At 26.3% G+C, this 68068-nt stretch overlaps 4 protein-coding genes across 6 annotated transcripts in view; 3 read left to right on the top strand and 1 right to left on the bottom strand.

The window, feature by feature from the left end:
* The first annotated feature begins 8319 nt into the window (after nt 1-8319).
* LOC145831313 (uncharacterized) lies at nt 8320-33330 on the top strand. 3 transcript variants are annotated; one of them, XM_082938516.1, is made up of 14 exons: nt 8320-8927; nt 9258-9437; nt 9693-9932; nt 10342-10433; nt 14675-14787; nt 18401-18451; nt 20716-20774; nt 23428-23499; nt 26946-27101; nt 27323-27382; nt 27702-27878; nt 28206-28259; nt 29528-29693; nt 32359-33330. In XM_082938516.1, exons 1-14 carry the CDS (start codon nt 8355-8357, stop codon nt 32580-32582), a joined length of 2217 nt encoding a protein of 738 aa, XP_082794642.1. In that variant the 5' UTR covers nt 8320-8354; the 3' UTR covers nt 32583-33330. The 3 variants fall into 3 exon arrangements, with proteins under 3 accessions (XP_082794642.1, XP_082794641.1, XP_082794643.1); XM_082938515.1 differs by having other exon boundaries at nt 26946-27116; XM_082938517.1 differs by lacking the exon at nt 27323-27382.
* A 10577-nt stretch (nt 33331-43907) lies between these two features.
* On the top strand, nt 43908-45275 carry LOC145832414 (guanine deaminase-like). The gene has a single exon (XM_082939732.1). The coding sequence runs from the start codon at nt 43908-43910 to the stop codon at nt 45273-45275; it is 1368 nt and encodes a 455-aa protein (XP_082795858.1).
* Nucleotides 45276-46295: 1020 nt separating this feature from the next.
* On the top strand, nt 46296-47135 carry LOC145832413 (progestin and adipoQ receptor family member 3-like). Its single transcript, XM_082939731.1, has one exon. The coding sequence runs from the start codon at nt 46296-46298 to the stop codon at nt 47133-47135; it is 840 nt and encodes a 279-aa protein (XP_082795857.1).
* A 9985-nt stretch (nt 47136-57120) lies between these two features.
* Nucleotides 57121-68068, bottom strand: part of LOC145832412 (protocadherin-17-like) — an 11326-nt gene continuing 378 nt past the window's right edge. Inside the window, exons 2-14 of the mRNA XM_082939729.1 lie at nt 67473-67576; nt 67130-67264; nt 66504-66652; nt 65692-65826; nt 65246-65366; nt 63614-63800; nt 62879-63070; nt 62374-62568; nt 60372-60635; nt 59376-59476; nt 58935-59047; nt 58456-58560; nt 57121-57497 (exon numbers count right to left, since the gene is read on the bottom strand). Of these exons, the coding sequence (XP_082795855.1) occupies nt 57121-57497; nt 58456-58560; nt 58935-59047; nt 59376-59476; nt 60372-60635; nt 62374-62568; nt 62879-63070; nt 63614-63800; nt 65246-65366; nt 65692-65826; nt 66504-66652; nt 67130-67264; nt 67473-67576 (2178 nt within the window). The remainder of the gene's footprint in view (nt 57498-58455; nt 58561-58934; nt 59048-59375; nt 59477-60371; nt 60636-62373; nt 62569-62878; nt 63071-63613; nt 63801-65245; nt 65367-65691; nt 65827-66503; nt 66653-67129; nt 67265-67472; nt 67577-68068) is intronic.

The raw sequence follows: 68068 nt of genomic DNA, 5'->3' as shown, positions 1-68068 counted from the left end.
TGGCCTAATAAGTCAATTAATTTATTTTGTCGTTTATTCAATTGTTCGATTAAAAAAATTAAATCTACATTTTTGTTTTTGTAGATAACATCATTCTTTTTAATAAGTTTGCGCATTATTGAATTTATTTTAATATTTTTTACGCTATAGTTTTAATTTTAAATAACTATATTTTATTGCTTTATGGTTTTCACACTTGAAAAAACCTTAAACTTACCTAAACGATTAAACCGACGTTATTTTAATAACTCTTTTGAATAGACACTAAAACATAGAAATTACAAATGTCCATGTTTTGTTAAAAATACTTTGCTTCAAATAGAGATTATTAGTACTTAATGCTTTTTATGTGTTTATTGTCTTATTACGACAAAAATTTTAACAATATAATTAATTTTAATTTACATTTACATTTAAATATTACTACAAATAAAATCTAAAAAGTATGTTTGTCAAAACTTATCTTTAAATGGTTTTAAAAGTTGTAAATTATCAAAATAGTAATATTTTTGTCTATCCTCTTTTTGAAAAAAGTAGGTTTTGCGTACTTTTGATGACTTGAAAAAAAATTATAACATATTACTACAAAAACTTATTTTTTCATCAGTACTAATTTTATTTTGATTATTTTAAACAACGTGTCATACAATTAGTTGCTTAAAGTTTAATTATAAAATAAAGACAAGAGTAACACAATAAAATTAGATTTACAAAATAAATCACTTTTTCATTATACCCTTAAAGTTTGAAATTAAATCTCTCACAAAAAATTACAACACAAAAAAAATTGCAAAACTTATAATTAAAATCTTGCAGCGTAAATATATTTGTAGCTTTGTGTTGCTAAATAAAAAAAAAATAATAAAATGTTTTTCAACTATTAAACAACTAACTGTATTTATGATATCTTATCTGCTTATTTAAACAAGTGCTACATCAATAACCTTAAGGTTATAAGTCTATTAGTTTAACTGTTTAAAAGAAAAAAAAAAACTGTATTACATATTTCAAAAGGTTGAATTAATTGATTAAAAACTTAATCATAACACTGTTTCTGAATGATTTTTTTTTCTAATGGTTATTATTTTTTTATAAGTTTTAAATAAATATATTTCAGTAAAATTAATTTTATAACAGGTGTTTCAAAATTTTTTCTTCTAAATAATTATTTAAATATTTAGTTTGTACATAGTTTGTTAAACTACGATCATGTGATGCCTCATAAAATTTGTTGTATCTGACAGTGTTTAAGTAACCTAATTATTTAATTAAACTAACTAACAGTTCACAAGAGTTTGTTTTTGTAAAAAAGTAAGCATAAAGTTCATGAGTAACTGTTGTTTTTTTCTATATTTAGAAAAGTAGTTTTTCTGACTTATTTAAGGTAACTTAAAACATTGTATTTCTAAGTTTGAACAAAGTTATTTATTTCCAACTAATATTGCTTATTTACTTGTTTACCATTTCTAGTAAAAGTTTTATTTTTAAAACTGCTGCCAGATAATTTTGTGTTATATAAATTCCATCACGAGTTTTCAAACACTTCAAGCTGTTTAGTTATTATGCAAGGTTTTGAACAAACACTAATACTTGTTTGAATAGCTTTTTTTCAAGGACAAAGTTTCAATTAAACGCTTAAGTAAGTTTTTATGAACTTTTTTGTTAGTGTAAAAAAGTTTAAGTGAGAATAAAAAAGTTGAAAATTTAAATTTAAAGCAATTGCTAGTTTCTCTTAGCACGTTTGAGAATTTATAGTTAAACGGCTGTAATATGGTACTTTTTACGAAGAAAAATTGAAACACGACTCGGTTGGAGCGTAGAAAACGTATACATAAAACGCTGGCTTATGACTCATAAAGATTTAAACATCTTGCAAAAGTTTCTTTTGCTGCTTGAAGCTTTGTAAAATTAAACTTGGCGCTTCATTTGAATCCAAGTGCTTTTGAGCGTAGCCTAAAGCAGTATAACACTTTCTTTTTCTTTCACTTGGATTTAAACTAAACACGCTCTTTAGTGTATTTCTATGTTTTATGAGAACCATTACTTTTTATTATTTAAGTTTGTACGCAACAGGTAAACTAAAAATAATATTTTTTTAGTGGTAACATTTAAAAGTGTAAAATGTATTTAAATGTGTTTCTTTTTACTTAAGAAAACTTGACACGTTTACATATGCATTAAATTACAGTTCTTGAATCACAAAAAAACAAAATAAATAAATAAAAAGTTTTTAGTTTAAAGTATTAAATTGTATTAAAAACTTAATTTCCAAGAGTACCAATTTTAAAGCAAATGATAGTTTAAAACCTCTAAAAATTACTAAAAAGTATTAATAATTAGTTCTATATTAAAAAATACTTTTTATTAGCATTTTTTACTTCATTGCATAGAAAATTGTAATATTTAAAGAAGTAGAAAGTGAAAGAATTAAGCTTTCTTTATAACTACTACTTAGTTTTTTTTTAATGCAGATTTATTTTAAACATCAATGGTTTTTTAGCTACATCTAAACTTACTCTAAGTTTTAGTTGTTTCAAAAAATAGAGACAAAGATCTCGCCAAATAGAATTTGTGGTTTTAAATAAATTTTAATTTGGTTAGAGATGAATAAATTGCAGTCAAAGAAAGTTGTTGTCAGTTTTTGCTAGAACTATTATTATAGAAGTACAAAAATTTACAAACCACAGTAGTTGATAAATTAGATTTAGATGTATTTTGTTTATATAAGTATGATTAAAATAAATTAAAATTTAAGAAGTTGGTTACACATTCACCTTTTAAAACTTTTTTGTAATCTGTTACAAAATAATCAGAAAGTAGTTTATAGCAAGCTTAAGTTTACCTTAGAAAGAAGTTTTCAAGTTTAATTTTTTCTGGCTTTTACTTTTGTTTAAATTGTTTTTTAGTTTGTCCTTTTTACATAAAAATATTATCTATAGCTTAATAACTGCTAAAATGTTTTCATACTTAAAGTAATCTTACTTCATCTGTTTTTTTCGAAACTTAGCGAAACTACAAAAATTAGTCCTGATAAACTACTGATTTATTTCAATAATAAAATTTTTTTTTTGTTGTAACTATTTTTATAGGCTTTTGTATGTGTATAGATTAATTTTTAAGTTTGTAAGTTTGAAAACGTAAATTAGTTTTTTGGCATTGAAAATTAATTCACGAAGTTTACTCTAACAAAAATTTATTTGAACAAAGCCTCTTCTTTAATTTTTTTTAAAGGACTTAATTAAGCTTAAATAGACATATTTATCATGAAGCTGCGGTACACATATATATATATATATATATATATATATATATATATATTGAATCAAATAAAAACTACTTTTCTCGTTTAAATGTCTTATAAAGTAATTTAAAGAGTGTTATTAATAAAAAGTATTTTATTTAAAATTAATTAAATTCTATCATTTTTAGAAATAGAGAAGTCAAGGAAGATTTTTAACTTTTAAAAAACTACTTACAAAATAGAAAATCTTTATAAAAAGAATTTTGTAAAGTGAACAAACTTCAAAAATAGTGGTAGAGTATTTCTGCTCATTTTACTTTACTCTCAGATTTTATTTACTCAGAACAGTTAAAACAGCCTAATATCACCTTTTAAACAAAGTATTGCTAAAATCATCTATACAGCGAATCTAAAAACCCCCAAAAAGGACAAAGCTGCAGAAGTACGTGACAAATTTAAAAACATCAGACACAAAAGTCTACACCTTCTTTTCAACTGGTCAAAACAAACATTTTTCTGAGTCATAAACTCGCTTTGGTCAACCATTGTGATGTCACAGTCATGCGGGCAGTGACTCAATTTTTCAAAGCAAGCTTGAGTTCAAAACAGGGAAAAAACCCGTAGTTATGAAACCGGGAGTTTTCAGTTCATGTTTGCAAACATGAACATAAAAACTTGATTTTTGTTTATACTAAAACATTATTACTAAAAAGATATTTTTCCTTTTATTTCTAAAAACAAAATAAATACTTTTATTCATGCGATTTGTTAAATGTATGTAATGTGAGCTTTGTTTTAAATTATAGTTTACTTTAAGAAATTTATATTTAATTAATTGAGTAAAAAGAGGTTTTCTGTTGTGCAAAATTTTAAAAGAAATCGTTTTGAAACAAGACTTGACAATAAATTGCTTAAAGTTGGGTTTACAGTTCAATAGTTTTCAAGGTTGACTTGTTTTGCAAGTGTACTTTTTAGTAATGCATATTTGTTGTAAATACATTACTTTTACATCGAAGTCAAGTTTAAAATATGTACAACTTTTATTCAAATAATTCTTTACTACTACGATTTAGCTTTAAATATTTTAGTACAAAAACAAAAAAAATATTTTAGAAAAAACTAGAACTTTTTTTAAAGTTTTTATTGATACTTTTTAAAACATAATTTAAATATTTTAGATTTAAGTATTAAAATATTATTTTAGAATTTTTTGATTTGTTTTAAAACAATTGATAGTCTATTTAACAGCTTTTAACACTGAAAATACATAAACTAAGTTAGTAGAAATAAAGTAAGCTATAATTGGTTTGTAGTTTTAAAAAATATTTATGAATTTTAAGTCTATAATTTCGAATTTATGCAAAACATCACTTGTATAAGGCATTTGGAGTTTTTGAATCTGGAATGTAGATAACAAAAACAAAGTAAAACATAAATTATATACACAGGATATCGTTTTAGTTAGTAAAATTTTTTATAGTTAATTTTTTTATTTTTTTATCAAACATAATAGAGATAACCTTTAATATATATTTAAAAATAGTGCAACTATAGTTTTCATAGAAATACTTATAAGTAGTTTATAAAGCAAAAAGGAAGCTTCAAAATTTTTTAGTTTTTTAGTTTACACTTAGTTTTTTTCAAATTTTAATATAAAAGTTAACGACTCTAAACACACATTTATATATTTTGCATAGTTAAACTCAAATAGTTTTTAAAATAAATTAAAAAATAATTTTCCAACGCTTAAGTTTTGGCAATTTTTGCTTAAATGTATTTAGCAACATTTAAACTTTACAATTTTTATAAACAATCTAGAAAGCATTTTAATGTCGAATAATTTGTTATATTCGTCCTTTTAGATTAAAAAATAGTAGTTTATTTAAGTTAAGAAGTAAAAAATGACTGATAAAAAAAATATTTTTGTTTAGAAACTTATATATAAAGCGCAATTTAAAAGGAAAAGTTAATAGAAAATTGGCTACGAAAAACCGGGAAAACTTTCTCTTCAAAGCCAAGTTAATCATACGTTTTATCTCGTTTGTTGCTTTTTTCTCTCTCTCCTTTTTTCAAGCTTAGTTGCATTGTCGATGAGTGTTTCAAATGCACTTAAATTTTGTTCATGAACTTTATTTTTTTGGAATTTTTTTCCTAGCGTTTTACATACAAGAGAAAGTTGAACAATTCGCTCACAATGCCCAATGTCTTTAACATTTTCGTGTTTTGTTAAGTGCAGATAGCAACCATTAGTACAGCAGATAATGTTTTGTAAGTTTTGTACACTGTATTAATTCGCTCTACGTTTTTTATAACTTGAATTAAAGTTTTTTTTTAATCAGATAATTTTTGTTTTAAAAAGTGAGGTATTCTGAAAAAATAAAGTGCCTAAGACATTGAAAAAATGTGTGATAGTATAAACTTTTAATATAATTTTCTTTATATTTGTTTATAAAAGTTTTAGTTATGTTGAATTTACTTTATCTTGGTGGCTCTGCTTAAATGCTTTTTAACTCATTTTTTTAAAGAGTATATGATTTTTTTAAACAATTGTGCTTTTTTAACGTTTTAATAATACTTGAGCTGTTTAATAACAACTATTAACTTTAAATATTTATACTTTAACTAAGCATTAAGTACTCATGTTGTTTTAAGTATTTTCATTAAGCAACTTGAATATGAAAATATACACTTGAAGAACTTATTGCAGTTTTAACAATGAATTTATATTTGATACAAGATTAGCAATCATTAGTTTAATTTTTTTATAGTCTTAGTGTTTTGTTGAAAGTTTGTAAAATAAAACTTAATTTATACGTTGTTTTTAAACTCAGGAAACGAATATTTAGGTGACTTACTAACTTTAATAGTTTAAAATTAATCTTGTACTATAAATGAAAGCATTAATAAAAGTTTTTTTTTATTTTTTACAAATAGGTCTAGCTTTTTTTTCCAAGCATCCAACGTTTAGTAAACATTCGAAAGTCACTGAATTAAATATTTAATCTTATTTTACTTACTTTTAAACTTTGTTTTGTAGACTAACACTTCATTAACTATAAAAACAAACATTTTATCACTTTTTTAAAACCAATTTGTAGCTTCAATTTAAATCAAAGTACTAAAAAATGGTTATAGTAACATATCTTTCAAAAATTCAAACATTTCTAAATAATAAACTTATTAATTACGGGTAGTTCGATGTAAGAATTATTTTATAAAAATATTTAATTTTTGCTTATGAGACAATATCAGACACCGAACTAACAACACTCAGTTAATAAATTGTGCAAGCAGATTTGTTTCAGCTTAAAAAATAAAGAAATACTTCCGCCGTGGATAAAGTCAAGTGCTTATTTACTTTATCATTGGCTTCAAAACGAAACTTTAGTGTAGTTTTATTTTTTGAATAACTTATATTACTATATGTTTAAACTATTTTTTAAGTTACTTAAAGCATTGAAGATTTAAACTGCTTTGTACTGTTAGAAAAAAAAACAGAATTTTAGAAAACAAACATGTTCTATTTTAATAGTTAAAACAGTTAAAAAAAATGTTTTAAAAGCTCTTTATTTTATTTTATGAGTTTAAGTTAAGTAAAGTTTGTAAGCGACTGAAAACAAATTTCAAATAACTATTTATTTTGAGATATTTCTTATTCTTCAAAATAGGCCCTCAAGGCTTTTTTGTTAAACTGTATAATGAATCTAATCGATATCTTTCAGATTTTCTCGTAGTATGTTTTTAAGTGCTGTAAGTTCAATGAGAATGCTTATTCAAAACCTTAACACTTAAACAGTTTAAGCATTCTTTTTCTATATATTATATAAGTATAATATGATACAAAAATAGGCTATAATATTAATAATATTAGAAAAATAGGCTTATTCACAGTTATTTTTCAGCTAAAACGATTTATTTAAAAGAATATACTGCAAAGTCCTTTTGAATGTCTTTAAAACAAACAACAAAATGTGAATAAAATTTGAAATAGCTAATTGTTTTACTAAACTAAAATAAAACAAAGTTTGTAGTACACACTTAGAACAGAGAGTTTTAAAAAAGTATAGACATTGGTAATTAAAATCATTAGTCATTATATAAAGTAAGTAGTTTGTTCAGTATTATGATTCAACTTTGCATAGCTATTATGTTTTAAACTTAAAAAACTAAACTTTAGTAAGTTACTATTAGATCAAGTGCTTTTAATTTGTAATACTGTACTTAAGAGTAATATAACTTTCGTTATGTTACTATCAACAGTTTTTTGTTTATGATCTATCATAACTTGTGTAAGTCTATTCAGACTTTAGTCGAATTCGTTCGTTTTAATTTTCTATGCTTCTTGTATTTACATTTAAACTAATCCATAGATTAGTTTTTTTATATAAAACTATCAATTAATCTGCATGTTTTTGTGTTTGTAATTACTTTGATGTTACAAATATAAAATAAAAATGAACTGTACAGAAAAAATTCAAATACATTGAAAAGTTAGAAAGACTTATGTTAACCTTTCACCCAGCAGTTAGACTTTTAGAATTTCAAGAACTAATTATCCGATTGAGTTAAATCCCTTTATGCATATACATATCATAAGATATGAATAAAGGTATATGTAATTGTACTTAAGTTACAAAAAAAAACTTTAATGTGGATTATTTGGCTTACAAATTTTTAATCATAAGTACTTTTGTATATATATATGTATATACAAAAGTACTTATGATTTAAAATGTGTTAGTTTTTTATCCACATTAAAGTTCTGTCTGTAATTTAAGTACAATTACATATATCTTTATGTGATTGCATTATACTGCTTTAAATAAATTATAAAATATAAATTCATAAATGTTTTTTAAAAAAATTGATTGATTTTTTTTTCTTTATAAAGAGTACTGTTTTTATTAAATAAAGTAAATAGAAGCCTATAACTTTTACAACAAAAAACAAAAAAAAATTTTACAATTATAAAGAGTTATATACTAATTTATATTAACTCTAAGAAATTGATAAGACCACCTTAATTACAGCGTTATACAATTTTTACAATATTTAACTTAGCCAACTTTTTCAGTTAATATTTTGTATTAATGTTTCAAAAATTCTGCTACAAATGGATAAAATTGTACCAAAAGACAATCCGGGCGGAGGGGATTTTTCCAACAACGAAACTCGCAGCTTGTGGGAATCCACCTCTTCGGTAGGAAACTCCAACAACTCCAACGGCAACGGCTTCCATAGCGACATGAAGGAGAGCCCGCTCTTTCCCCTTGCCCTACCCAAAGACAATTTCAGTTTCGGTAATTCCCCGCTCCAGCAATCATACTCGTCGCCGGCCACATCGTCGGGCCACTTCGGGTCTTCCCCGATGCACCACGGCAGCTACAAGAGTCCCGGTTCGAACAATTTCGCGGAATCCCCTTTCTCAATGCAGACGGAGAGTTTCGGTTCGCCGTTGGACAACAAAAACTCGCCGCAGAGCTTCAGTATGACGTCACAGCCACACGAAAGGTTGGCGTCCGACTTCGCTTCGATCGGCCTTCACACCCCTATGACGTCACAGCACACGAACGGGTGCTCGTCGTCCAGCAACCACCTTTTCACCGCCCCAATGTCTACAACGAGCCCAGAGTCGCTCCAGAGACCCAATGAGAAGCTGATTAGAAGCATGTCGACAGGAAGCAAGGTTTTCTTTGTTCTGTTACACATAATTAAAAAAATTACTTTAAAGCCGACAGAAGAGTTTATGAAAAAATATTGAATTAAATCATATTTACAAAATTTATAAGTTTTGTAGAAATTTAAAAACTTAACTTTATTCAGTTTTAGTATATATGTTGTGATGACTACTAAAGAGACTTGTAGTTGTATAAAGTAATTTGTTAAAAAAAAATTAAGAAACATTTTAATTAGTTTATCTATAAGAAATTAAAACTTGAAATTTAACATTTTAAAGTATACTGTATCCAAGTTTTCCTCAAGCTTGAAATTAGTTTAACAAAAAACATTTTTATAGCCTAAATCTTCTTCACGTAAAAATGCCTGGGGAAATTCCTCGTACGCTGAGCTTATTTGCAAAGCAATAGAAAGCTCTCCCGAAAAAAGACTCACCTTGGCTCAAATATACGACTACATGGTGAAGAACATAGACTTTTTCAGAGACAAGGGGGACAGTAACTCATCTGCTGGCTGGAAGGTTTTGATAGTGTTATCATTTATTTTATTTATATATGTGTATCTAAAGATAAATTGAATTTTGTCTGTCTTTAACACTTGCTAGTATATTTTTTTGTAAATCAACTTTTGAAATAAAAATTACATTGCTTATTAAAGAAAGTTTCACATAGATTTTTTATGATGTAGTACTTACGAAGTTCACCCAAAACTTTCATCCGCATGATTATTTTTTATTATTAGTACAAATGCAATTATTACGTCACAACTCACCCAGAACTCGATCCGCCACAACCTGTCGCTGCACTCGAAGTTCAAGAGGGTGCAGAACGAGGGCACGGGCAAGTCGTCGTGGTGGACGATCAACTACGAGGCGAAGAACAGCAGGCCGGCCAGACCGCGGCAGAAGCAGCTCAAGGGAGGAGGAGGAGGTGATGTTCAGAGGAGCAACACCATGGACTCATCGCTCCTGTGCGCCAAGAAGGGGAGCAAGAAGGAGGGAAGGATTCGAAAAAAAGTAATTTTTTCACATGTTAAGTTGAAACTAGTATGTTATTTTTTGGTATTTTTTTAAGGGGTTTTAAATAATTTAGCTTTGTATGTTGTTTGTTACTAAACAAAAAGTTAAATGTCATGGAAATATTCAGCAGCTGCATCTCATGCATTGTTCAAGGTTTATAAAGTTTTTTATTGTAAGTAAATAGTGTTAAAAGGTTGTATTTAACGATTCTAATGAAAATTATATCTCTAACTTTTGTTTACTTTCTAGTAATTTTATCACGAAGTGCAGTATAAGTGTGGATGTCGTCGACCTTTATATATACTTTTTAATAATGAACCCCTTTAATAATGCTTTCTCAAATTTTTTATTTTTTTTTTATCACATTTTTTTTCGTAGAAACATAACTGAACTTATCATTTTACAGTCGCAAGCTGAAAAGAACAAGAAAACGAAGCAGGAGCAAGCGAGATTGTTGCTCACAACAACGTCCTCTAACGACTTCAAATACAAATACAGGTGGGTCTTCATACCAAAAATTTGAGCTATTAATTATAAAAATTCTTTAACATACTTTAAAAATTTTCAATAGATTATTTTTGTTTTAATTTTGATAAATATTATATGCAAATTAATGTTGTTGAAATACTTTTAACCTTAGCTATTCTATAACTTACCTTAATGTTTTTATATCTAATTTACCGTTGTTTAAAAAAAATCTTGGGTTTAATGTTTCTAAACTAAATTATAGTACTTTTTATTATACTCTAACTATTTTTTATTTGAAAATAAAGCGCAGCTGTTTTACTTAAGAAATAACAATTGTTTTATAATAACTACGCTTAAGCAATTCTTCCAGTGTATTTTAATGAAGTTTTAAAATCATGTAAAAAAGTTTTTTGTTGATAGACTAAAATTTGATATTATCAAACATAGACAACAAACTTAAGTTGATAGTTCATTATCTAAACTCAAAACAAGAAAGTTAGAGATAAACACTATCTTTTCCTTGAATCTTTTGTCTTATATCTTTCTATATATGTGTTCCTAAAATAAACTTAATTCAAGTTTAGCTTGTTGATTATATCAAAATGAACATTGCAGAAGTATTTTTAATATTCTAAAATTATCTGTTGTTCTTTTTATCTATTGGAATTAATACAGGTTTAATCTTACACCAATGAAAGCTTATTTTTCCTCATTACGTTCAAAGAATTTATAGACTTTTTTCTTTTTAAATAACTCGGGAAATTTAAAAGATAGTATTATAACCGTAATTTTTAATTAGTTACTTAAAAAGTTTTGAGCTTTCTAAAAAATATTGTACTAAAATGGCTACTTAAAAAAAAAAACTTTCAACATGCCCTATTTTCCTAAGGTTAATTTTGTAAGTTAGGTTAAAATTGTGCATAAAAAAAATAGGTAAATCAAGGATCGGATAAGTGCGGCTCGCAGGTCAAATGAGGCCCTAAAATTCAAAATCTGCGGCCCGCAAGATATTTTTCAGCTCAGAATATGTTTAAAAAAAAGGTCTTTATAGTAAAAGCTTACAATTAAGCTCATAATTAAATAAATACTCTTTATTACTGCAGTATTATTGCTTAATTTATCTTTTTTTTAGTTTACAATAGTGTTTCTGTATTAACTAGCAATTTTTATTTTAAATAACTGCAGCCTGTGAGCAACTTTTTCTGATGAAATTGACCTGCAACTTATAAAAAAACTACCGACCTATGGTTTAAACGATAATGGTAATAAACAACAATGTTAAGAAAAATTTCTTACTTACGAACACTATTCAATGCATTTGAAATTTATCCAACCACAATGCATCAGCAGCAAAACGCTTGAGCACCAAAGTTTGCAGAAAGCTTTCAAACGCTAGTTTGCTCAAATGCAAGTTTAGCAGCGCATTTCAACCTTACGAAGACACACCCTCCAAAATACACATCTGATAAGCGAAACTGCTAATTTCCAAACATGAGTTTTAATCTCACGCAAAACCTTGTTTTTGCTGCACAGTGCACGCTGATTTTTCTTTGAAGTTTCTTTATTGAGGGTTTCAGCCAGGAAAACTTAAAAAGACCGTCTTTGTATTTTTGGTTAATTAGTTATTATAGGAACAGTAAAACTTAGTTTGCAGAGCCCAGAATCAGCGAACATGTAGATAAGGTGCGTGTTAGATGCAAAAAAAAAAAGAAGTGTTATTTTTTTTTGCAAAATAAGTACTCTGCTATGTAGAAATTTTACTAAACTTTCCTACAAGTACTCGAACAATATTTTAAAAGGGATTTAATCTTATTAATTTGACAAATCTGCCAGCTAATGCACCTTCACTAAGAACATTTCAAGTTCTGATCAATTTTATAAAGCTTAAAATTGCATTAAGGGTAAATTAAGAGTCTTTCTAAATTACTCATTAACAGTGAATCTGACCGCACATACTTTGTTATTTTTGAAAGTTTAAAAAGTATATATTAACAAAATGTTTGCAAAAATTAGTGAATAATTATCGATGACCGTTTCCTGAACGAACAACGATTAACAACGTAGTTCAAAGTTTTATCCGTTTATTTGTTTTTATTATAAAGTTTATTCTTTTATAATTTAATAGGTTATTTCTTCTTTCAATTTACCTATTAAAGCACTGATGTTTTAATGTATTTATATTTACTCTTCCATGTGTGATATATAATTTCTTTTTGGAAAGTTTTCTAATTTTCAAAGGAAAATATTTATACTTTTTGAGTTATCAAAGTATATAATAACATTTACTTTGGAATGAATTAAAAAATATGACATTTTCAGTTTGAACTTTAAGACAAACTTATTATACAGTTAGTTAAAAAATAACTTGGATTCATAGCAAACAAGTAAAAATTATATAAAATCTTTTTAAAAATAGCAAATATATTTTGAATTAGCTTTCTTTCTTCTTATGTATTTAAGCAGAAATTTAGAGCTTTTTTGAAGTTTATAGTACTTTAAACACTCTTATTTCAATATGTATAATTTATAGTTAACAAATAAGTATGCAAATGAGTAGCTTTTACATACTAAAAATAAAAACTAATATACATATGGCTAATTATACAATATGACTTCTTAAAAATTTAAACCTAAAGTTTTAACACACATGATTTTATTAATGATAGATAATTTGTTTGCTGAAAATAAGACATAGTTAAACTGTCATGTGTCATTAAAAAGCTTATTGTAAATTTTACCATTAGAAATATTTAATTCACAAAACATGTTTTAATATCTTTGTTCTGTACGGTAAGATGCATAGAAAAAGTTGCAGAGCTAAAGTTAAAACTAAGTTGAAAAATCGATAAATTTCATGCGAGAAAAATCCATATAATGAAGTTTTGAATTGCTGAGTTGCAATAAATAAAAGGCATAGAAACTTAGTTAATAAATTAAATTTTATTATATGTTTTAGATTTTTCCACAACTTTTATCTACTTAATAAGATAACTAAAACTAAAAATAAATGCATAAAAAGCTCATTAAACAAATAACTAAATTATTTTAGTTTTTAGGCTATAAATTTATTATTAATTTAAGATGCATAATCTACTGTATGTCTAAAACTGTTTTGTTTTCCGATGCGTTTTTATTAGTTCTTAACTACAGAACTATAAATTAAAGTGTATGATAAAGTGATTTAAAAAAAGTTTAAACATGCACTTTATAATTAATTTCTATCAAAATAAAGGAAACACGTTTTATTCTTACTCCAGCATTAAAGTCTTTATGAGAAGTTTAAAAAGTATTTAGTTACATATGTTAACTTTTACTTTATTAAGGAAGTAGGACAAAAGAGAAACTAAATAAAGACTTTACATTTCACATACCATATTTTATGTTTAAAACTTGAACATTAGTTATCTATCTTAACAAGAACAGCTAAAGTTTAAACTCTAAATTAAGTTCGTCAATTTGATTTAAAATATAAACTTAAGTGTAGTTTTACTAAATATGGATTATTAATTGCATATCTTATAACAAGCACATATTTTTTTAAATATATTCTACCGTTAACAAGCTTCCGTATAAAAATCTAAACTGGGTTAATGATTTTAGCAATGCAGGTAAAAAGTGCTTCTAATATCGAGTTCACATATTGACCTAAGCTAATGGCACAGCGTTGGAAAGTTTTCAATTAAGTTTTTCTGGCCAGCAACTCAACTGCCAAAAACTTTGGCCAAAAATTTTCAAAGCTGCTGCTTTCTGTGGCTTGAAAAAATCACAAAAAGGCCGAAGTATGAAATCTGCTTAGCACGAATTTCACGCTGGCGTGAGTTGTAAGAGGCTTCGGAGTGATTATTCGTAATCACCTCACGCTAATGCGCTTCTCTGTTTTGGCTAGCTACTGTGCAAGTTTTCGAACAATCCTGAGTTGTTGTATACATTGTTTAAGTTAAAACCCAATGGTAGTTTACAAGGTTCATACATGCTTCAAATAAAGTAAAAAAAAATTGAAACATTGTTTTAGAAGATAGTTAATATATATATTTTTTTGTAAATGTACGTTTAACTGGCTAAAAATAAACAATATTAGAAAGTAATAGTAAATTTTTTTAAGTTGCCGGAAAGTTATCTACGCAATTTTGATTACTTACTGCAACAGTCGATATCAAAATGTGCGTGATATAAACTACTTATAGTAAATATCATATGACGATTAACGTACTCGCTTGTTGAAAGCTACCGCAAAAACTCTTATAAAAGGCTAACTTTAATTTCTCCTATAGAGATCAGACGCCTTCGAATGTGTCGATAGTCACTGCAGTATCGCCGAACCATGCCTACTATTTGGGCCAAAAGGATAATATGGACACTTCAGATGACCAAAGCAACCTTTTAGGTTTGTTAAAAAGTTTTTTTTTTAATGCTGCATAGGTGTTTTAGTATTAGTTTTTAAATGTTAATAGCTCACTTAAAGATTTTTTTAAATTTTTTTAGTAGTTAGGTTTAATCTCATTCCTTTTTGAGATTTTTGCAAGTGCAGTAACATTCCTCTTAAGTACGCACTTTGGCTGAAGCTAAAAAGTTCTAACTCAACAGGCAATGCGTACCTAAGTACTAAAATACCAGCCTAAATACAAATGTGCATTTTAAGCATAAACTTTTTTGCCCAGAAGTGCGTACTCGCGTATAAGATTACCGTAATTACAAGTATGCTTTAGTTATTGAATGCAATTTATTTTTGTCCTATTCAAGAAGTCGAGAACAAGGTTCCTACTTAACTACATGTAAAAAGGATATTAGACTAAGGCAATTTAACTTTTAGTAAAAAAATGTTGGTTATATAATCCTTGTATTTTTAGAAACATTGTATTTATATTGTATTTTTTCGTTCAAAAACACCTATTTCGTTTTTAGAAGTTTTAAGCACCATAGTAATTTATCAAAAAAAAAAACTGTTACTATTTATATTTATATATTAAAAATATGTTGTTTTATACATAATTAGAGTTATGCATAGTAAACTAATAAAACATCGTAGTAGTTGTTAACTACCTTTAGTAAAAAAAATGATTTTATGCAAGTACACCTTGGATAAAGTACTAAAGATAAAACATCTGTATAGAATACTCTTGAAAAATAAAAAAGAAAATACTAAAGTACTTCTATTAAAGTTTTATTAAGTTGATGATAAGATATTATTATTTGTTTTACTACTCAAGCTTTTTAAGTTCGTCACGTAGCCCAGTCTGGGCCTATTATATAAAAAAAATATATTATTATTATTTCAAATACTAAGTTAATGAAACGTTATATAAGAATTATAATAATTTGGATAAATTCTGAAAAAAAATCTATCGTTTTAGTGCTTACGAGAATTCTTAAAATATCATTTGCGTTTTATGTTAAATTAAAATTGATAAATCGTTTTAATATGTCAAAATAACAGCAACAAATAAAAGTTTAATTCTTCTTTCTTCTTTTTTATTTTGTTTGTTTTTATAAAAATATTAAAAAGTAAAAAAAAAAATACTGCTGATGGAAAAAGCCAGACTTTTTAAGAATTAACATCCAAATTTACTCAAAAAGATCCGCACAGGAAATAAAAAAAAATAATCAAAACTCACTCAATATAGTTCTGAAGCATATTAAATTGAATTTATTTAACTTGTAACGAATGTCCTTACTTCCTTCTCGTTTTTACTTTACCTTGAGAGCTGCTGTTGGTGCCACCGCGAAATCACAGCTATCACGTATGAGCTGACTGGCTATATTGTTTGTCTTTTCAGTATATACCAAATATATTGTATTTTTAATTGAACGCCAAATAGTAGAGTGCTCACTTATTTTTATTTTACAACTCGGCTGTGCTGAGAATTTTATTCTGAGCGTGAATTGCGTATTTGTAAGATTAAAACTGTTTTGATTGTCAGCTAGTTCGAAGAAATTTTGTCGTTATAATCATTATAACTCCGTTATGTAGTCTTTTTGTTTGTTTGTTGCAAATAATTTGCTTTTGATAAAAATGAAAAAAAAAATTCTAACAAAACTATTTTTGCACTTTATTTCCGTGTTCAAATCTTTTAATCGTTTGTAATTTAAATTTTCAAATTTAAAGTTTCTTACGTAGAGTAACAAAATTTTATGGTAGGTATTATTGAAAATGGAAAATTATAAGTATTTAATATAAAACATTTGCAAAAGAATACATATCTAGCAAAGACAAAAGAACACAATAGGTTTTAATAATTGAAATATTGCTTAATATTGGCTCGCTTTCAGCAGTAAGAATTTTTGCAGTAACAACCTATTAAAAAAGCAATTTATTAAGATCAATTACCACTTAATACTTGTTTTCAATATAGGTTAGAATAAAGCAAATTAAAGTTTGGCAGCCCTATTCAAACTAATACGTGTTGAAAACCGCGTACCCAAAATTGTTTGAATGAAATTTTTAGGTTGTTTCGCACGCGTTGGCAACTTATGTAGTAAAAAGGACTAAGTAACTGTAAAAGTTAACTTGAAAGTTATAACTTTGAGCTTTCACAATTTTTTCAATAATTTTTTTTTTCATAAAGTTATTTCAATTTAACTATGTAACAAATTTTCAAGATAAAATAATAAATTAACTTATTCTACAATTAAATAGCTTGTTTATTAAAACTCTCTAACTAGAAAATTCGAGAATATAACTTAAGGCTATTTTTTGAAATATATCGAGCACAAGTTAATTAACTAAATAAAACAAAGTGTCAAAAAATATTTAACTACATTCTCTTGTTAACTTAGATTACTGGTATAATAGTAGTAAATTAACTATATTCATGCAGTATAAAGTGGTAAACGGTTATTGTCTCCAATTGCTATTTAAAATGTTACTATAAATTGTAAGTAACAATAAGCTTTTCAGTAGAAACAGAACTTTGACTGGCATTAAGTTGTTCCCCAATGAAAGTATTTAAGTGATAAAAAATTTCTTAGTTTTATTAAATTTAAAAGCAAAGTATTTTTGTGTTAATAATAGTTTAATACTTGGTATAAATTATCCGAAGTATTTTAACTTATTCAAAAACTACCTAACTGATATGACAGGAATCAAAGTATACATCACTAGTGTGAAACATTCAAAAACACCTAATTGCTAAAACCATTTTCTCTAACATTTATTTATTAATAAAAATTGTATGTGAATAAATCGATGTTTTTAGAAAACTAATATAAATTTATGGTAAATTTCCTAAAATTACTTTTCGATTGAGACTACCTTTAGGAAAAAATGTAATTTAAAGTTAATACTATAACAACATTTAACTTAGATTAGCTGTATATTTTATAAACTTAAATGTGTAAAAGGCACTGTTTTGATAAACCTGATTAAATTTTTAATTTGTTTTGTATATTTTTTAACGAAACAAACTATTTTTTTAGTCAAAATTGGAAATATGACAAAGTTATACTGAAGTTGTTGAGAAATAATATAGTAATATAATACAACGTTCAAGATAAGTATTTTTACTAATTAAAAAACTCTAAAATTAAGTTGTAAAAAGTTATCAAATAGAACAAAGCTTATGACAAAGTGCAGTTTTACACAAATAAGTTTTAAATCAAATTTTTAAAAAAAAGTTTAAGCTTGTAAAAAGGTTACTTACTGTAGTGAGAAGTAGTACTGTGCTATCAGATACAATCAATAAGTTTAAAAAGTTAGCAAATATGTTTTGCATATTAAATGTTTAAAAAAAAAGTTTAAAGTAAATAATAAAATAATCATACAAAATTCTTATTTAGGTTAGATAGATATGTTCTCTAATAGTAACAGTTTATATACTACAAAAAAAAAAGTTGTAAAAAAAAATCTTAAGATATAAGAAATATTGTCTACTTCTTTATTTAAAAATAATGTAAAGTTTTCTCACGCTTAGTTTTAGTGCGTAGGTAGTCTTTATGAAACTATAAATAGTATTCTTATTTTTTTTAATTTTAAATACTTTAAGTTTTTATATTTTTTTCAGTGATGAACAATCAAGTTTTGATCGGAAAGAAAATTTCATCTGACATCGAAGGTAACATGCTAATATTTTGTATTTCAATTTTGTTTCTTAGTTTTTTTAATACCTGATTTAGACTTGTGTTATGTGTATATGCATTAGTTATGTCTTTACCTACTGTATATGCGAATACATTGCCTTAAGTCAAACTATGAGAAGCCACATATGTAGAGGAAGCTTTGATATTTACCAAAGTTAGTTTTGTTTTTATAAAACCTTCGATGTACATCATACTATCTAACTTATATTTTATTACAGAAGTTTTAAATCATTTAACTATGGTACTTTTCAGTTTTTCTTAAGATACAAAAACGACCTGTTTGAAATCGAAATCGACTGTAAGTGGTGTTCTCACAGGACTTTTGTGCAAAGCAACACACAATAAAAAACACATATTTAATATGGCAAGATTAATAACTAAGATTAAAAATACAAATCGTAAAAACAAATTTGAAAGAATAGTAAAAGAAAACAACTAAAATTAGGATAAACAAGAATTTAAAATTTTAGAAAATTTAGAAATTAAATTAAATTTTAGAAAATATACAAGAATAAAAAATAGTGAAACAATTTAAACATCGACATAATTATGAATATGTTTTTATATTAAAATCCTTCTCAAAATTTTTATTAAAGGTTACTTTGCTTGTTCATGTTTTTAAACTTTTAATACTTTATTGTTTAGTTTTTTCGTGTAACAATAACGTCAATACAAAGTTTAATAAAAAATAGATTTTCAGAAATAGATAAGTTAATAAAATATAAAATTTTGTTAGTACAATTTCGTAATGTCTTCGAAAGAGTTCTAATGCTGAATTTACTAAAATATCAAAAATGTAGGAAATGTATATATAAAATAGAAACTAGATGAGACATTTTGTTGAAGTACTTTAAATATTTTTTGTTAAGTTTAATCGAACTATATAAAAAAACAATAGTTCAACTTTTTTTTGAACAAACAGGTTTAAATATTTTAAATTTTAGATAATTCTTTTTGCCAAAAACCTTCTGTTTTTACTTTCACTTTTAAGTTGCATCTTAAGTTAAAAAAAGATGTAGTTTGTTTTAAAATAAAAAACTTTTTTTATAAGTCCTGCTAGTCAAACTTAACCGAGAAAAATTCTTTAAAATTGTTTTAATAACATGTAGAAATTAAAGTTTTGGTATTACTTACTCCCTTAAAATTTTATAAACTAAAGAATATCAACTAAAGTTTTACTTAAATGCATAAAAAGTTAAAAATTTTAAAAACAAGTCTATTAAGACAAAAAGTTTAGTTTTGCTTGTCACCAACTTTATTTTCAATTATCTACTTTTATAAGTTTTTTAATAACATATTTAAAACTTTCGTATAAATAACTTTGCACATTTGTTTCCATTATTATTACAATACTTTAAAAAAAATTCTGTTGCAACAGTTAATAGGTTGTTAATCATTTTTAAACAGTTTTATTATTTTTAACATTTTAACACTAGTCATTTTAAGTTACCTAAGTCAGTGCTTCATAAAGTGTGTACCAATAGTTAGGTAGTGCCTAAAAATTTAAACTTATTGCGAATAAAAATATGAGTGAAATAAACACTTTTTGAATAGGTACAGTTTTTTATCTATCTTATTATTCTAAGTTATCTTCTGCTAATTCTTAAATGTTTGTTTTAATTTTATACCTTCAGTTTACACAAAGTTTTGATCACACCACTTTGATCATCAGACCACAAGCTTTCGATGGACTGAGACCCGGGTTTTGTTCTCGTCAATCAGTTGCAACCTAAAAACCTGCAGCCTTAAATCTACAAAAGGTTTATCATGTTTTACCATGTTTTAGTATTTTTGGTAAAACATGATAAACCGTTTGTAGATTGAAGGCTGCAGGTTTTTAGGTTGCAACTGATTGACGAGAACAAAACCCGGGTCTCAGTCCATCGAAAGCGTGTGGTCTGATGATCGAAGTGGTGTGATCAAAACTTTTATGTTAACTTGAGCTTATCTCTCGGCATAAAAAAGTCCAGGCTTAGGCTCTGTTAGACTTTCGCCGATGTTTTCTTTTATACTATATGAAAATTCAATAACTATTAGCTTTACAAAAAAAAAGTTTACTTAAGATACTAATGTTTTCAGAATCCACTATGCATAAATTTTAAAAAATGAGAAGAATCCAGGTCCTCAAACCGCTATAAACTAAATTTTGCTCCTTCAAAAGATAAACTTAAATTAGTTTGGTACATATATTAAAAAAATATTTGGTTCTTTTAAAAAATAAAATTAAAATCAATTGCAGATGGATTCACAGCAAGAAGGAATACCTTATCATATGAAAGTTCTATACCTCCAATATATGTAAGTCTAAACTATCAAGTTTATACCTCAAGTAACTGTAAGTCAAACTGTAGTGTTTTTTATCTTAATAAGTTTTTATAAAATTTACAACTGTTTTGACTAGTTTTTCAGTCTAGAATTGGAATAGCTCAATTTTTACAAAAGCTTAGTTTTTCATTAAAGTTTTAACATGTAATTGACTATCAATTAATTTTAAAGTGAGAAAAATTTTTGCATAAAATAAGTTTTCTGTATAATTTAGGAAGTAAAACTTGTAACATTTAGTTATTATTTTTAAATTTTCTAAAGAAACGATGCGTAAACTGACAGCCATAAGTACAGACTTCGAGTAAAACAAAAACTGAATAATTCAAAAACCAAGTATTTTGTGGTATAAACTGCAACCCTTTTGCTCGCTCTAACACTTTAAGTCAACACAAGCGTTCTTTGGCAAACAATTTTCCCCAAACTTTTCTATCGACGTGTAGTGTATTACATTCATTGTTTGCTTTGTTCGGCTCGGAGCTTTTACACAATAGCGTCGACGGCGCAATACATAAGCGTTTTTACTGTTTGGTGTTTCACAATGCTTACTAGAGTACTTAATAATTAACTAGTTTTACTAGTTAGAGTAATTGTATACTGGTTTCAGTTAAAAACAAATTTGCACACAGTTATAGCTAAATTAATTACAACAGTCTTATTTCATACGAGACTATTTTTAAAACTTATATTTAAAATTTAATTCTTATCCCTTATTGTCTTTTTGTATTATAAAAAATTATTGATCTATGCCTGCTTTAAGTAAAAACATTTACTCTAAACCTTTTAAATCAATAATAATACTTCTAACTCTTTTAAATCAGAGTGTAAAAAATTAATTACTAATGTTTGTTAAAGTGTATTGTGTTAGTTTTGCATGGCTTACTTCAATACAAAGTGTGAAACAAGAGCCAACCAATTCTTTTTGTAACGTTCATTTTCAATAGTGCTTGTAATTGAGCTTTACAGCCCTCCATCGATGCGTTGTAACAGTTCAATATTATTCGTGTTACATAATTCTCAGTCTGTATGCTAAATAAATATATGCAGTGAGTTTCGTTTGTAAATAAACTCGTTTGAACTTTTATTGTTTCTTGCTCTCTAAACACATTTAAAAACTTTTTTTGCCCGTCTAAAATTGAAGCTCAAACTAAAATATTTTATTTTTAAAACATTTAAAAGTGTAACTTTCAAGATAAACTGCTTAGTCGAAAATTCATTGGAGTTCTAAAATTTAATAATGTTAAAGTTATATATAGATAAAACTTCAGTAAACTAAATGTAATTTTAAGAATATTAAAATGTTAATGCTTACAAAACTTTTTTTTTGAATTTCGTGTTATTGTTTTAGTTAAAGCTGCTGTGTTATCAATAAGTTAATAAGTAATTTAATAAGTAAGTTACTGTACAACTTTACGTTGTAGCTATATTGGCAATAGAAACTTCTTATTAACAAAGTTGTTTTTTTTTATTCTCATAAGACTGCAATGTTTTTTTTTAAAGCAAAACTTTTTTTAAATAACACTTAGTACTTTTTACTATTTACCTCAAACAAATAACTTATTTCTTATTTATTTTGAAATTAATCGTCTGTAATTTATAACTTTAGATGTTATTTTCAAATTTTATTAAAAGTAAGAGCTCGAATCTACTTTTAATCTCATTTTACGCTAATGTAGTTTGTTTTTGATAAATTTTGTTGATTTTTGTTAAAAAATGAACTATATAAAATCGCCTAAGTTTTAGTAAACTATTTAATATGTTATAGCAATTACCTTAAATAAATCTAGCTAAAACTATCAAATTATTTGAAGATTAGTTTTTAGGTAAATTTAATTTTTTCATTGAAAATTCTATTAACGGTTTACTAAGCCGGACTACTACTATCAGCATTCCGCACGACTATTGTGACGTAATAATGACCGCTTTAAGCGAATACTAGCCGGACGATGAGAGGTCAGCCGGGTTTGTGACGTCACATTTGCAGAGAAAAGTGACCAGTCTCACGTTTTATAAATAATTTATCCAACTTTTCAAGTAGCAAAAAATGTTTTTTTTTGTGAATGTTTGAACTTGTTCTTTTATTTTCAGAATGTAAACTGTAATAAATGTTTTTCAAAGTTTTCAAACTGTAATGTCTATGTTTTTGGCGACATATTGTCGTATTTTAACGTTCAAAGGTTACTTTAAAACTAAAGTATTGCAACAACTAAAAAAGTAAAGCTTTTGTAAAAAATAGACAAGGTATGATAATTACATATTTATAAGTTATTATGGCTTTTCAATTGTTTTTAAAAATATTTAATATTATAATATTAACTAGATTATTACTAAAAAGTAATTCGATAGCAATAGATTAAGAAAGACATTAACATTTTTCTTTTAAGTTTAAACATTATGATATTTTTTTAAACAGTTAAGTTTACATATTCTTTAATTAGTTTTGATTCTGTAACTAGCTTTTTGGGTTTTTTAATACAAAATTAACTAAAACTTATATGACAACACGCCTATAATTACCACAGTCTGAGAGACGAAAATAATTTTAATTCAAACGTACAGCTGTTTGAGGCAAACTTGGCTTCCTTACAGCTTTGCTTCATGTCTTTTTAACGCAAAATCTGTTTGACAGGATTCTTTCACAGAAGAACGGAGCAGAAACAACCCGGTCTCATCTTCAACCAATCTTGTTACTCTTTTGCAGGTTCGCTGTTTGTTTTAATAAATATTTTTATAAAATACCACATAGCTTTTGAGAGTCAAAAAAATAAAAAAAATAGTATCACTGTGTTTCGAATTGTTTACTTGTATGATTTTAGTTGATTCTTTATCAGTTTTGAAGCTTATATTGATGTCTTTCTTATTAAAATACGTTTTGAAAACTTATTTTGATAAATTTGATATTTTTGTAATCAATTTAAAAGTCTAAAATTTCATTTAGTCAAATTTTTAAAAGTTTTTATAGACAGAAATGTAAAATAATCAAAAAGTAGTTTTTCTATCTGAGATTAACTAAATATAGCTTGATTTGTTAATTGAAAACCTTTCAGCACTTAAAATAAACTTTAAAAAATTACTACATATGCTACATACAAATTACTATTAAGTTGTTGCTAAATACAAAATAATATATTTATATACATTTTTAAAACTTATTTTATTCTAAAGAAGTATAAACTAAACTGTAAAAGGTATCGTAAAATGACTTAAAAAGCTCTGTCATTTACTTAAAACAGTTTTGCTTAAATTAACTTTTATATGTCATTTTAATCTAAGTATAGATGATTAAAACCGGGACCAGTAATGTCGAACATAGAGGTACAGTAATTAGGAAAGAATAAAACAGAAAGTTATTCTTTTATGCTTACTAGAGAATATATCAGTAATATTTTAATCGTCGTATGGTAGCTCCATAATGACTGATTTCCATTATACTACCATTGTCTAATATTTTTTACAATATAGAACTTTACAAAATAAACTAAGATACATTTTGCAATATTTTTATACATTGTTTTATACAAAAATAGTTATGTTACTATTCTTTAGTCAACAGAGTTAATAAAATAACTTAAACTTTAAAGAATAAAAAAACTAATATAATCCTTTACAAACCAAAATTTATAAGTTGCTTGTTCTATAACAAAAAAGTATTGGTGTGCAACCACTTCAATTCTTATCCTAAAACTGATTCAGTTTTTACACTTTAAGAAATATTTAATTGAAACGACAAAATGTTAAATTCAACATGACTTTAAGTTTTATTTGTATGTGCTTCAATGTATACTGATTTTGAATTCAAAAACTGATTTTATAAACTAGTATTTTGAGTAGGGTTTAAATAAATTATATTGTTAAATTTTATTAAATAAGTTTAGTTTCATTATAATAAGTACTTTACTATTTAGAGTATTTAAGCAAACAACTTAATAAATAAGAAATTAAAATAGGTATTGAATTTTAAGCTTACAAGCATTTATCATTAAATTAAAACATAAAATATAGAAAACAATATAACTAGTCTAAATTAATTATAGTTGCTTTTATTGGTCTTATTTATAAACTTAATAGCCTTATATGATAAAAAAGCTTTACAAAATATGTTGAAACTTCAAAAAGTTCATAAATTTTAGTCATACGTTTTTGGTTTAATTTTATTAGCAATTTCAGGCTATAGTTAAAATAGTTAGTTAAAAGCTAATAAGCTTGTAGTTTAACTACATTTTTTTGTTGGAATACAAGCGGTTATCTCAAACAACATTTTAACTGCTTTTATGACTGACTACAACTAAGACTTTTTTGCTACAATTTAATTATTTGTTGGCTACATATTTATCCTCAATTTAAATAATCTAATAATCTTAAATATATAAATACTCTAATTACACGTAACAGTTATAAAGTTTTTTAAATTTTTTTATTAAACAAATTTCAAAATCGTGTTATATACATATCGATTTTCATAGAATACCTTAAAACTTTTTTTCAGACTTTTACCGCTTAAATTTTAAGTTTTTAAATTATTAACTAACAAACCACTTAGTTAAACAGCACCATAAAGTTTAACACATTTAACTTCACAACTTTTACTTGAAATTTCCTTTGAACATTTAAACTGAGTTCACAGCAAAAGTACATTCTGTACACTAAAAGACCAAACACACCGCAAGTCAGGTGACCACCAGTCACCGACCCCTTCGAAAGCCGCAATACGTTTCACAGGTACCGATCATACTACACTTTGTGTTGCGTAACACGTAAAGCTCGAAAAGGGAATTTTGCTGAACGAATAAGAAATTGCTCAAAGAGAGAAAATTAACTTGGTTAATACACACCGCCCGGTAGTACGTCAAAAGTGCCAGCTAATAGGTGAAAGAAACAAGGCGCTCCGCCATACTACAAACGGCTCATCTTTCGCTCTTCTATGGAAGCTCTTTCCTCATTGCAATCTCCGCGTTCTTAAAAAAAAAAGTGTCGATCTTTCGTCGATTTTTATTGGTGCCACACTCAGCCTCCTACAGTTTAATTTCTCACTTCGGAAAAAGGCTCTTTAAGAAACGGCACCGATGAAAATTAGCCGCCTTCGATTTCAATTGTAAGCTGATAAATTAGTCATGAAGTTTTGAAAGTTTTATTCTAGCAATTGTACGCTTTGTTGCTATTAACACGGTAGTCTTTTAGTTCTTTGGAAGTGTTCAGTATTCTGCGAAAAAACCCATTTTGTTACGACTTATAGATGATAGAAAAAGTTTAAGATCATTATCGACAGAAAATAATTTCTACGTTAGTTTATGTGAAAAAATAAGCAACCGTATCAAAAGTGTCGACTAAATAGTTTGATTTTTTTAAGTTTTTTTGCTGTAAACATATTTTATGTTTATTTTAAATTGCTTAATAAACAATTATACTAATTGTCTTGATTTGTAATTTTCCAAACACTTTTAAGCAAAGTAATGACTGCCATACGCTTTAAAACAAAGGAGTTATTTCACAACTAACTTTTCTCGTCTCAATTAACTAAATGCGATAAAAAATAAGTCATCAAACACAAATTTTGCAATTTTTATAAAGAGAAAAAGAAATTTTGGAATTTTGAAATTTTCTTTTGAATTACGCAAGAGTGTTTTGTTTACATAGCTACACATTTTTCTCAGTTTGCTTATAAATCAAAATTGAATTTAATTTTTTCTAAACTAAACAGAGTTTAGATAAAATTTTAGATAAATTATGACCATATCAATTTTGTTATTCGCTTTAACGGTATTGTGAAAAATTAGTAAATTTTATACAGTAGAATATTAGACTACCTCTGTACAAGCTTGCCAACGTTTTAAAGTTTTTCAAAGTATATGTATTACTTGTAACAATAGTGAATGCTAAAGTTAGTTGAAACTATGTTGCTCAATATTTGGGCTACTTTTAAACTGTTACAGCCACTTTACAACTAATGTTAGCTAATGTCAACATTTGAGATACATTACCTAAAAACAATAAAAATTATTAAATATACGATTTTAACAACTCTTCTAAATAATGAAAAAAGTTTATATTAAGTTTTTTTTTTTTTTGTTTAACAAAAATAACTATTTTCTAAGGTTTTACATTACAAGTATTTCAAAAAACATTATAAAAAACATAACTACATTACAGACGCCTCTTTCTCCGACGAGACCGAATATAAATGAAAACTTTTTGAACCGACAAAGCTTCAGAGAAGACTTGATCAGCCAACCAAGCTATAGATCGAGAGCCAACACTCTTCCTCAAAGACTTGATCCTCCGACTAAACACTACTTTAATGTACAGGTTGGGGTAGCGCAGGTTTGAAAACTATTTTTTTTTTAACTGACCAATATGTCGCATATAGACAGTGTTCAATTAGCTTCGGTTTTATATCTTTCCTAAGATATGTAGGCTTTGTATAAGTTTAACATATTTTTTAGTAATTATGATACTGTATATTTTATTCTTCAAAAACTCTATGCTCTAAAGGCTAAACTGAATTGTTTCAAACATTAACTCAACAGAAACCCGCTCAAGACTTTTCTCAAGTAAACTCGCCTCACGTGGAGTATACGCAGCAGAATGTTTGATTTTATAATGATATGTGTAGAAATTAACAGTTTAAGATGTTGTATTAGAGAGCTTGTGTTTTTTATCACGAAATAACTTTGGCTAATGTTTTTATATTGATACTGACCGCTACTTCTACTTCGACAAAATTATATAAAAACTATGCTTTTCAATAGCGTTAAATGTAATCTTATCAACTAATTATCTAATGCAGTTGTAAGACTTTAACATTTAAAACTTAACTTGATTAACTTTTAAGTAAAACCAGCATTAAGATAACCATTTTACTGATCAATAATTTACAAAAATAAAAAAAGTTACTTGATATTTTAGACACAACCACAAAGTCCGAGTCTTATTCACAGTCTGCTAAAGAAGCAACACTCAACTCAAAATCAGTACAATGGTGACCCAACCTATTATAACAACAATTGCCCTAGCAACGCAAACGGTGGAATACACAGGTCATACTCCCTGAGTCTCCAAAAAAGCAACATTGAGTACAAACAAGTTTGTCTTTATATTTTCTACGATGATTGAAGCATAAGCTGATGAATCTTTTGAAATATATTAACTATCAATTTAGTCAGAGATCTAATGTTTAGTATTGTGTAAACATAGCACCATAAACACTAAAAACTAATAGAAATTGAATGATTTTCTTTTAAGTAGAATACTTGTTATAACATACAAAACTTAAAATATTTCAAAAGTAACTATATGTTACAACTAGTATGTGGTTTTAGGCTTGTTCCATTCTTACTAGCTTTATTCTTTACAATTTTTTTTAGTAAAATTTACAGTGGAAAAATTACTTATCTAATCTTTAATTTTCAGCAACTTAGTAATCAAAGAGTAGGATACTTAGGAAGTTTACCTTCTATACAACAGGTTTGTTTAATTTTTATATTTTAACTATTAGGATGTATAAGTGGTTTTAAAAAACAATATTTTTAATATTTAAGTTCAATATAGTTTTGTTAGCTAAAACATTTTATAAAAGGTTTTTTATAGTTGTTGAAATAGTCTCTTTTTACATCTTATTTTTTCCTTTTTGTAATAAAGTTCAATGAAATAAGTTTGTTTTAGTTGTAAACTTTTGTTAAACGCAAAGAAAGTAAGAAGTAAAATAACTGAACACAATGCTTTTTTACAACTGTTTTCTTTAATTAACTAATATATAAAACAAACGTTGAGGAAATTAATTACCCTTCCTTGTTGTTCAAATGAAAAAAATACTGTTACAAAAAACAGCAATACTAAGTGTAATAATGTTTAAGTTATATAACGAAGAGACATGACTTACACAAAAATTGTAAAATTCAAAAAAAGTTATATTGTGACGTTCCGATGTCACTGGTGAAGATTTGCCCTGAAGGTTTATGACGTCACTTAGGAGTTTGCGCGCGTTTCATGCTTTCCATAAGTTTAAGTTTTTATTGAAAGTATTTATAAAAACTGAACTTAAGTAAAAGGAATTGCAATAAAATGAAATAGATTATAACAAACACAAATAATGTGCTTACTAGTTTTAAAAAGACAACTAATCGTTAGCTCATATAGTATGCTGGAACCAAAGTTATTTTTTATATATTTATTCTTTCAAAAATTTATTTTGCAAACTAAGTTTCGGTCAAAGACCTCGTCAGTGCTTAAATAAATCTTATTCAAATAGAAATATTAATTTTGAAAGAATAAATATATTACTTCTCCTCCAGCAGTTGAGATCTCTCTATTTGTTTTCTTAAAACCAAAACATATAATGTTATTTTTTATATATCTAATATACAAAATTTAAATTTTTAACTTCAATATGAAATATTATTGTCATTTTACTGAATAAATGTAAAAAGTAAGTTTATCAAAAAGCATCAGAAATACTAGATTCCTTCAAATAATATTTATAAGCTGTTTAAGTATTTTTTAATGAATTTAGTTGCCAAGTGATAATTAAAGCTTTATAGCATACGAATACAAGTTTAAAGTGAAATAACAATTGTTTTTATAAATAAAAACACTTATATATTTTATAAAAATTAAAAAACAGTTTTAATATCAGCCAAGGAACTTCTAATCATAAAAAAGTTAAAAAAAAAAACTATTAGCCTATAACATAGTTCAAAAAAATAACTTAAACCACTCTTTTTTTTCTACCACAGAACAAAGAGCTAGACCTGTCTGCGCCGCACGAGAGGTTCGTGGAAGACTTCGACGACATTCAGATCGGGCCGACCGACGTCAGCAGCGGAGACATCGACAGCTTGGACGTCAACTCGCTGTTCGACTTCAGCAAGAATGAGGAACACAGCGACGTGTACCTGAACGGTTTGTTGCAGCTTGTACAACGTTCAGTGTTTAGTAAGCAGAAGGAAACTTTCGAGTATTTGAATTGATTAAATGTAAAGCTTTTTTGAAGCAGTTAAATAGAAAAGTGAAATATCACTAACAAAACGTAGAAATCTATAAAAAAATGTAAAAATATTTTTTTTATCAAATGAGAAATAGTTTTATCAAGATTTGAGTTGTTTTGTATTTTTTTGCTAATACTCCCGTACAAAAAAAGTAAATGATTATTTGACAAAATTTATATTTTTTAAATTTTTACAATGCTTAGAGAAATTTACTTTTACTTTACTTTTGCCAATTTCATTAGAATAATTTTCTAATAAAATAAACTCTTAAATACAAAATCTTTATGACAACATACTCAATGTTACAAGTAGAAAGTTTTAACAAGTAAAAAAACGTCAAACCTTGCAATCTAAAAATTCTGTGGGTACTGTCATTTACAGCAAATATAAATCTACTATAAAATAAGTGTTCTAGTTTTGATTTCTTTATGCAGGATAACTTAAATTTAGAGACAATCAAAAGAAAACAATTAACTTTACAAAACCAAAAAGTGTCCAAACATAAAAACTAATATTTTAAACAAACTTGAACAAAATTTAAGGTTTGTTTAAACTAATACTTATTAATTATTAGCACGTAATATGCTATTATTTTCTAATAAATAAATAAATTTAAAACTATTAATGAATAATGAAGTAACTTGTAAATAAAAAACAGTTTTGCGATTTGTATTGGTATCAGTATTAGTATAAAGTATTAGCAAGTATAGTGATAGTATTTTTTTCTCTAACAAAATTTTCATTTTAGAAAATATTAGAAACTATATTTTGCATGATAGTAACAATTTCGAAAAAACTGTCAGTTAAATTAAATTAAAATATAAATAAACAAAAATATTTTTTTAGAGTGGTTTTAGTCGTATATTTTTTTTTCTATTTATAAGTAAGATGGCTTTAAGTAGTATTAGAATGGATTTTTTTATAACTATAATTAGTTTCTTAAGTGTCATTTTTCAAGTTTGCTTTGATTTTGTAAATTTAGTTTGATTGGGTTTCAACACATGTTCGTATTTTTTTCAAAAGCTGTACGCTAAACTTTACTTTTTTCTATATAACTGTATATGCAAATTTGATTTCTAAAGAACTTTAAATTGCTTTTTCAATTGAAATAATTAATTTTTGTGGTTGTTTCTTAATTCAGCTGTTTCCTTTTGGCGTCGGCCATTGGTGTTTATAAAATAAAAATACAGGCTATCATAAAACTTAAAAAAAAAAAACGTTTGTTTCTGATTTTAAAATATTATTAACCCATTATTTTATTCAAACTGCTATTTTTCTTTCAATTACTGAACATTTTTAGAAGTTTGTTTGCATTGACATATTTACGGTAGTTTATGGTACTAGCTGACTTGTATTGTTTTTATATTTTGTTAGTAGTTTATTGGTTTACACGAAATACCTTATAAGCTTTTTTGTTTGTTTTTATTTCTGTCTCGGGTGCATTTTAGCATTTCTACAAACAACGGTTTTGTTTTGACTTAATTTACTCCTTTCTAAATTGATTTTGCAAGCTCTTTTTTTGTAAATTCTTATTTCATTAAGTAAACGTTGAGCACATCTAAATTATATAATCCAAAGTTATTTATCTAATTTATAATATTTTTGGTTCTGTTTGTCTCCGCGTTGTTGTTTACTTATAACACACTATTCATTTTCATACCAATAATTTAAGTTTTAAGAATTTAAAATACTGAAATAGTCTTCTTTTTTCTGTATTTACTATTTTTGAAGTAGGTATGTAGTCCTAGAGTACCAGTGAGACATACTCGCTTGTTTTAACCATTTTTATAGTGTTTTTTAGTTGCTAGTAATTTCATACATTTTAAATAACTTTTTTTTCCAAAGGTTTGGAACTCGTATAATTGTTGTTGCAGAATTTAAGTTATTATTCAAATAGTTTTAACACTGTTTATTTTGTAATATCAAAAATAATATGATTAAAGAATAGAAATTTTTGTTTCAAACAATAGTTATATTTACATACCTGATTTACTTCAAGCTTTTCTGTTTAATTTTCTACGAAACTTTTTTAGAAATAAGATAAATTTTACAAACTTATGTTCCTTTTTCGTTCTCATTGAAACTTATTTCTTAAATTAACCAAAGAAACTTGTAGTTGTCAACTTACAAAAAGTATACATACGAACAGTTTACGACTTGTTGATGAATTTCAATGACCACTAAATTTAGATTTCAGTCTATCAAAGAGCTTGTGGTCCAATGATCCAGGCTTTGAAGACTTTCGCCGAATTTGTTATTTTATCTTTTAGTTATTATTTACAAAATGAGTCTCAACTTATTTTTTATTAGAAAAGTTTTTAGTTTCATATAGAAGTTTATGTACGGGCTTCCATTTTTACTTTATTTTTATTTATTCTGATTGTGGTTTTATTTGATTGTCCAGTAAATAAAAATCCCCAACAGCCATAATATTTTTTAATCAACGGTAGTATATGAATCTATTTTACTTGTAATAAAACTGCACTATACAAAATATTTTTTTTACCTTTTTATTTCTTACTATACAATTAATAACAACCCTGTGTTTTGAGTTGCAGCTTCATTTTATCATTTTTCAGGTTTCCAACAACCAAGCAGTCCTATGACGTCACAGCCGCCTCCCAGTTACTACGACAACCACTACGACCCGACGCAGCAGTACTTCAACACCACCGCAGCTTCGCAACAGCGACAGAACAGGGAATTTCTTAAATCGACAACTTCGAACCAGAGCTTCATCAACGGCAAACTGAACATGATGACGCAGCAGAAGCAGAATGCGGTCACCAGTTACGACATGTGATTCCACCTAGTGGGCGGTTTCCAGTTGACAGTTCAGGGAGAAAGTCTTAAAGGATCAATTAAGAAAACTGTGGTTGTATAACACCCTTAAAAGAAAAAATGAGGGTTTGCCTTAAAAAAAGGTTTTTTAACTTTGACTAGTTAATGCGGTATCAATGAATTTGAAAATGATTAGAAGAACAGCTTACTCCTAACGTTTATCCCAAAAGCTTTTGACATATAAAAGCAAAATGTTTATAATACTATTTTCATTGTTAAAATAATTTCAATTAAAAACTACAATACTGACTTTTTTGTTTAAATTAAAAAATAAATCAAAACAAAAGTAATTTTTAGGAATTTTATGGGTTTCTACAAAAAACAAAATTAAAGTATCAAACAAGTTTAATTAATAAACAAGTTTGTGTCAAAAACAAAACATTTTATAATATTTTTAGAGCTTTTTGATAGGAATAAGTAGCTGCTGTTACTAGCTCAAGTTTTGCTGTATTATTTATCCGTACCATTTGCTTTTTTGTTAAAATAAGTTTTCAATTAATTTAGCTAAAAAATTGATCACAACATAATAAAATTATTATCTACGTTTAAGTACATCAGTCAAAATAAATTTTAAGTAGGTATCTTTAAACAAAATGTTGTAGAGAGCTTAATGCTTTTGCTGTTATTACTTTTTTCGAAATTAGTTTTTCTATAGCTGCTTTAATTTATGTTTAAAAAAAACTTTTAAAAGAGAATTTTGTTCATTTCTTAGAGACATATTAATTTTTTCCAAGACTTTTTTTTGTTAAAACAGGAAAAGTTAATTAGTATATATATATATATATATATATATATATATATATATACATATAGTACATAATTAATAACAACTAAAACTTTAAGCAATTTTTAAAAATTTTCTTTTAAGATAGAAATAATTAATAAAAATACCATTCGATTGCATAATGATTAGCTTCTAAGAAGTAAAAGTTGCTTTAAGGACCTCTTCTTTAAGGACTTTCTGAAATGACTTATTTTAGAAAAAAGTTTTGTAAAATATTTTTTTTAAACTTTGTTTCTAAGTGTAAAATACGTTTCTTCATTATATTTAAATGAATCAAACATTTCAATTTTAAGTTCAAAGGTTTAAAGTTTTGGGGTGCTTTAGATGTGTTAATTTGAACTTTGGTGCATTTGAAATAAGCATATAGTTGTAAAAAAAAAGTGTTTTTAGGTTTTTTAAAAGAATTCGCCATTACCCTACTTTAGTATTTTTTCTGTTTTATGTAATTTGTAATAAAAATTTTTTAAGCAAAATTTCCTTTGACAATTGTTTTCCCTTCTAAAGCTCTTTAGAAATCTTATGTACCTCATGTGATTTTTATCGCTTTAAAAGTGTGCTTACGTGGCATAACTTGTTTACTATATAAGAATAAATTGAATTTGATCGTTTGTGGGGTTTTAATTAAAAAATTTCAATAACTTTTAATTTTCTATTTTAAAGATGTGTAACTTAAACTATTATGCAAAATTTATCTACTGAACATGCTTAGTCAAAATGTAATGTTTTTTTTTCTTTAAATTTTTTTTCAATAATTTCTAGATCAATCCAAAAGTTATTTAACCAAATGTTTTTTTCGAAAAAACCTGCTTTATTAACTTTGTTTTTCTTTATATTGACTAAATTGTTGTGTTACAGTAAGTTTAACGCAGAATACATTCAAGTTTTTGAAATTTTGTTATAATTAGTTTAATTATACTATAAAAATGTTGTACAGCTTTTAAACGAAGTATTTATGTTGTAAAAGGAAGCTTCGTTTTAGATACAACTTAATTAAACTTTGCGTTTGTACTCTAATTTTTAAAGAAGATATTTATAATATTGAAATCAAGGGTAGTTTATCAAAATATAATTGTTTAAACATGTTATCAATTTTACTCCAAAGTTTTATAAAGTATTATTCAGTTTTATTTTGCTATAAATGAAAAGTGATTTATTTAAAACAATACTACCTCTTCTGATTTTTTTTTTAAATAATACTTTAGCAAACTTTTTATGTATTTTATGAATAAAAAGTTATACATATGCCACTAATATGAGCAAAAAAGTAAAACCTTGAGATGTTTTTTTTTACAATAAATCAACTTATAACTTATTTAATTTTGAAATAAGAGTGTAATCTAAAAACGAATATTTAAATATTTTTAAGGTTAATATACTACCTACAGTTAGTTTCTTAAGTAAAATAAAGGTAACAGAGTTCTCTACAATATTTTATAGAAATAAATATATTAAAAAAATGAATCAAATTAAAAACTGAACTTTTTGCAACATATAAGCATGTGTTGAGTGAACTACACCTACACTGTGATGTGTTTTAATGTTTTGCTTCTCAAATCGTACAAGAATGATTCTTTTCTAGTAACCAATGTTTTGACTAAGCCAGGGGTCAGCAGATATTTTGTGATCGCGGGTTGAATTTTGAAACAAAAGTATTCACGGGCCACAGTCGTAGCTTCAGTTTGTACTCTTCATAAAAGTCCCAAAATATTAGTGTTTCGACCTCCCGTAAATTTTTCCTGAGACGTTTTTGACACTTCAAACCTCAGAATATCTAGTCTAAATTTCAATTCGCGGGCGAAATTTTCAATCTAAAATTCAAATTTTACCCTTCATGGGCCGCGTGTTGCCCACGGACTGCAGTTTGCCGATTCCTGATCTAAGTTTTGAGTGTATTTTTTTATAAACAAGTAAGAGTTGTATTTTTTTTTTCAGTATTGTTGACTATTATTGTTTTATATGTATTTATTTAGTAATAAATTTGCAATTTTAAATATAGTTTGTGAGTCAAAAATTAAATATGTTGTTAGTGATTTATGCTAAACTGAATATTAATTTTGAAGAGAACATGTTTAGTAATAGTTAAAGACAGTTAAAAAGTTTCAAAACACATACTTTAATCTTTGTTAATTTTTTAAAATATTAAATTTAAAACATAAAGTTTCTACTTTATGCTAGTCTGATTAGATAATTATCTGGATCTAGGTTCTAGTTGTAGTTACTTAAGCAGAGTTATTTTACTTGTTATAAGTTTGTAAAACAAAAAACATTCAGTCAATTAAGAATTGTGTTAAAATATTTTAGTTGAAATTAAAACTAAGTTTGGATATTAATTCAAAAAGCTATTTGTATTAAAATTTTATTAAAATGTTGCTTAGTTAAAATTTTTGCTGCCTATAAGTTGTCAATAACTATTACACCAAAATTATTTTACTGTTTGTATATGCTTTTGTTACTCACTACATATAGTTTATAAAACTTTATTGTTTTATTAAAATCATAGCTCTAGCTTTATTATAGTTTATAATAACTGTAAGTAACTGGCTAAAACCTGACTATCATTTGATTTGGCTAGCCTCTATAGTTGCAATAACGATCCTAACTCAGCTTAGAAATATACAATACTTTTTTCCGTTGAATCAGCTGCAAAAGTTAGGTTTTTAAATCTTTTGTTTCAAAAAATTATGGAAAGAAGGTAAAGTAATAATATAGTAGTACATTAATAACACCTAAAGCCCTATTTTTTACCCCTTTTAATCAAAATTTTAAATCTAAACCCTTAAATTTAGTCTAGGGCTTTAACACTAATGTTTGGGGAACCCTTGTCCAGATTTTGCAGCCGACAGAAACTGCTTGTTGTAGTAGTTTTATGTAAACATTTAAGAGTTTTAAAGTATGAAAACTTTGTCATCTGATTTATATAGAATTCAATTTTTTATTAACTTAACAGTTATAAAGTAACTCTTATCAGCTAATTGTATTAATTATCAAAAGTTTTATGAACTTTAAAACATGCTTTCTAACAAAAGTTATTGGTACACCTTTTTAGGCAAATTAGTTTTAAAGAACTTACACAAACTAAAAAATAAACTTATAAATAAAAGATTTTTGTTACGATCTACTGAGTTTATTATATGTTTATTTTAAAAGAACCAAACAATATATTTTCAAAAATTATACATATTAAACAAAACTTGAAAATAAGTATTCTGTTGTATATTAATACAAGGTAGATTTCAAAAATAAAAAATTACTTTAAAACTTTTTTCTTGGATATGTACAAAGTTTTTATCACCTTTTTAAAAATTGTACCAAACTTTTTTTTAAATTTTTTTCCACAGGTTTATGAACAGTGTACAAAGTTTAATAGTTTTTATGCTTTTTAGTTGATTTTTAAATAAAATTTAGGTTTATTTTTTTGTTTTGTTTCTTATTCATGTCTTCTAGAGCTCATGGTTTTTGTTATAACTACCGGCCGGGAACCAAATGCAGCCCTAAAACAAAAAATACTTAATAGCTTACAATATATTTTCTTCATAACAAAAAACAATTGTGATGAAACCTTCAATTAGGTTCATATTCTAAAAAATAAAAACTTATTGTGCTTTATTACTGCTTATCCAACAAAAATTTGACTTATAACAATAATTTATTTTTGTTACTAGAAATATTAAAAAAAAACTGCAGTCTGCAGAAGACAATTTTACTAACAATGCGGCTCGCGATATGAAAATTAGCTTGCGACTTATTAAAACCGTTTGAACCCTGTTTAAGTTAAATAAAGATCAGATGTTAAATTATTTTCAAAGTTATTATACGTTTATTTACTTAAACTTTCTATTAAAAAGCAATTAAATATAGCAAATTAAGATCTGATTCTCAAATTATTGATAAGGAGAATAATATAACTATAACCATATTTAAAATTTTGTTTTTAAAACAATGTTTTACTCATAAAAAGAGATCATCAGCTAATAATAAAACCGTATTCATATAGAAACTTAAAAGAAATAAACTTTATCTTAGTAAGTGAGTTTTTAACTGTGAGCTTATAATTTTTTTAAACAAATTATAAGTGTAAACATCACCAAAGAAACCGTGTAAACAACATTACTTTTACTAAATAAGAATTTCATCCAGGTGTTTTTAAATATCAGTTACATATGAAAAACCATTGCAACACATCAGGGTTCCAAATTTACTAAATTTCCCTAGTTAATCACAATTTTAAGTAAAGTTCCTACATCTTTACAGTTTTAGTAGAAAAAATTATAGAAAACACTGAATTTAATTTTTTTAATATTCCAAACACCAAACTATTTTTTAACTACATACACTGTGTTTTATAATTAGTTATTTTTTAAAATTAAGTATACTAATATTAAGGTTGAGAGTATGAAAGTAAAACAAAATTTTGAAACTTAAATAAGTTTAAAGAGATGGTTTACAAGATTTTTTTTAAGTTTATTAAATACTAAGCTTTGTTAAAAAGGCTTGTAAGTTGTTAAAGTTTAAATTTTGAAATAACTTTAAAGTTCAAACAGCCTTTTTTAACCAGATCATTTTTTTAAAATTGAAATGGAAGCAAAAGTATTATAGATGTAAAAAGTGATAAAATGTAATTTTACTTTGTAAATAATTTATAAACTTACTTACTGCTAGCAGCAACTAAGTTACTTGCTGCCTATGATCAACTTGTTACAAAGAGCTGCTTAAGTATAACTGTTTTTAGCCTAATAAATTATAACTAGCTGTTTATTATGTTTTATATTGTTAACAGTAGAAAATAATTTCAATGTTTTTTTTTTAGAATAAGTTGAGTTTTTTTTAATTCAAAAGATATACTGCTAGCAAGTGCACTATGATTACAAATAGTTCTTGGCAAGATAAGTTAACAGACTGAAAGTGACAGTAAGTTAAATTTTTCAAAAACCTAGTAAAATAGTTTCTATACTACAGCAAAAAAGTATTATCTCTTAAAAGATTGTAATTTATAAGCAAACATGCTTATTTTATGTTACTTTTATGATTAAAAGACTTCTTTAAAAAAATTTGGTGTATTTTTTTCAAGGTACTCAACCAAGTGCAAAATTGTTTTTGACTAAAATTTATTTACTAAATAAGTGATTTTTTAATTGGCTTGTTATTGTACTTAGTTTGTGTACAGTTTGGTTGCATTAGTTTTAACTCTTAACATTAAACTTTTGAGTGACTATAAATTAGATTAAGGCTTTTAAAAGCATTCAGAATGTCTTTGGTTCTTATCCTATTATTTATCTGCTAAAATGCTTCTCATGCACGTAGTCTAAAGTTGTTTATAGCAAATGCTTTTAATTGTGTATTTATGAACACTAAAACTACATAAAGTTTTAACAAAACTTTTTAAAAGCAAACTTTATACTATTCAAAGAAAGTAAAATATGTATTTAAAAATGTTTATAAACATTAACTAACTAAATGATATAAAAGTAAGTAAAAAAAAATATCTTATCCTTTTTTTGTAAATTTAGAGGGAATCAAGTAAAATGTGTATAAAAATTGTATTTAATTGAATTTAGAAATATATAATAACAGTAACACTATATATGTTACAAATTTTGTCTTTGAATACCTTGTTTTTTATTACTTGTATTCAAAAAGTTGTGCAATTTGTGTATTTGTTTTTTTTTAATAAACCTCAGTTTACAATTGTAATTTACTAAATTAAATATTTAAATAACTTATTTTTGTGCATAACTTGTTCAAAAAACATAACAACACTCATTTCATTATTATATAAGTACTTTTGAGTCAGACTTATCAAAAACTGTATCCTAATGAATTAAACTGAATTAAAACTAAAATAAGAAAATGATGTTTGAATCAGATCATTTTAGTAAAAGATATAAATTGACGTAATAATTAAGTATAAATTTTGAATTTAAATAAACGCTTCAGCTAAACAACTTTGCTGTATTTTAAAATTTCTTAGATTAAAATCAAACTAAAATGACCAACAATGATAATTAACAATAATAAAAAAACATTTTTTTAAAATATTTAAAAAAACAATTACTATGAAATTACTTAAAATAAATATTTTAAAAGTCTAATCTGATACACAAACTTTTTCCTTTTTCTGAATACTACATAAACTGGTCCTTAATGACTAAATGCATAAGGCTCCTAGAATATGTAGCTAAAAAGAGTTCTCTGCTCTCATTAAAACTAAAAATTTTATTTTTTACAATTACTTGCTCACTTATAATTGTCCACCAAATCTTGTTTTACTGCAGAAAAGTTTTAATTTTTTATCTTTTCATATTTAATTAGAGAAATCTTTTCAGATCTGTGTTTTTGAATCCTTATGCATTTAATCATTAAGGTCTAGTCTATGTAAGCAGAAAAGCTTTGTATATTGGACTGAACTTTTTTAATATTTTTAATGATTATTCTAGTTTTTATTGTTGGGTCATTTTAGTTTGATATTAATCTAACAAGTTTTAAAAATACAGAAAAGTTCCTAGCTTTAGCATTTAGTTAATTTAAAATCTACTTTTGATTATTACATCATTTTATATTTTTTACTTCAATGTTCTGACTACAATATAATTTTATTTTAGTTTTAATTCAGTTTAATTTAGTAAGATACACTTTTTGATAAGTCTTACTCAAAAGTTCTTAAGTAAATAATAATGAAATGTGTTTTGTAATACTTTTAGACTAACTTAAATATATTTTCAAATAATTTCATGCAACGTTTTTTTTTGTGTTTTTTTATTTATATACAAAGTTTAAAAACTTTTCATTTAAAATTGGTACTACTGATTTAAAAATATTTTGTTTAAAATTTCTATTATTGAGTCTTTCAAAGTTTACATTATTTTCAAAATAAATTATCTATTTATTTATTGATAAAGAACCTTTTTATGGAACTTAGCTTAAAAAACTGCCAGTCAAAACTTTACAACTTCTTTTCTTAAGTTATTTTATTACTATATCATAGATTACAATTTTTATGTTTTCTACTGCTTCAGTTGTCAAACTTCATATAAAAGTCAAGTTAATAAATTATTTATCAAAGTAATTAAACAATTGTAACCTTTGTTCATGAACTCTCACAGTTTCAAAGCTAATAAATGTGTACAGGAAGTTTGGAAAGGTTTTATTAGAAATTTTTTTTAATCTGGTCGTGTTTGTAGCTTAATTTTAGTTTGATTTGATGTTTAGTTTTTTTTTTGCTAAAAAAGTATTTTTGGTAATAAATGCATAGTTTTTTTCTTTTGCTTTTCTTGTTCAGTGTTGTATTCTTGTCTTGTTTATCAATTTTGGATTTTTTCAAGTTACAAAGTGTGCAGCCGAATTTATCAATAAATCAGACAAGAATATAACACTAAACAAGAAAAGCGAAAGACAAAATATATGCAATCAGACCAAAATACTTTTTTAGTAAAACTAAAGCCAACTAAATATTAAATCAAACTAAAATTAAGGAGCAAACACGACCAGTTTAAAACATTTTTCTAATACAACCTTTGCAAACTTCTCAAAATGCACAAATTCTTAAACCTGTAACAAAACTAAAAACAGCATATTTTTTCAAACTTATATTGCTGCACAAAAACCTTCTTTATTACTACGTGATAATACTTATAAAATTTTTCTAATTCAAAGTTTCTGTTAATCTTTTTTCGATAAACTTTAACTTAACTGAAGAGTATGTGGGACGTTATATCTCATATCAAAACATTGTCTAAATATATTTTTTATTATACAATCTAATAAATATTTAGCTTGTCAAGAGCTATCAAGCACAACTTTGAAAAGACCAGAACCTTAACTTAAAAATAAATTATTAATACACTTAAATATATCTTATAATAATAAAAAACTGCAGTTTTTCTGATACAATTGTTTCCTATCCTATTAAATAGAATAGTTCATTAGTCAGCTTATTAGATAGATGATAAAATAAAACATAATGAACATAAAGTTAAGCTAAAACCTTAAGCATTGTTCTGTTATTAAATTAATTAGTTCAAAAATAGACACACTAATTTTGCATAAAGGTTCAAAATTATTTGAAATATCAGTTACAAAAATTTTCTTAATTACAAAAAAGTTATTTTTGTTTATTTAAAGTTCAATTGTATTAAATTTTTATAACAAATAGTACTTTAAAAGTAGTACAGCTGTATTTCAAGTTAAGTTTTATTGTTCACAAATAATTTTCCCAGTTAATGGTAAACTCTTCATTCCTATCTTATAATTCCCAAATATATATTTTGAAACTGTAATTTTAAGTTTGTACTTGCTATTATTAAAGGAACATTTATGTAGTGTGTACCTACTTTTAAACAATTAACCTGATGATCCTAGATACTGCTTACTTTTCTCCAATGATTTATAGAAGACCTTTTATCAAACATCTTTCTTTACGGTCACATAGCTTTAATTTCTCTGACTTATTCTCTAACATTTTCTTGTTGTAACATATTGTCTGACTTTTCATATTTAGTATTCACGAGTACAAAGTTTTTTAAAGTCTTTTGTTGAAAACTTTGTGCTACATGGGCGTTTGGCCAAAGTTTTGACTAATAGTTTCCACAAATGTCTGCTGATTTTGTCTCTACCAACAAAAAAATTAATGGCATGACGTATAGGATGTTTATCCTTTTCCTTTTGGTGTTTTTCCATTACCAGTGTTGTACTTCAACTTTGTACTTATGACCTGTTTTGTTTAACGTTTTCTAGTAGTACTCTTCTTTTACTCTTTAAAAGGAGTGTTTATCTTTGGTAAAAGTTGACAATCTTTTGTTGATAGATTTTAAGTATTTGATTAACAAAATATTAACGGTGGTTTGATATTTAGCTTCAAAGTTTGGGTTTCTGTATAGTGTGTAAGTGCCACAGCAAAGGTCTAGTTCTACATCCAGAATATTACAAAATTAGATTCTATAGTTATCTTAAGGTCAACCTGTTGAACATCTTTCTGAGGCTTTTTGAAAGTCACTTAAAAATTGAACCTGAATTTTTTCTACATTTGCCACGTCATTTCCTATAAAGTTAAAACATTATACTCAAAGATGTTTTTCATTTCAACAGTATGAGCAAACTAACTGGTTAGCATACTTCTTCACCGTAATCAAAACTATCGCTTATATATTTGTTTGTCTACGCACAGTTATTATAAATAAGCAGCAGCTATCTACCATATCAATCTCATCTTAACTAGTTATGCAATATTTTTTTAGCTAAAGACAGAACATCTAACAGCATATTGCTAAACACACTCGGGTAGAATCATTATAATCAAACTTGATGAATATATGTTTCTGTTTAATTTTAGTTATATTAAACCTGTTTTAAAATAAACTGAGTATCTTTCCATTGATTTAGTTTTATACATACCTCGTTCTAACAATTAAACTAAAAGTGTGTTAGCTTGATTAATATTTGTTTTAGACGGTTAATTTCTCTAAATTTAGGTTAATTTGAAAATCTAGGTCAGTGATCTTTTAATGTTATAAAAGCTTCCTGTTGTCTTAATTTTTGAATTTTACTTCATTTTTAATTTAATTTAAATTTTTTGTGCTTCATTATTTCTATTGCATTGCTATCACACATTATGTAATTTGCTGTTATGTTTTCTTCGAGCAGGTTTTTGTAACTCTTGGGTGTTTTAATATTTTTTGTTAAGTAAATATGAAATAGAAAAGATTCTGCTAAACATTTCTCTGCACAAGGATTACTATGCAATAGGCTAAGGAAACACATGTATCAACAAGAGAGTAGTGAAAAATAATTATTACTAACTTTTTAGCTTAAAGTTTAATAAAGAGTGCATAATGACATTATTGAGTTAGAGTTTCATATACACAAAAAAAAAAAAAAAAAATGAGTTGCTTTGAAATTTAAATAAAAAAGGAAAATTATTAATTTTTTTTTTCCATAAAATATTGTTTATATCACTTGTTATCAAAACTTTCAAAATTTGTACGTACTTAGTAAAATACTTCTAATATATGATTTTTTGTTACTAAAACTTTTTTTAAGCTTTATTCTGAAAACTAAGTTTTTCTCAAAAAATCGTCAGTTGTAAAATGAATTCTTAACTGTGGAATTAGTTAATACTTGAAACAAATCTAGTAAATATATTCCAAAACAAATTATTATCTTAAGACAAAACCAAAATAACTAATCAACTTCTTTTTCTATGAGGCAGATATTTTAAATTTTTTTAACAATCTAACGTGTAATACTGGTTTATTTATATTTGATATACTAAAATATAATTCTTAGTTAGCTTTTGAAAACAATTTAAGATGCATTGTTACTTTATAAGAAATATCTTTACAACTCATTTAAATTTTTCTGTTAAGTAAAATAAATTATACGCTCTCTGATCTGAAAGAGACTGCTCCGTATACATCATTTTATGACTTATTTTATTATAACATAGTTAAAAACTACCTAAGAGTACTTTTAAATATGAAAATCTTTCAATTAGAATTTTTATTAAATATTATGTCAGAAGACTCAGAAATAGACTATGTGTTTTCTGGAAACTTAATACACTCAACTGATGAGAACCCGTTAGTTGTTTTAGAAAATGGTCTGATTGGCGTAACCAAAGAAGGAAAAATAGCTTTTGTTGACATGATATCAAACTTGGAATCTTTGAAAAAGCAATTCAGTTTTACACAAACTGATATTACCGTACTTGATAAGTGTCAGCTCTTAATGCCAGGATTTGTAGATGGCTCCACAAACCCAGGTCAGATAACCAACATTGGCTTGTATGACAATCATTCAGAAGTTGATTGGCTTACCCAGTATTATTTTCCAAAGGAAAGTGAATTAAATGATATAAAGTTTGCAAATAAAAGGTTTTCAGAAGCAGTGCAAATTTCTTTGAGGTGTGGTACAACAACTGCTATTTACAGAACTTCTATTAACAATTCCACTGCCTTTGAGTTATGCAAAGTTGCAAAAAAGCATGGTCAGAGTGCTTTTGTTGGTAAATCAAGTGTTAACGTGAATCCATTCGACACTAATTACTGTGAAGTTACAAATGTTACACAAAATGCTAAAAAGTGTGTAGAAGAAGTAATAAAGTACAAAGATGAAAGAATTTACCCTATAATATGTCCTTTAGAAGCTTCATATTGCACCCCAGATATAATGAAAGAGCTCTCAAAAACTGCAGAGAAATTCAACTGTCCAATCCAGATAAATGCAAGCAAAACTTCTGATGAAAATGAATTGATCATAGATTTGTTTGGAATCTATCATTCCAGTTTGGACATGCTGAATAGATGTGGCACTTTGCACAATACCACATCAATAGTTCACGGATTGTATTTTACAGATGATGAATTACTACTGGCAAGCTCAAAGAAAGTCAGCATTGTCCACACGCCACAAGCTGACATTGAAAGAGGTTTTGGTATGTTGCCCACTCGCAAAATCATGGAAAGAGGCATAAATGTCTGTCTTGGCTCAGACGTGGCAAACGGGACAAGCTTTTCAATGTTTAAAGCAATGAGATCAGCAGTAAATGTCTCTCAAACGAGGCGCATCAACATGAAAGAACCTTTTCACCACTCGGCTCTGACCCGCGAAGAAGCTTTTAGAATGGCAACATTAAATGGCGCGAAATCAGTTGGAGCTGCAGATTTAGTTGGGAATTTTCTTCCCGGAAAGTACTTTGACGCGCTTCTTGTAGATCTTTGCTCGAGCAAAAACAAGATTCATCAGGAAGAATATGAGCTCTTTCACGTTAGTTTGGCTAGATTTTTGGCTTGCGGAAACGAACACAACATAGTGAATGTGTACGTGTCCGGAAAAGTTGTTGTCAACAATCCTGAGAACTCAAATAATGAAGTAGATTGATTCAAAATTTATTTGACATTATTAATTGTAATTTCATTAAATTTTTAAAAAATTTACAGCCATAGTTCGCAGATATGTTCATATTTTCTATAGTATTTTAGTTTTTTTTTTGATTTTTTAGATATTTTGATCGAAAGTTTTTAGTTTATTGCTTGAAGTTTTTTTAAGTATTTTTCTCCTCTAGGCAAACTTTTTTTTGTAATAGAAAATTTTGCACATAGTTTTTGTTATCAGTTTGTGAAATGTAGTATTAATTAAATAAACACTTTTTTCATTACAAAGCAAAATAATTTAATTATAGTTTTTATTTTAGCATATTTTAAACATACATTATACTTTTAACCAACAAGTGTGTACACGTTTCTATCAAAAAAGCTTAAAAATTTTTTACTCACTAGTTATATCTTGTTTTAAACACCTTTCTGATATTTATAAGTTAAGTACTTTTATAACTTTACTTTCTACTAAAAAAAAGTACTTATCTAGGTTTTTCATGCTGAACAATATTGTTTAATTGTATGTTTTTTACAGTATTCTAGTTAGTTTTATTAAGTGCATCCTTGTAAATTTTTATTTCTTTTTAGAGATGTTTTTTTTTAAGTTTAAGTGATAATATATATATTTTAACCTCTTTTACAAACAAAAAACTGTATTGTAACTTTAAACTATTACTACAAGTTTTAAATAGTTTTGCTTGTCAAATGAAAATAAAATAAAAGTTTCATGTTTTTAATTATTGTAGAGTTTTTACTTTTTTAAATTAATTTTAAAAAGTTGTTAAAAAATTGTTAAAAAAATTGTTATACAACATACTACTTTTTAGACTAATCTAAAATATTTTTACAATTTTGTCGATAAAATACTATAAGTTTTTTACTTAAATACTGTTTACTATTGTAGCATTTACAACGATGACATTATAAGATAAAAACGAAAAACTTCATACTCCGCAACAACAAACAGCCTTGTACAAGTTTCCTTCGAAATAAAACTGAACTGCTACAAATAAAAACCTTGAAAATGTTCAAGAGACCTTTCAAGCTTTACAAAATAAGCGAAATTCCCAACTTTCAACCGAGCAACCCGTACATACTCAGCGGGTACAGGGTTCTGCTCACAGCGAAAGAGTGCCTCGTCAGCATTTTGTTCCTGTCAAACGAGTTCTGCAACGTCTGGTCTCATTTGCTCGGCTTCTTGTGCTTCGCCGGGTTTTCAGTTTACGACCAAGCCGTCGCCATTGACGCTGCGGGAGGTGGTCAGGAAGACAAAATGGTCTTTTTGGTTTTCCACGTCGCGTGCCAGCTGTGCATGGTCTTCTCCGCCTTCTACCACACCTTCAACTGCCATCTACATCCGGGAGTCGTCACAACTTTTCTGTCCATGGACTTGCTGGGAATAATAAGCGCCATCCTCGGGTGCTACATCGTCGGCTTGTACTACATTTTATACTGCCACTCCTTGCTCATGAGGTCCTACATGCTGGCCAGCTCCGTCGTGATCGTCGGTTCGGTTCCGGTGGTCACCAGCAAGAGCTACATGTCGCCTGGCAGCACTTTCGTTCGCGCCCTGCACCTCTCCTGCGTCGTCCTGATGGGATTCATGCCCATCGTGAACTGGCTGCTGGTTGCCGGCCGTGAAGAAATTTCCACAGTCTTCCCAGGCATCCTGAACCTTTATGTGCTGCTGGGCACCGCCCTCTGCTTTTTCGCCACCAAGTTTCCCGAGGTGTGCAGGCCCGGATTGTTCGACACGTTCGGTCACTCGCACACCTTGTGGCACGTCATGGTCATGTTCTCACTGCTGTACTGGAGAAGATTCGGACTGAGCATGATTAAGTTCAGGTCCGCTAATCAGTGCTGATAGTTCTCTCAAGCTCAGTTGTTTTGTAAGTTGACAGCTGTTTTTTTTTAGATTTTTTTTTCAATATTCACTGCCTCAATTTAAAGTTAAAAAATAGTCTTTTCTGAGACAGCAGTGTTATACTAAACAATCTTTAGCTCATTTGTACATTAAACTGTTGTTTCTGTAATACTTTTTTAGATTTTTATTGATAACACTTGTGATATTTATTAACTGTAAAATAAAGTCATTAAATATAGTATTAAACTGTTGCGGCAATCATATTTTACAGTTATTTTAATAAACTTTACAATACACATTTATTGTCGTTCATTTATAAACTATTTACCATCAACCTTTTTGGGTTTTACTCTTAACTACTGACGTGACTAAAAGCTACTTAACAAAAATACAGTTTTTTATTGTTGCCTAAAGAATTTAAAAAATTTTAGTTTTAAATACATCCATACTAGAAACTTGTTATATATGTAGAATACCTCAAGAATAAACACCTTCATGACTCGTTTAAAGGTAAACTTTAGTTGTATGTTAGCTAATTTGTTACTTATACTTTCTTTGGCGGGTTCATATTAATTTTTATTATTATACCAATGTATTTTTTTTTTGCAATAGTCTGAAAATTAGATGAACAATTTATTGATAAGTTCAATTTTAGTTTAAATATCTATTGGTTATCAAAAACGTTCATACACGTTTAAAAGACGTGTTTAAAGTAGGATTTAAACAATATGTATTTCTATAGGTTTCATGTCAAAATCAAAGTTTTATAGATTAGATATTGAAATTTTACAGTGGGAAAACCCAGTTTTAAAATGAAGTAAAAGTTACATACAAACAATTTTACAAAGTAAAAACTAGTAAAGTCATATTTAAGAAAAAAAAAGACAATAAAAGCATTATAATTAGTCTAAAATAGCAACTAGGTAAAATATTTTTTTAATATCAATGGTTAGACTTTAAAACAATGTCATTAAAAATACTTGGAATTAAAAGAGGTACGGGTTTCATCAAATCAAAAACATAAATTATTCCACCTCAACTTGAATTGATAAGTAACCTGTTATATATTTTCTTAGGTAAACGACTTCGACCTAAACTTTTCAATAAAATTACAGTAAAATTAGTTGATAAAGTAAAAACTAGTGTTTATTTTTAGAATTTTCGAACTAAAGTGAACTGATTTACCGATTTTTATATCGGCAAAAATATCGCCTTGTAGTTTTATTTCGTTCTCTTCATAACATACCTAAAATAACCAGTGTAAGTTTCAAATTTCCGCTAAAATACATCCAATAAATTTTTTGCTCTTCATTTAAGGCTCAAGCATATCTGGTGTAAGTTTCTAAATTTTCTTTCGCGGGACAAACTTGTATGTTGGCGGGCTGCAAGTTTTGTCTTTCATGCATCCCATTAAACATAGATACATGCTCGCAAGTTAATCATGAATTTTGTTGCCTAGTTTTACTGACAGTATTTTATACCCTCGCTTTTAATACGTATAGATTAAAATTTTAAAAATATCTTTATTCTTAGCTTGTATTTAGAATCATGTCAAAAAATTAAAGGTTAAACCATATGTGTGTAAAGGTTCAAACATAACAAACTTTTTAGCTATTTTTTATTTATTGATTTTTATATTACACGCAAAAAAAAAACTATTTTTCTTATTTAAAAATCTGTTATTTAGTGAACTGTAAGAATCAAAACTTGAAAAATTACACAATGTTATGTAATATTTTTATAAAATGTTCATAATAAATAAAAAGGGGAGTTTGCTATAGTACAACAATTTTCAATTGCTATATAATTAAAATTGTTAAATTATGTTTTTATTTTAATTCATTTTCTTTAAGCAACTAAGCCTTTTTTAAATTTTTTGGTTAACATTTAATTATTTTAAAAGTAAAATTTACCTTCCTAATTCAAAAAAATATTATAATTTGTTAATCATTTTTGATTCAAAACTTTAAGCCAGGGGTCGGCAACACGTGGCCCGCGGGCCGCATGCGGGCTTTTTTTTTTTCATTTTAATGATGTGCGGCCCGCAAAAGGTAATTCAGCTTTTGAAAAATAAACAGCTTTTTGAAAAGTTTAAACATTAATTGTTGAAGTTAACCTATTTTGTTTTAATACAGATGGATTTTTTTGTTTACTTTATTTAATTTTTTATTTTGAAAGAGATAATTTCTATCAAGTTATTAAACATTAAGTAAGAAGTATATTTAAGTTATAAACAGAGATTGATAAGGACATTCAAAACAATGACCTAAAATTACAATCTAAGTTCGTTTGTTTCGTGCTAGTAGGTGATAGTTAAGTATTTAAATTACTAAGTACGAAGTTAATACTTAATTAGACAGATAGTGAGTTCATTAAGACTAAAATCGCAATTTTATCTTTTAATAATAAGCCCTATATGCATATATAACTTAGACTAAAGTATTAGACTGATTAAAACTAAATAATTTTAAATGTCTGACTAAAACTAAAACTGCGGCCTCCCAACATGTTTCAACTTCGAAATTTGGCCCCCGAGTACCTCCAACCTGCCGACCCCTGCTTTAAGCATTTTAGCATAATAAAATCTTTAAAAAATATGTTAATTTAAAGTTTGAACATATTATGACGTCACAATTGAATTTTAATAGTAAACCTCTTTTAACTGACAGATAACTGTGCAAAAGCAAATGTTGAACTTTAAATCTTATAAATTCAACTTCCACTATTTAAAAATTAAGAAAAAAACTCAAAATCAAATCTATTGACATATGTAAAGAGTCTGGTTAAAATTTGTTTATTTGCTTTTATAACTTTTTTTACTTCGTTTAAAGTTAGTTTTAGATCAATAATTCAAGCATTAAAGTCTTTTTTGATGCAATAGTGCTCATATTTTTTTTGGTTTAAGGACCTGGATACGCAAAAAGACCTCTCGGTCATCGAGTTGCATACCCAACTTTTAAGTCAAATATTCAATATTTCCTAGAGGGTGCACAGGAAACAGGAAATCACTTAAAACATGCCCGTAAACTGTAGTAGATTATTTATGTGAAATTTATTTATGTAGAAGGATATTTATTAATTTTGCGTTATCATATATTGTCAATTATAGTTATTTTTAGGCGATCAATATTTACTACATGAAACTGTAAAGTTTTTTTCTTATTTTTCATTTGAAGCGCATTATAAACCTGATTAATTTGGGTATGCAGCTCGATGACCGAGAGGTCTTTTTTCGTTCCCAGGTCCTTAAACCAAAGAAATTATGAGCACTATTGCATCAAAAAAGACTTTAATGCTTGAATTATTGATCTAAAACTAACTTTAAACGAAGTAAAAGAAGTTATAAAAGCAAATAAACAATTTTTTACAATACAAACTATTAAATTTAAACCAGTTTAATAAAACACAAAAGTTAAACTAGTTTAACAACTTTACACTAATAGTAAAACTAACACCAACTATTTTTTTTTTAATCCTGATATGGTGAAAATTTTGATAGGTTTTAGATAAAATTTTTTTTTAAACTTTACTTTATGTATTTTTTGAACAATATGTATATTTAATATCCGTTGTTGGCAGTCTTGTCATGAACTCAGTTTCTTTTTTTACTTGATATTTTCATATTCAATTTGGAATTTTTTTTTTATCATCTTTAACTTACATAAAATCAAAACAAACATTGTATGGACCAAAAAACAGAGTGTTCTAAAAGTTTTTTTCTTAACTAAATATTGATACTCATGATGTGTTAAAGTGACTAAAATTTTGTTAACTATTATTTTTTTTATTGAAGATTGGAAATAGTCAAATTGTTACTTGTAGTTCTAATATTAAGATTATGTTAACAATTTTTTTATTTATTCATTTTCTCGTACCAACCTTATAATAAAAAAACAAACCTGAACCAACTTACTACTATAGATTGAGACTAATTATATGACAATACAAAACAAACGCTTTCAAAGTTTTAGTTTATATTTAACGGTATTACTTTTCTAAACTAACTATTTTTTACTTTTGTCATACTTTTTCTAAAAAAAGTACATTTTATTATTCTTATGAAATATAAATGCATATGTTATCATAGTTTATTTCCTTTATATTATGGTTATATTAAGGTTATATTATATTCAATCAAACTAAGTAGTCGAATTATTAAGCTAATACTTTTAACAGTTAAAAAACTATGCAGAGATTTAAACACAAAAAAAAAACTTATAAAGCATTAAAATTTATTTTAAAACACCTTTAAGAAATTAAACAAAGCAATAAAGGTACAAAATATTTGTTTCCCGTTAAAGACAGGGAAATTACCTCAAAACGTGAATGACGTCATCTCACCAGTTGTCATGACAATGACAAGTAGAAGGGTCAATTCAAATTTTTGTAGAATTATCAAGATCCAATCTCTGACATTCGTATTATCTCTGAGATCTAAATGAATAGATCGAGGTATTTTCAGAACGAACGCTTAAATCTAAATAGCAATTTTTTGGTTATACTATTATTAAGATTAAAATTAAAATTGTTAGAACAAAAATATGTAAGTTTAAAGAACATTTTAGCCCATGAACCAACGTATCTTAAAAGCTGGTTAGATTTATTTTATAAAAATTTAAAAAAGGAATTAGGTGTTAAAAGTTGAAAAACCTAAATACTATTATTTTTTAAGCTATAGTCTTTTTTAAGATTTTCTTTACGTTAAACTCAAAACGTTTTGCGGTAAAAATAATCAATTACGAACCATTTTAAGCAAAACTTATGTGTTTATAAATTAACTAAGAGTAAAAACAATGCTATATTTGATATTTAGTTTTCTTTCAATGTTTTGTTCAGCCATTTAAAAGCTTTAGTTGTTTTGCTTAATATTATTAAATATGTTTTTAATTAGTATTGTACAGTCATAGTAAAGCAATAAAACACTGTTAAATCTACAACATACTTTTTTTTTTAATTTAAAAACACTAGTCTACCTAAAACACTTGATAATAATAAAAATCTAACTGATAAATTAATTAACACCACTTTTGATTATATCTCCTTGTACTCGTTGTTATCGTGTCAAAAGGTGTTAACATCATGCATTGTGATGTCATAAACACTCCTCTTTCGTGGGAACAAAATAAATTAGAAAAAAGAAGATGATACCAGATATTTTAATATAAAAGATAAAATTTAGTACCCAAAAATTAGTCGAGATAGTACTGAAGGACTAAGTGCTGTATAAAAAGATTTTTAGTTAGAATTATTTGCTTTAGTTTCTTTTTAGTTAAATAAAATTTTGTATAAAAAACTAGATTTAAAAAAAATACAACTGTTTCATAGACATTTCCTATAGTTTTTAAATAAACTGTCAGCGAATTTTAAACATTGCATTTATTTTAAATCTGATTTATTATAATTGTTGGACGATACAAAACAGTGAGGTATATGTGGTTCTTACTATTCTTTGATCTTTGAAGAATAATTTTTAATATTATGTCTATTAGCTGTCAAAAATAATTACTAAAATTGTGAACAATTTTCAGATGAATATTTTGTAATTGAAAATAGCAATAAAGCAAATCTCCAAATTTTGCTCACAAACAAATTGAAGTATAATTGCTTAAGCTGTTTTCCTTAAAAAAAATTCTAGTTTAGATAATACAAAGTTGAAGAGTTTATTTACTTTCATAGTTATTATATTAAATTTATTTAAATCTTTTTAGTTATCATAAACTTTGTAAATGTTTTATCAAAAATTCTAATTGCTTTATAAAGTTGAATCTTACATTTAATCTATTCTTATGAAAGCAAATAAAAATAATTAATTTTTTGTAGATTCAAGGTTTAAATATATATTTCACTTTTAATTAATATTGTTATTAAAAAATATAAATAAATAAACTAAAATAAATTTTGTCTGTTTTTGTTCCAAACTTTTAAAAATTGAAAAACTAGTTATGTAAATAGATACATAATAAAACTTTTTTTTTCGTACTTGTTTAAAAGAGACTATTACTTTTTGCTAAAATTGTTTTAGTTAAACTATATTTAATTTTGTTAAAGCTCTTTTTATTTTAAATAAACTTTTTTAGTAATATAGAATTTTACTTAGTTTTACATCTAAAAAGTTTTAACATAAAATAAATTCTATAACATTTTAATTTACAAAGAAAAATGTAGCAAAAATGTTGTACAAAAAACAAATTGTGTTAGATACTGTAAAAAACAAAATATAAACTTTTTACAAGCTTTCAATTTTGATAGATACTCTGAATCATTGTCATAAAATTGTAAAAGTTTCTTTATTTAATGCAACTACTTAAAAAAGAACCTCCCAGTATAGAATCCAAGTCAGCAACAGTTTCTTAAAACAACGACGACCATAGCAGAGCGCAATTGAAGGATTAAAACTTTTGTTTATTGACATCGTCACGTTTTGAGGCACCAATCTCTTTAATCGAGTGTGACGTAACACTGCTCAGGTGACAACTGGTTGCTGTTTGTTTGTTATGGCGCTTGTTATCTCCCCATCTATTGTGAGGGTCGCTGCTCGCAGTGATTCATCAGATTTGATTCTGAGTTGAGTTTTAAGTCAGCAACTTTAATTGCTTGTTAATGAACGAATTAACCCGTTGAACAATTGAAGTTAAATTGGCATTTTTTAAACATATCGATACTTGATAACAGCTCAATTTGTATGGAAGTGTTTGAATTGCTTAGTGTTTTTAAACCAAATTATAGACACGATCTTACAGATAACAACTTAAAATAAGGACTTTTTTGTGTTTAATTACAATATTTTATTTTTGATACAGTCATATTTAACGTTGTTTAGCTAAAGTTTTGTTTATTTAAATTTCTTTTTAATCCCCTATAAAATCCTAGTATTTACATTTTTCAAAGCTTAGTATGTAAACTTTATTGTTTTAATTTTGTACAAACTAATCCTATTTAATTTTTCTTTATTATTATGCGTTTAGATAGTGTCTAGTTAACAGTAAACTAATATTACTACTTACCTATCTTTAATTTATTTTTTATCAACAACATGTTAATAGTAAGTTATATTTCAAATTTGAATTTAATGTCTATTTTTATTTTAATTAATCACTCTGTATTTTTGTTTTTCAGCTTTTGTTTGTGTCTGATGAACTACTCTGCAGGGAAACGGCGCAACACAATAACAGTTAAACAATAAATTAGTCTAAAACTTTGTTTATGTGAGTATAATTTACTACCAACCAGTTTCTTAACTTGTTTTCTAGTTTATTTTCTATTTAAAATATTGTGTAAGTTTTTTTAATATCTGTCAACTTAATACTGAATTTTTTTATTGTTCTGTTAATTTAAACAAAATTACGAATTTGTACTATTCTTTATATGCAAATACTCAATGTGTGTTTAAATTAATTTAAAGTAAATAAATCATATACTAATAAAAACAATAATTTTAATTAGTATGGTTTTTATAATCAAAAACTGTTGTTTTTGTTATAGTAAGTTTTTGTCCTTTTTGTATATTTATAATCTGTATGAAATATTTTGGTAAAGCACTATGTATTTTAATTCTAAATAAAAACAACTAAATGGCAAAACAAAATTTTAAAATCAAATTAAACTTCGAAATATTTACCTTCTGTGAAGTTTTTATTATGTTTTGTTTGTATATTTATAATCAAGTTTATTAAAATAGTGCATAGAAAATATTTCTGTTTACAAGGTTATGAAATTAAACAGATTATAAGCCAATTTTTTTATTGAAAAGTTATCCCTTTATTTTAAATTTTACATCAGTGATAATAATCAATAAATACATTAGCAGTTTTTTAACTAACTATTTTTTAATCAGTGGAACTAAGTATTTTTAACTGTTTACTATATTCAAGTTTTCTTAAAACCAGTCAAAAAAATTATTAAAGGGTTTTTAATTTGAATTTTTTTGTCTAAAAATTGGTATAAAATTCAAGTAATGAGTAGAAAACTTTAAATTTAATAAACTAAGTTTAGAAACAACAAACTAAGGAACAAGTTTACTAAATTTCTATCTAGTTGTAAAATACAAACAGATAATTTTAACTTCATGTGTCATAGTTACAAATTAATTAAATCAGTTGTAGCAGAGTTAATTATCAAAACTTGTTGAACACTTGTTTTGTAATTACGCTAGTTCAAATCCGGCGACGCTCAGTTTAAAGGTATTGAAAAAGTTTTAATTTCATGCCTTTTAGTAAGCAATAAAAGTTATCAATGTGATCAAATGTTTTTAAGCAAAACAGATTAATTAAATTTTATCATCAGTCAAAAACTTAGTCATTTTAACTAATTGTATGTATTAAACTTGATATAAGACAAGGTTTTAACCAAAAAACTATCATTTATACCTATAAATAACAACTATTTTTTAAGTTTCTATTAGAATACTTCAGGTAAAGCTTAAAGATTTTTAACTTGTTTTAAAACTAATAAAGGCTTCAAATTAAAATAAATTTATAAAAAAAAATAAGTTAAAGTTAACTGATTTATGTAACGTTGTTTTTTTAAATGCAGATGCATAACTATGAAAAATAAAAGTTACACAGAAATGTATTTTACTTGCTTAGGAATAAACCTAAAAGAGATAACTCGAAAAGTTTCAGCTTTTATTTAATAAAATATACTTTTTAAGTAATGATAGCGCATTATGTTTGTAGCTGACCAAAAAATGTTTTTATTGTGGGTGATTACTTTAAATCAGAGAACGATCTAACATACATTTACTTTAGTAGAAAACTACTAACAACTCATGAAAAATGAAAGTTAACTAGACATTAAAATTACTTGAAAAATAGTCTATATCAAGGTCAAACAATAAGTTTTGCTTTTAACAAACTTGTACAGGGTTATTTGACAGAATTACATAAAAATTTAATTACCATAATCAATAAGTTTGGTAAGAGCATTAAGTAGTCACTGTACTTTTTCCCTAAACTTAGCTGAAACTTTGATCTTCTAAATACATGAGTATTTGTGTTTTGAATATTAACTGAAAGCTCTGTACTTGTTAGTGGTGTAAATTTATACAACTTTGTTTTTTTAACTCAATGTGAAGCTTTTTTGTTTACTAAGTTATATATTTTACTTTTTTCGGATTGAACAACTATGAAATTAAAATTTACTTTTTATTTTATTTGTACAATTGTAAATATTCAACTTTACTTCAATTTAATTGTTTTCTTTTACTACTGAAACATGTTACTTTTGTTATTGAAAAAAAACTTTAAAAAAAAATAAGGTATCATAACAAAATTCAAAATATTTTTAATTGTTTAAAAAACTTAAATTTCAACGCACTAGAATGTTTGGGCTTATCGTTATACTCTTAGACATTTAAGACAAATATATTTAAGATTAACTATAAAGTACAGCTTATCCTTATTTAAACATTTTTAAAAATCTTAAAACATTTACATATATTTACAATGAAAAATTTTTTTAATTCAAGCTTTATTCAAAAAATGCAGCATACGAACCTAATAAACGAAACAAAGAAAGAATGAAAACATAATTAACAGTAACTCAATTGCTCCTACAAAACGAAGGTGTAATTACAAATTTACACAATATTTCAAACAAAAAATACTAGTTTTGGTTCTCTTTTTTAACACAAATTACCATCATAAGGCACACACAACTAGTATTTTGAAATGTTTTCATGGTGATGTTTATATAAAAACTATACTTCAAAATGAATTTTAAAGAACTCTGATTAAGAAACTTGTGCGTAAGAATTCGAAGGAACGAAATGAAACAAAAAACATATTTGCACGGCAGTAAAAAAAAATTGTGCATCTAAACAACATAAGAAGTTGTTTTAATCGCACAGCAACAAAACTTAAACTTTTTAGAAATTGAAAATAATGCAAGAACATAATAAAATAGCTTAATTGACTCTAAGTTGAATAAAAGAACAATAATCGAAACAAAACACAAATTAATTACCTAGTTGCAAAATCTCCACGAATCAACAAGCAGTCTCGTTACCGCGACAACCAACGAGCGGTAGCTTTCTCGTTGCCATGTGAGCGTCGTAAGACGGTGACGTCATTTTGCTGCGGCATGGCGACGCGCACGACGTCATGACAACGTCTTCGCACGAACCGCAACCCGAATCTTTGCTGTCGGAAGTTTTGTTTTGGGTGAACTTAAGATCTACGGAATTCTTCCCGTGAGTGGTGATTGGTGCGTTGCTTTGGAAACGGGGGTCGGTGGGAGGGTGGGTAAATGTCGCGTTGCCAGGCAAGTGGTTGCCATGCAGCTTGTTGTTGTGCTTGGAAGTAGTTGATGAGTTGGAGGAGGTTTGTCTCATGTGACTCGTCTGCAGGTAGCTGAGTGGAGAGTCTGAAAACATAATTTGTTTAGAATAAATTCGCTTAATTAATATTATAATATATTTGTGAATAGTATTTAAATTAATATATTTTTGAATGTTTCATCTTAATATATACTTTGATGGGTATTAGTCAAAAGTACCTCACCTCAAAAAAAAGTTGTTCTAATACTTTTAATCAATGTATAATTAATTGTGTTAAATGATTGATACGTTTTAAATTTATTTCATTCTACAACTTATTCTAGTTATTTGATTTGTTACAAAAAGTTTAGGAGAAAAAACTATTTTTTGTTAGGTGTTCAACAAAACTCTTAGTGGGAACATAACTCGGTCAAGTTCAACAAGATAATTTTTTTTTTGATTAACTTACAATTACTAATAAAAATTTCTCAAAATCATAGCTTAAAGATTTTCTCTAATTATATGAACAATAACTTTAAAAATTATGTTTAAGTTAGGTTGTTAAAATTACACACGTAAAGTACAGGCGTAAAACTCAGGTTGAAAGCTAAAATTGCAATATACTTCTACGTTCGCTAATACAAAACAATTTAACCTGCAACTAGTAATTTACTATGACGTCACACAAGAGTTGACGGCTTCTTCTCTGATGCATCTGATCATAACAAACAAAAACAATATTATAAATATTTTAGACTACTAAAATAAAAATTGCTGCTAAACATGTTTAACTAAAACAACTTTGTTTTATAAAAATCTGGTTTTTTTAACTGAACGTATTTTAAAGCTTAGAAAATATTAAGCAACTGACAGTACTACACTGAATAATAGTATGCTTCATAAAAAACTAGCTAACATTTATTAATCTTATTCTTCACAAAAAATCTTCTTGTTTAAAAATGTTCTACAATGTTGGAATCTCCCATTTTTTATTAATAAAAAATCCGAACAAAACTACTTTAAAACTACACAACTTAACTATTTTTATCAAACGACTTATCAAACCTTTTCCATTGTTTCTGGGCATCCAACACGCATCGCTGTGGCCGAACTCTCGGCAGCTTTTGGTGCATCGAGACGAGTAGTTGGTTGAAACATCGCTCATCGTATCTGCAATTATTTGTATAATTTACATGATATATTCGCATTAGACATCCTAACTGAAATTGTTTGTATTTATAAGTCAAATATGATGTGTTACTTTGTTATTTATAGCTATTAAGTTTGAGGACTTACTAGAGTTTGTTGAGTGTAAAATTTACATGATGCATTAAAGCAGCTAGGAGAGAGACATAAAAAAACTTAACTGTGATTAACTTTGAGACAAAATATCTAAATTTAAACTTATTGCCAAAATATAACTGGGCTGGTAAAAAATGCTATAAGAATACTATACCTTACAAACGATAATGTTTTCACAAGTAGATTTTCAATTGGTTGAAAATTTAACAGTTTATCGTAAATATTTTAAATAATCAACAAACCTGCAACTACATCGTAGTGTTGATGGTTTGAGGGAGTTACAGAAATTCTCTGGTTTCTAACATCATACCTCACTTCTTTGTTTTGTTGGTTCGGGTAAGTTAACAACGGAGATCTGTAAACATATCAACTTTTAATAACAACTATAAGCTCAATTGCTTAATACAAGTGTTTTTTTTCCTTAGTTTTTAAATGTTTAGCAAGTAAAAAAGATTAAATAAAATACTATATATTTAAAAATAACTATAGAACTATAAAACTTAAACATTTGTTCAGTAAAAATAAACGTAATAGCCACCTATTTATCTAAACAAACAACCCATACAACACATAAACAATTTCAACTAGCATGCTAATAAAACTTATTTGATTATTCAAAATTATGAAGCCTAATATTCAAGATATTCACAAGCTAAACAATCATAAACATATAAAAAACAAACAAATAATCAAGTTGGCTGGCAGTTCTTGATGGATAGGAAATATCAGTTTTTGCTTCCTCTTCGCTACAAATTTCAAGTCTTGAACTGTCGTCCGAAGTTGGCTGTTTATATATTGATAATAAATTGCTGAATATAATTACTATTGTGTGTAGTATTTTGACTAATAACTCAGACTATTTTCTGACTCAAACTCGGGCAGTTTGTTATGTTTTAATCAAAATAAAATCTTTTAAAAAACTTCGAGCAGTTTTCCTTTTCATAAAATAATATTTTTTATAATATTTATTCTTCTTGAATTTTCAAATGCTACAACATAATAAAGTTGTAATTAAAATTCATCTTTTGAAACATATTTACTTAAATTTAATTGGTTATGTAATTACTAACATAAGACGAATAACACAGAAATTTCAGATTTAAGTCAAAATGCTAAATCAAATAAATATAATGTTAATCTTTCTGCCTCATGTATACAAATATTAATATGACACTACGTTTCACAACTACAAATGTTTCACTGCTCTGATAAACAGAACAGCTCTTCCGTTTGTTTATTATAATTTGTTTATAGATATATATATATATATATAAACACAATTTATTAAGAAAAGTTGATTTTCAAAAAACCAGAACATATGTTTCATAAAGCTAAATTCTTCAATCATCAGCTAGTACGGTTTGAAATAAATAGCACTTTGCTAAACAACGATACAAAAATTATACAAAAAAAAACAAAATACATTATGACGTAACATTGTACAGTATAAATATTAAGTGCAAAATATAATTTTCCATGTGAACCAACAACTAAAATTCTCAAAACTACAATTAAATATGACTATGAAATATTTTGAAATTTATTGCAATTTTTTCATTCTGTTTTTATTTAAATACTTTTCTTAATAAAATATTTAAAAGCCTTTTATTTGGGCTCTGTGGAAAGTGTTTAAGTTTATTTAACCACATTATTTTGTATATATATATATAAAACACTACCGTGACGTTGTTCAGATTTATTTTGTCCTCTTCCTCCTTCTTTCTTCTCGACTTCAAACGACAGGTGACGAATATGACGATGCCGACCGTCACCAGGCAACAGGCGAACGCGATCATGATGTAAGCCACCAGTGGCATAGAACCACTTTCCTTCTCATCACCGCCATCGTGTGGCAGCGAGTACTTCCCCAACTCAACGGGTAATTCCCCTGAAATGACATGAACGAAGACGGTCACCGTGGAACTGAACCTTCCGTCCCACGCCTGTTAATAAATATTATTTAATTGTAAGAAATAAATAATACTTAATTGCAAGAAATAAATAGTATTTCATTGAAACAAAAAATTAGGTATCCAAATGAACACTCAGAGCTTCATAAAGTTTGGTAAACTTATGTGTAATCACTCGAAATAAAACTGCAGTACCCTAAGTATCAATAAAATATATCTTAAATAATCAATATTTTAAATTGATAAAAAAAAAAAAAACTGTAAGACTTTTTAATAAAAAAATCAGATTAGCTTGTGAGTAAGCAATCATTTTTTAAAAGATTATGTTTATCTCAGACTTTTATCTTTTTTTCTACAGGTTTTTTATAAAATATTTGCTTTAAAATATTTCTGTTTGCTTAAAAATATATCCAAAACAGAATTATTATAATTAAAAGGATAACTTTGTATCGCAAATAACATTTTAAGTAATTATGTTACTTTCAGTATTTATCTATGCACGCACTTAATTACTCAACATCACGATTTATAAAATACTTATTATTACTTTACTGTATTTATTCTTCTAACGGCACTGATTTATTTGAACATAAACAGCTTTGTTACAATTTTTATAAATTGTCAAAAAAGCTTTAATAACAGTTGTTAAACACGTTAAAAATTATTTAGCCAACAAAGTATAAAACAAAAAAAAATTGTCAACATTACAACCGGACATCAAAAATATGAAATAAAAGTTAGTAAAAAAAGAGCAAAACGATAAGATGAAATGAAAAAATATACAAAGTTGTTTGTAAAACTGAATAGATGAAAAGAAAATGTTGATTTGATATTATCGGAAGTTGAATCTAGTTACCCGCGATTTAATAAACAGATTATTTTTTATTATAAGTTTGTTATCTACCGCCAATTTTTACTGTTTGTTTTTTTAACCTTTTGAAGCGAAATATTCTACTTTACTTGCAACCACATTGCTTCAACTTTGTTTTGATAAAGAGCTCTTATTTTCACAAATTAATAAACAACTTAGGTTCATTTTTGTTAACTTAATAAAGTTTAATAATAGAAATAAAAAGACTTTCTAACCTAAACAAAAAAGTAATTTAAAAATGTATATTTTATACACACACCATAAATATAAAAATATCAACACTTAAAAAAATATTTGAATATCTATAAAAATTCTTATCATTACAAACAATCATTTTTTAATCAAGAAAGCAATGAAGTTATATATAAAAACTAAAAAACTTCGAATAATGTTTACGTTTTAAATGCAGTAGTACTTTTTTATTTCCAGCATTAATTCAACTAAAAACTTATTTTTGTTGAACTATATGTAAAAAACTATCACTTTTTTAACTTTAATCAGAGTTGCTAAATTTTCTCCAGGTTTTCAAAATTTCCTCCAGGTTTTTCAAAGTTCACATTTTTGGGTCTATTTTTAGTTTAAAGTCAAGTTTAATTTAAAAAACTGTGCTAAATAGTAAAAAGTAAAAGATACTGTAAAGCTACTTTAAATGTTTTTTTTAATAAAATATTTTTTGATGATGACAAAATCTTTTTATTTATATATAGTAGATTTTTGTGTCAAATTGAAATTTTACTACATAAGATGTAAAAGTTGTTTAAAGTTTTAAGTTTTTTAGTGATTTTTGTTCCTAATTCCAGGTTTTTTTTTTCGAAATTTCTCAAATTCCAGGTTTTTCAGCTTAAATTGTCAAATTCCAGTTATTTTTGGCAACCCTGTTTAATACACACAAAATCTAACCTCAACTTCTATTTCGTACTTTCCATACAGCGACTTCTTATTCGGTACTTGATGGTTTTCATTGAACTTGAATTCACCGGTCAACCTGTTCATTTCAAACCTGTCATCGAATTCATACGGGACGTACACTTCCGAGTCTTTCTGCTTGACTTTGTAGCTGTAAGTCACTTTTGAATTCGCGTCTCTATCGTACGTCTGTGGTGAAAAAAAGTTGTTTGTATACTATACGAACGCTACTTGAAAATTGTTTTTAATCTTTCGTAGTTGCAGTGTTAATTAAATTATTCAAAAAATAGATATCTTTTTAAAATTTCATTTACTATATTTTCTTTAATCAGTGGTTAATAACAAGTAAGCATGATTATATTAAGTTTAATATGAAAAACATTCTACTGCATTATACTTAACTACTACAGTATTATTTTATCTAAAATAAAATTTTATATTTATTCTTTCAAGACTTTATTATGCAAGTTTTGAAATAATTGTAATTATAAGAATTTACATGACCATCATACAATTCAACCTGAAAAATGAAGAAAACTTTGTTTTTGGGCAAACTGGTCGTCATGTAGATGTTGGAATGGTTTGCTGGCGGATGGACAAAGTGGGGAGAATTATCGTTTTCGTCGAGTATATTAACTGTGACGTCACAATGACTCGTTTTCATTCCTCCGTCGCTCGCTGTTACTCGAAACTGAAATAAATATTAGAATATCTTATTTTTGTCATGGTCAGCTAAGGAATATTTTTGTCATAATTAGAGATTTACAAATTTTAACGTTTTAGTAGACTGGTTTAACTTTATGAAGTTATTTTGTGGTTAAGAAAAGCATACTATAAATATTTAAGATATATGATACACCAAAATATTTTTATTAAAAAACTTCAGTCAATTGAACTCACTTTGTAAACTTGATTAACTTCAAAATCAAATTGCTTGTTCAATGTAATGCTTCCATATTGATCAATTACTAAATGTTCTTTAAACGAGTTACTTTCAGGTTCTAATTGTTTTATTGAATAAGTAACTTTTCCATACGTTGATTCCTTTATCTAAGAAGTTGTAAATCTTTCTTTATCTTAACGTTTTTTCGATACTATAGATAATAAAATTTCATTATTTCAGTACCTAATACAAAAAACTCGGCTATTTCTTTAAAATAAATTATACATCAGCATTGGTACAGCTCAAATTACATTTTTTAATATTGTTATTTCAAAAATTTAATTCTCAAACCTTATCTTTCGATGCCGGCGAGTACGACAATTTGTTCTGAACGAAATCGTCGTCTTTGGCGTGAACTTGCGACACGAACTCGCCAACTTTGGTCGACTCGGACACGTTGAAGCTCGCGCATTCGGTAAAGTACGGCCTGTTGTCGTTCATATCTAATATCACCAGTTTGAACTCTTCCAATGTGCATCTTAAAATGTTATTGTTTTTTGATATGCATGGGTTGAATTTAATTCCAAAACCTTATTTATAAGCTTAATTAGAACTTTAACTATTTGAACACTATTTTTAATTTTTTTAATTGAGACTTGAATATTTCATATGTTATTTACAAACAAAACTAGACTGTTTTAAATTTATATTAACTTGTTTTTTAACTTATCTACCTAATTTATCTGTTTTTAACAATAACTAATTAAATATGTAAAAAAAATTAAACATCAAGTATGTAATTTATACTGATATTGAGCGCCGATAAAAATTGTTATACGTTATATCTCTAATTAAACTTATACTTATTTTCGCTTTTAACTTGAAACAAATAACTAAATCAGTTTACGTAGATTAGTTTATTTTTGAACTTCTTTAAGTAACCACGAACAAAAACAATGATTTTTGATAAAATTTAGATGTATAAAGATAAAACAAAATTGATATAGTGGCGCGCATCTAATTAAATATCTACTTGATTGATAATCCTTTAAGTTTAGCCAATCAGTTTGACAAGTACAACCAGGTAATAGCTAATAAACTTGCTTTTTTGACATACTACAAAAAATAAAAACTTAAACGTTGTATATTAGCTAATTTAAAACTTAACCTTGGTATTTAATTAATGATTCAGTTTATATTTTACTTAAACTTATCATTTTAAGAAGATTTAGTTCAAGTAATATTATTAAATTACATATTAATGATGTTGTACAGTTATCTTTTAAACTTATATTTTTTCATCCAAATAATATTTTAGTTTTTTTTTTTAAGAAATATCTACTAACAATAAAAGTATCACAAGCAATTATCAATGCGAAACGACTCAATACACGATCTAACCGAGAAAATGTTTGTGCCAATTAACAAAGTTGTAATCCTATTAATAACTAATTGTAGCACAAACAACTCAAACTTGTCTTTTTATTTATACAAACTAAACTGCTTGTAATTTCATAACAAAAATGTGTTTAGTAGTTGAAAAGTGTACAAAACATTTTTCAACTTATAAAATTTAACTAATAAAAAAATGTTCATTGTACAAGCTGAGTTCCTACATATGTATTAATTTTAAAAAACCTTAACAACTTGCAATTAAATGCTTACTTAAGTTGTGTAAAATAAGTTGCAAAGGACATCTCTATCTGTTTTTTAACTTTCAATAAATTCATAAAAAAAAAATAAATAATAAAAAAATATTCACTGTACAAGCTGAGTTCCTACATATGTATTAATTTTAAAAAATCATAACAACTTGCAATTAAACGCATACTTAAGTTGTGTAAAATAAGTTGCAAAGGACATCTCTGTCTGTTTTTAAAACTATCAACAAAACAGTTTGTGTATTATTTTACTTTCTCCATAAAATAAATCTCAGACTTTTTTGTTTATTTATGAACCAGTTAACAGCAAAATCAATTTCACCTCGGTGGTGTTCCGTGGTCGCAGGCTTGTACGAACATTTCAACGTCGCCTTCGGTTTCGTGGTCGAAACTTCTTTCTACTTTTAACAAATTGCCTTCGTCTATTGAAAGATCTTTTGACTCTGTGTAATAATTGAGAAACTTTTGAAGACTGCACAACTGTTCAATGGTTTACATTTTTTTCTTTTATTATAGTTAATTCAAGCCTTTGTTAAAGATTTTTTAGTACAAATACAGCTTTTTTTAACATCGAATGTCTCAAACTGAAGTTTGTGTTAATAACAGCTCATTAAGTTAATATAAAACTAAAATTAAATAACTTAAAAAAATTGTACAGGTTTAATGCTAATCCAACTTTTTTAAACCTACGGAAATTCATTTTCTCACTTTGTAATTTACTAATGAACACCAACTAAACATTTAACTAGATAAATATTTATTACATACCTATGAAAGTGGACGCATCGCCCGGCTGCATCAGCCTACCGACCCTCAAACTGACTTTTCCGTTTAAATTTTCGTCTTGGTCGGTTGCGGAGATCAGAGCGATGGAAGTTGTTGGTGAGTTTTCTTTTATGTAGACTGTTTACAAAGTTCATTTTATTAATGTAAAATAAACGTACAAAACATGCTGGACTATTTTAATAGTTAAAATAAACTAACTTGACTAGGTGTTTTGTTTAAATTTTTTGGTAATTTTTGTTAATGGACAAACTAATTTAGTCTCATTAGGTAAAAACAAGATACTATGTGTAATTATATGAAATAAGACATTTGACGGAAGTAAAGTATCTAGCGCGGTCAATCTAAAAATTTCACGAAAATTATCAAATATACAAGATAAATATTTTTACTAGATTTGTGGTTAGTGTATCTTGTAAAAAACATGTAACCATTGAAGTAACAGTTTTATCAATAATATTTATACAGTTGTTTTGATTTACTATACACAAATGTCAGATGTAAGTTCGAAATTCTCAGATGAAAACTTCAAAGAAACTACAAACTTATCAGACGTTTGTGCTACATTTACCATTTTGTGTATTTTTCTACTCTCTTCAATACGCTTATTTCATGCAAAAATAAAAAGTAAACTCAATAGCTCAAGTAGGACTTAAATTTTTTTTTTTAATTTACAGCTATATTTATATATATCTTACTTGCACAAAATAACTTACAAGAAACAGTTTAGTGCAAAACCTTGTGAATCCTAGTATACTTTAAAGAAGTATTTAAACAAACAATTAAATTAATCAAACATGTATTGTTGCTGCAGTAAGGACCGAGACAGTTTAAGTTAATATTAGGATCATGATTGTTATCATCTTCAACAATTATTCTTACGACTGCCGTGTCTTTTCTCGGATTGTCCGAATCATTATCGTCAGCAGTTACTAGCAGTTTGATACTGAAAAAGATAAATTAATATTTTACAAAAAACTTTGATTTTAAATCGTGCAGGTGCTCTACATTACGAATTAAAGTTTATTCAGCTTTAATAAAATAAAAACAAATTAAAACCTATTAAAAATAATACTACATAATTAATTATTTTTTTAACTATTGACCATTTAAAGTTTTAATTTGCGTATCTCCATTTGCTAAATATTTTTCCTATGTTCAAAAATACTTAATAAATAACATAATTTAATCAACATTGCATCTAAAATATTCTTTAACTTATTAACTTAAAATTTTCTGACAGCGGTTTTGTTCTGTTTGATTACACAATTAATTTATTACGTTATTGCAATATAAGACTTGTTAGTAAAATTTACCTTACTTTTATGCAACACTTTAAACAATATTCAGCTTATGAGAATAATCAATCCAACACATTTTATAAAATATCAAACAAAACCGACATCAATATAATACAACTCACCCGTTGTCCTTCTTGTAATCGACTTTCCTGTTCAGCACCAGCCACCCGTCCATGCGCCTGACTTTCACCGGCAACTCGTCGTCCACGTCGACTACGTCCTTGTCTTGCGATACCAGTTTGCCGTCCAGCGAGTACCTGATGTACATTATCAAACTATAATCGAATTTATTTGTAAGCTAATCAACATTACTATCGACCTAAAGAAAGAACCAATAAAATGTTAAGCAATTGTTTTTATTGAGTTGTAAATTACTTAAATAGAGATGTGGGAATCTTAATATATGCTTATATTTCGTCCGACCCAAAGTTAAAATTTTATTTAAGTCATTTGACTTTTCAGTACCTGATGTTGGTGTTGTGCTCGTTTACTTCGTCGGCGTCCGTAGCCTTCAACTGGTAGATCATGCTTCCCAGCTTGGCCTTCTCGCTGATCGTTATGTTGTACACCTGTTGAAACGTCGTAGATGTTATTTGTACGAGTGCTTAGATCTTGTTCAATAAGTAAGTTGAGTTTGATATGAAAGTAAGAGGAAAAGTTTTAAAACACTAATATTTTCAGTCATAAACATTAAAGTATTATAAACATTTCAAATAAAGATTCATAAGATGAATTCCAAAACTGTTGTATTTATTTTATGAAGGTATTTAAATTAAACTCAAAGGTAGAAAGGTAGTTGATGAAATTTAATATGAAGGTAAAAAGCCGAATATAGACAAATTTAAAAACTTAACTACAAATAAAAGTATAAAACTTTTTTTTTAATTTTTAGATAAAATTCGTATCTTATAGAACAAATTTAAAAATAAACATCTAAAACAAAATTATTGTCATATAAAACAAGTAAATGTTTTAAGTGCTACATTTTATTTATTTTTTTGACAAGATTCATTCGTCTAATGTTAATAAAAATTAAGCATATTCTAATTATAATTATATAT

The sequence above is a fragment of the Thalia democratica genome, chromosome 3 (assembly GCF_965202585.1).
Source record: "Thalia democratica chromosome 3, ktThaDemo2.hap1.1, whole genome shotgun sequence".
Classification (NCBI taxonomy): domain Eukaryota; kingdom Metazoa; phylum Chordata; class Thaliacea; order Salpida; family Salpidae; genus Thalia; species Thalia democratica.
The sequence above is the reverse complement of the archived record's forward strand: the minus strand, read 5'-3'. Positions and strand labels throughout refer to the sequence as shown.

Bases quoted from the DNA above. Each gene is read 5' to 3' on its own strand.
- LOC145832414 (XM_082939732.1), top strand. From the start codon at position 43,908: ATGTCAGAAGACTCAGAAATAGACTATGTGTTTTCTGGAAACTTAATA.
- LOC145831313 (XM_082938515.1), top strand. From the start codon at position 8,355: ATGGATAAAATTGTACCAAAAGACAATCCGGGCGGAGGGGATTTTTCC. The intron at 8,928-9,257 runs GTTTTCTTTGTT...ACATTTTTATAG, and splicing joins GCATGTCGACAGGAAGCAAG to CCTAAATCTTCTTCACGTAA. The intron at 9,438-9,692 runs GTTTTGATAGTG...CAACTCACCCAG, and splicing joins ACTCATCTGCTGGCTGGAAG to AACTCGATCCGCCACAACCT.
- LOC145832413 (XM_082939731.1), top strand. From the start codon at position 46,296: ATGTTCAAGAGACCTTTCAAGCTTTACAAAATAAGCGAAATTCCCAAC.